At 34.5% G+C, this 72,089-nt stretch overlaps 1 protein-coding gene across 1 annotated transcript; it reads left to right on the top strand.

Moving 5' to 3' along the window:
* Positions 1–36,799: 36,799 nt before the first annotated feature.
* LOC110727881 (phenylalanine--tRNA ligase beta subunit, cytoplasmic-like) lies at positions 36,800–54,907 on the top strand. The gene is made up of 20 exons (XM_021907459.1): positions 36,800–36,921; positions 37,140–37,222; positions 37,331–37,386; positions 37,486–37,586; positions 37,705–37,867; positions 37,963–38,075; positions 38,478–38,544; positions 43,586–43,627; positions 44,321–44,362; positions 44,533–44,609; positions 44,864–44,990; positions 45,077–45,244; positions 48,768–48,887; positions 48,964–49,065; positions 50,103–50,237; positions 52,416–52,490; positions 52,602–52,709; positions 53,863–53,958; positions 54,045–54,128; positions 54,629–54,907. Exons 2-20 carry the CDS (start codon positions 37,165–37,167, stop codon positions 54,695–54,697), a joined length of 1,803 nt encoding a protein of 600 aa, XP_021763151.1. The 5' UTR covers positions 36,800–36,921; positions 37,140–37,164; the 3' UTR covers positions 54,698–54,907.
* Positions 54,908–72,089: the final 17,182 nt, after the last annotated feature.

Below are 72,089 nucleotides of genomic sequence, written 5' to 3'. Positions count from 1 at the left end.
CCATATTAGGTGTTTTAAATGTCGAAAATGTGACTTTGATGCTTGTTAGGGGTAAATTAGTAATTTTGGTACCAATTAAAATTTTTTGCGCAATTCCGGTGAGAAAGATGCTAAAATATTCTCTAGGAGTTTTAAAGAGCGTGCATGTGCACCGCGTCACGTGGACAAATCCCGCGACACGGGGGCAGTTCCCGTTAGGCGGTAGAAAACCCCGTGACGCGGGACTTTTCTGTTGCTGAAATATTCAACGCGCCTCGATAGCATCACCGTTCCATGCGCAGAAATGCCATTACGCGATAAAGGGATATGTGGCACGGGAAAGGAGCCGCGTAACGGCCATTTTTTGGCTTTAAATTTTAGCTGCTGCATCTCTGCTTTCTCATTTTATTTCGCCATTTTCATTTCTCATTCTTATTCTGCTCTCTCTCTTCTCCCTTTTTTTATTTTCAATTGCACAAAATACCTCACCTCGCGTTACAGCACTGGCGCACGAAGATCTCCACCGTGTCACAGCGTCTGTTCTCGCGGCACGGTCATTTATTTCACTTTTTTTGTCGTTGCTGTTGTTCGGGTGTTCGCCGCTGCTGTCAGAGAGTCGCCGCTGCCGTCAGAGGGTCGCCGCGACATTGGCTTGAACTACCGTGCCGCGGTGGTTGCGCTGCAGAGATTCTGCGGTTTTTCAAACTTTTGGAGCTCAAATCTTCATCAAATTTGCTCAAATCTCTTGCTAACTACCTCAAATTTGAATATCTATAAGGATCTATGTAAGTTTCCTTGTCTTATGTCTCAAATCATGTTGTAAATGCCATATTTGCTTGAAAAAAAAAAAAATCAAATTGGGGGTTTTTAATTTTGAGATTCTATGTCAAAATTCTTGCCATGAATTAGTTTGTATATGAATGTATGTTTGTTGGTGAGCAATTTGAGACCAATTTTGTGTGATTTGGTGAAGAAACGAGCAAATCACCATTATTTGGTACTACTTATGTAAAATGGTGTTCTTGTTGTCCATATTATTTTTTTGCACTTGAAATGGTGATATATTGGTTGTAGATCTTGTAAAATATGCCATGATGTGCCGGTCTATTGTTTTTGTGCAATTTCAAAACATGCTCTGTTTTTGTGTATGTACTATATCGTCATGGAGAACATAGTATCATGCAATTAGGAGAACTTTAGTATTAGTTTGTCATGGAGAAACTAAGTACTAGAAATAATTCCATTATTTTGCTAACTTTTAGCCTTGAGGTAAAAATTTTGCGTATGATAGAAAATACAACTTGAGGTAGCCGTTAAGCCACTTTTGAATAAATAACTAAATAACTTAGGAAATGATGCTAAGTATTTAGATTTTTATTTTTGTAATAGCATGCCTAGACAACGGGATCGCGATATTTCTACTCGTGGTTAGCGTCAGACTTTTCGAGAGGACACTCCCACACTTCCCGAGGGCATGGACGACGATGCCTTAGAGACTGAGCCTCGCCCTTTTACGAGTAGGGGTAGGTGGATTCCACCTCCGTGGACACCAGACGAGATGGTTTTCTGTCGTGAGAACCATATTTCTTATCGTCCACTTACCGGCGTAGTCGATGCTTCGCCATCATGGATCTGGAGCTGGAGATTTGATTCCCCGACAATACAGGATTATCACGAGGGATCCTGTCACTAACTCCTTGTGGGAGTCTGCTGGTTTAGGAGATTTCTATTCAGCGGTCGTAGGATTTCGCAGCCCCTAGGGTTGTGGTTCGACAGTTGTTCGTGCGTTGTTGGAGAATTTTTGGGATACTACCAACACTTTTCACTTTACTTGGGGGGAGATGACAGTGATCCCTCTAGATTTTAGCATGATCAGTGGCTTACGCTTCACCAAGCGGGTCGTACGGCAGATCCCTGACCTCACTTGGGGGGCGGCTGAGGTAGCAGATTTGTTAGGTCCGGTCGTTCAACATATCAGGACTCGGCCGATGCCTCAAGGTGGTCTTAAGAGCGGCCGATCAGAGTTGGCTTCTGTTCTTGCCCATGGCTTTGACATTGCTGAGACGACACTTGAACCAACGAGTGCAGATCTTTATCTTGATTCTCATTTCCGGGACCCTTTCTCATGATAAGAGTTCACATGCGCTCGTTTGCTATCTTCCTTCTCTGGTCAGGATCGGCGAGATAGGATCCTATAGTTGGGCTAGAAATGGATATGCTGATCTACTCTCGTCGCTGCGTCATGGTTGCAGGCAGCTGATTGACCAAGCCCCTGTCGCTGTCTACGGTTTATGGAGAGTCGTAAAGGTGACGATCTTTCTTCTTCTTGTCTTGTTTTAACTAGTTTAACTCATGTGCTTAGAGATTTTTTTTCATTGCAGCTGTGGTTCTATGAGTACTTTCCAGGATTGGCCCCTCGACGGCGTCGCAGAGCGGTCCATGATTTCCCTGTTGGAGCCAGCTAGCGTGACCGAGGCGAGTCACGAGTGGAGTCCGTAACTGCGCTGCGCAGGCTGCTGCGCCGAGGCACATCTTCTGTTGGTGTAAAAATTGATTTTGCAGCATGTTATTCTCTACTTTGAGGTTATTTTTCGGCATTCATTACAACTTTTTATGGTTTTCAGGTTGTTGTTGAGATCCGGTATTGGCATTGGGCTGGGATGACTGATCTTCCCGAGACCTTGGAGCTTTCGGCGTGTCGTACTGTTTTCATTGGTACATCACACTTTGTTTGGTATCTTGCAGAGCGCGTTGTTCGTCAGCACAGCACTGACCGCTTTGTGGTGTCTTTGCCTCCACCGGAGTCGATGATGGACTCACGTTTGCTTGGGGCGTTACTCAACAGGGGGGAGCGCTATACATTTCCTTGGCAGGAGCTCGTGCGTATGGAGGGCGATTATTCACATGACTTGCTTCCTTCCTTGGCTCCTCCACCTTGTCTTCCCGAGGTATGATTTCCTTTGAGAATTTTGTTTCTAGTCTCTGTTTGAACCGTCGAATAACCTGATTATTCGATCATGTTTTCAGATGACTGCTCGTCGTTGGGGGAAGGTTGAGGTCCTGCCTCAATCTGTCCGTTACCCGGGGTCGATCGGTATTACTGAGGATCATGTTGCTGACGCAACAAAGGGTTTTAGACAAGCACAGGAGTCTCTGCCTGATGTGTTTGAGTCGGTAAGCTTTTTAACACGTTATTCATCCTTTTTAATACCGCTTGTTACTGATTTTTCTTTGTTCTCAGCCTACGCACTCGGACATGATGGGATTTATGAAGTTGGTTGACGCTTTGAAGTACTGCATCATCAAGCTTCGACATGGTGCGAGTTGTCGGGGCGGTTCTGGCGATGTTCTCGAGGTATATTCACCTGTTTTCCCAAATTTACCATTTGTTTCTATCTTTGAATATTGACATCTTTTCATTTTGTGTCTTTCAGGAGCGACGGAGGTCTCGCTTGCGCTCGAGGCATAAAGACTCGGACAAGGGGGAGCCTAGTCACCGCAGACGATCTCCTGAGGTTCGCCGGCATTCTCAGTCTCAGCGGCAGCCTCGGCCTTCTCAGCCGTTTCAGGAGGCTCAGTGGCAGCAGCCTCAGTCTTCTCAGCCATCCCAGCACTTTCAAGGTCAGTGGCAGCGACCTTCATCTTCCCAGTCATTTCAGCCTTCACAACTTGAGTTTAGGCCAGTCATTAATCCCATGGACCAGGGTTTATACTCAGATCCATTTTTTGGGGCGCTGCCTCCACTGGTGCAAATAAATTTGCCAATGAATTCGTATATATTGTGATTGACTTGACCACTGACTTGACCAAGTTTGACTTGATGTGACATGACATGTGTATGACTTGTGAGTGTGTGTGTGTGTGTATATGTGTGTATGCAGACACAAGCAAACGAAGATGCAAAAGCAAAAATTTTCCGTCAATTTTTGTCATGAGTGGAGGATACCGACTTTCTCCCGAACTTTTATTTTCGAACTTCCCTCGATGAGAAAATTTTATTTTCGAACTTCCCTCGATGAGAAAATTTTTATTTTCGAACTTCCCTCGATGAGAAAATTTTTATTTTCGAACTTCCCTCGATGAGAAAATTTTTAAAAAGTTTTTTTAAACTTCCCCAAAAGAAAAGACGCGAAAAAAAGGAAAGAAGTTTTGAACTTCCTCGTTGAGCAAGACAAAATGAATCGCATGGATTGAATTGCTTTTCTTGAAAGTAATGTATGCATGATGCATGTCCTTAGGCTAGGAGGCTAAGGACAATTACATCATTTGACACAATGAATGAACTTAGGTCATGGAGCTAAGCATCATATATGGTGTAAAGAAACGATTTTGAACGTCACTTAGGTCTGGAATCTAAGCACGTATACAGATGAAGTGATTATTGCATAATGAACATTGCTTAGGTTAGGAGCTAAGAAAAATATGCTTTGTATGATTACAAATGATTGATATAGAAATGTTACTCAGCACATTATGCGATGCATGAAACAATGAACATTGCTCAGGTCAGGAAGCTAAGCAAGTATACAACGTTTCTTCTAATGAATGTTGTCTTGAAAATGATGAAGCATGCACGGTAGGGAAACAAGATTTCATGATAAAAGGTTCCTAAGGGAAAGCTAATATGGCTATGTATGTGTGAAAGACGTGTGTGAAAGTGATATTAGGTGAGGTTGCAATGGCTATGGTGAGGGAAATAGATGTGAGAAGAGTCGAGATGGTGACTCTTTAGGATAGGTAGGCTAAACGATGTGGGTTCAAGCCCCCAAGTCTAGCTCTAGATGGATAGGGTCATAGGATTAAGCATTGGATATTCTTTGACTCGATCATGCATATGAATGTGGCCGCACCTCAATGTGAGGTTGCCTACGTATCCGTTAGGAATCAGGCCGAACGTAGCTCTAACCGAACTTTGCACAAGTGTGTGTACACCTTAAAGATGTCTTTCAAGGGTTGTAATGTGGTTAAGCTGAAGGTTTAAAGAAGAAAGGGATAAAAGGCTCAAGACCCGAGAGAAGCCCCCAAGATATGCAATTATGTATTAAACTTTGTAAGTTTTATTTTTCATACAATTTTTTTTTTTGAATTTCTTTTTTTTTTCTTTTTTCCATTCTTGTGAATCAATGTAGGCAATCTCAGATCATGCGGTCCATCACTCACTTAGCATTCATGTTTCTCAGGCACGGTACCAAGCACTCAATGAGAGACGCAATTTGAGACATGTTCATATCAAAGACATTGGAACACTTGCCTTTAGACATTGTTTTTTTTATTTATTTACTTATTCTTTTCCCTTTTTTTTTAATTTGAACTTGCTTTCTGACTGTTACACGAATTGCTCACCTTCCCATCCCAAGGTTAAGTGAATGTCGGTTGAATAAATAAGGTCAATCGTTAGACGAGGCTCAAAGTGGTTGACGAAGAAATGAATATGTTATTGAGCTGTTAATAGGGAATGACAGGGTTGCAAAGGTGCCTCAAGTCATTGGTGTACCTTGTGTTTAGTTCGGAATTGATTTTTTTTTCTTTTTTTTTTTGCAAATGAATTCGATGATCGATTGCAAAGGAAAGGAATGCTCATTGATGGAAAAGGTAAGAAATATGACACATAGACAGTACACATGGATAACGGGAACCTATGCTAGACTTATTAGGGGAGAGGGTTGAAACAAAAGAAGAAAAAAGCATGAAATCTTGTATGGAAACTTGTCTTGTTCTTCGTCTTCATGGTTTCTTATGAATTACTTGTTACCGCTAGGGGGGAAAAGAAATTTTTTGTTGTTGATGCTTTGATTAGAAGAAAAGAAGGAAGAAATGACGTTCCCCTTATTCTTCCAACTATTGCCTAGTGATTTTAGACTCAAGTACTGTGTAAGGATGATTTCACTTAATGCATTCAATCAATACTCGGATTGGAAAGGAAAAATGTATGAAACAATTTTGAAATCTAAAGGGAAATACTCCACTCATTCCTATTATGACGAAAAATGACGCATGCATGGTCCTAGTATACGATCATAAACAATATAGTGCATTACTCGAAGACAAAGTGTGTGCAATGACTCAACAAGTGTGATTAGGTGAGTTTATTAAGACTTGTGGTATGATCGCATGGCTAGACATGAGGACGTTGTGAAAAACAAAGGACCCAATGACCAAATAGCACGGAAGACTAAAAGACAAACTAAATTGATTAATTTTGTCCAATTTTAATGTTTATGCTATTTACTAGGTGAAAACGGTCCATTGGCAATCATTAGTCATAAATAAGATCAACCACAATCAAAGACAAATAACACATGTTAAGGTTAGCACAAAAACCGATCACAAGAAACTAGGAAGAGGACTAGAATTCTAGAAGAGTTAAGACTCATAGGTATTAAAAAATAAATAAATAAATCTATAATCCTATGTTATACGAGTTGACATGGATTAAAGGACTTGGCTACGACTAGCTTGACACGAAAAAAAAAATTAAAAAAAAATCTATAATCCTATGTTATACGAGTTGACATGGATTAAAGGACTTGGCTAAGACTAGCTTGACACGAAAAAAAAATTAAAAAAAAAAAAAAAAAAAAGGTTGACGCTAAAAAGACACCTAAACTGGACAGGTTGTAGTAAATCAGTTATAACTTTTTATCTATGACTCTGATTGGGACAAAACCAACGCTAAATGAAAGATAAAACTCGGGGCTACAGATCCATAGGTGGCACGACATGTAACTCTTTCTAGAACTTTGGCTATGACCAAAACAAGTTGACTCTTGTGTAGGATACGAGAATAAAAATCCGGGTTGTCTCAAATTTTAAAAAAATCTATGACTCGACTCTAAAAAAAATAAAAAGGGTTTGATAAGAGAAAAAAAAAATTAATTAAAAAAAGTCAATAAAAAAAGCACATATAAAACCATCGTCAAGCATGATGCAATGAATTTCGCAACCTAAAGTCAAGTTCTATGTTCGACTATGGTCAAGCTTATTTGGGTGTCAAAGGGTACCATGGTTAAGAATTTGGACACTTTAACAAGACAGCCTCCCTTGAGGGTGTATGCTAACGGGCGGCTCCGCGAGTTCGTGATGAAATCAAACTCGACTCCATGGTTTGGGTGGATTTAAAAACTCGGATGAACCCTTATTGCCATGAGCGTTTTTGGGTTGATAGAGCTTAAATCCCCCGGGCTAGCCACAAACATTGAACACGTACTATTGTGGCAAAAAAAAAAGGTAACCTAAAAAGCATATGCATATGTGACAATGCCAATTAAATCGCAGGAATACAATTCAAGAATCTTTCAAGTCTCATCCACTCATCTTAATTAAATACAGATCACTCAAATCGATAAATAACCAAGAATCCTCCCCAGTGGAGTCGCCAAATTGTAGGCGTTGTTCGAAGTGCGCCTATGTTAAAAGCATGTGGTGAATATGCTTGGCACTCTTAGGAAGTGGGAATTGACATATACGATTAGGGACAAGGAAAGTAGGGAGCCACCAACAAGTTTTTAAGGATGAAATTTTCATAGCTCTGTCTCAAATGAGTCCCTGTAAAGCTCCGGGGCCGGATGGGTTACATGCTATTTTAATGCTACCATATTGTAGGTGATGATGTGACAAATTTTTTGAACAATATTATTTCTAGTAGAATATCCCCTTATCAGGTTAATAGGACTAATGTGGATCTCATTCCGAAAGTGAAGGACCCTACTTGCATATCCCAATTTAGACCTATTGCCCTCTATAATGTATTATATAAGTTGGCCTCGAAATCTGTTGCAAATCGCCTTAAACCTTTCCTTCAAGGGATTGTGACTGAAAACCAGAGTACTTTTGTTCCGAAGAGATTCATTATAGATAATGCTCTGATTGCTCTTGAGCTTTTTAATAATATGAAAAAGAGATCTACAAGTCGCCATGGCTCTATTGCGATGAAACTAGATATGAGCAAAGCTTACGATAGGGTTGAATGGGAGTTTCTCCGGAGACTATTGACTAAATTGGGTTTTGCTGGAGCTTGGGTTGATACTATTATGATATTTGTATCCATTGTCCAATATTCTTTAATCATAAACGGAGAGCCCTCAAATACTTTGGTTCCAACGAAAGGTCTTCGTCAAGATGATCCTATCTCACCTTACCTTTTTATTCTGCTTGCAAACGTGCTTTCTAGAATGTTACAGTTGGCTTCGGAGAGGAAGCAAATTCATGGTGCTTGGGCTAGTAGGAAGGGTCCCAAAATCACTCACCTTTTTTTTTTTTGCAGATGACAGCCTACTCTTTACGAGAGCTACCCGACAAGAATGTTCAATCATTGTTGATATACTTAACAAATATGAAGCAACTTTCAGGAAAAAAAATTCATTTGGAGAATTCGGAGGTGTCTTTTAGTAAAGGTGTCAATTTCCCTTTGAGAGTTACTCTTAGCTCAATCCTTGGTATGGAAATGGTTGATGACCATGTGAAATATCTCGGTTTACCACCTGTTGTTGGGAGATCAAAGAAAGTCATTTTTGCTCTTGTGAAGGATCAAATATAGAAGAAGATACAAGGATGGAAGGAGAAGCTTCTATCAAGAGCTGGGAAAGAGGTGCTATTGAAATCAGTCATCCAAGCCATCCCTACCTACCTTATGGGTGTTTATAAGTTCCCGTTAACTCTCATTCAAGAAATTCATGCTGCTATGGCCCAGTTTTGGTGGGGTTCCAATGTCAAAGAGAGAAAGATTCACTGGAAAAGTTGGGATTTTTTGTGTTAACCGAAGTGGCTTGGAGGAATGGGTTTTAAGGACTTAAGCGTTTTTAATGACGTTCTCTTGGGTAAGCAACTCTAGAGGCTGGCTACTAATGATCAATCCCTGCTTAGTCAAGTTTTCAAGGCAAAATACTACCCCAACAACATTGTTTTTTGTGATGCCCTTGGGTCGTGTTCCGTTATGCGTGGCGAAGCTTATGGGGATCGAAGGCTCTTGTTCTTGAAGGAATGCTATGGAGAGTTGGTAATGGTCGAAAAATAAAGATTGTGGGTGATCCATGGCTCCTAGAAGAAGCTGGCAGGTTTGGTACTAGAGAGGTAACTTCGACTGAGGATATCTATGAGTCTGATTTGATCAATGTAGTAGAGAACAATTGGGATATGGTATGCTGGACAGATTATTCAACGAGCGTGATAAATGCCTTATTCTTGCAATTTCATTAGTGTTAGGCTGCCTGATGACTCTCTAACATGGGTGTGGTCTAAAGATGGGAATTATGAGGTGAAGTCTGCTTACATCCTTGGTCAGTCATATGTGCTAAAGCATTTTTAACATATCTGGTCTGTAATCAGGAAGACAAATGTTACTTCTAAGGCTTGTCATTTTCTTTGGAAGTGTTGTTCAAATTCTCTTCCAACTCATGGTGTGCTTGAGCAGCGTCATGTGATTGACAATCCTTTATGCCCATGGTGAAATCTGGAAAAAGTATATCATACATGCTACCATAACCTGCCCAAATGCTCACACATTTTGGCTGCAAAGTGGCTGTGTTGATGCTCTTAATTTTGGGGCAGAAGGTACCTTTGGTGAAGTGTTCCTTAATTGATCTGAAAATCTTAGCAAGGAGGTGTTCCAAAGGTGCTTGTTCCTTATTTGGTTGTTGTGGTCCAGACGTAACAAGTTGATTTTTAAGAATACAAGTGAAGCTGAGAGTATTATCTTGGCTCGACATAACAAATACATAGATGATTTCAACTTGTATACTGAGAACATTTATGGGAAAGGTGCCTAACCCCAATCCCCTTACAGGACGGTGTGATCGCCTCTCCCGTTAGTGCTGTAAAAATAAATGTTGGTGCTTCAACCAAGGATGATGGATGGATATGCATGGGTGTTGTAAGTAGCCCATGATAACACTGGTAAGGTGCTCTTTGCTGATGTCAGGCGTGTCCAAGCAAGATGGGATCCTCTTGCTGCTGAAGGAAGAGCTGCTCTGTTCGGTCTACAAAAGGCAAAGGATTTCGGCTTTATGGATGTGATCATTGAGTCAGATTCCCAAATTCTAATATCAAGGCTCAAGAAAAGCTCCCTGCATCTCTCTGCTTTTGACAATATTGTTGATGATATTATGTTTTATAGCTCTCTTTTTTCTTCTGTTTTTTGGTCTTATATTAAGCGTGATGGGAATTTTGTTTCCACCACTTAATTAGCTAGGTTAGTGCCTATAGGTCGTGAACAATGTTGGGTAAACCACGCTCCAAGCGAGGTTTCGTCGTATGTACTTATTGACAATCTTACTATGATATAAATATGCACTAACCGTATTTCAAAAATGTTTTAATGAAATTGTGTTCCTTTAATGGAAGTGGTGTTACTTATGTTTGTTGGGAGATGTAGCAAAATTTCAATTTCAGATTTACATAAACCCTTGTTGAAGGAGGATGGTTTTAGGTGTTGTTAAACCCATTTGTATGTGATAACAATAAAAGTCATTACAACATCATGACCTTGTATGAGAATATATACTCCCACCGTCCTACAATATATTTTCTGTTTTCCTATTTTAGAGACCCAAAATGTTGTTCCTGTTTCTATTTGGATAGTATGTAAAGACCATTATACCCTTATTTTTTACTTTATTCATTGAACTTCCTAATTTACCCTTAACTTATCCACTTGCATTGTACTTTTTTCACTTTATCTCTCTAACTTTCGTCTATAATTGTACTTTTCACTTTTTTCCCCTTAAATTATCCACTTGCCTTGTAATTTTGTCTAACTTTTGTCTAGATTTTTTCCACTTCTTCTCTCATTTCTTAAATACCGTGAGAAAAACACAATAAGAACTATTTTATGGGACGGAGGAAGCATAAGATATGGTTTTGTCAGATCGCAAAGAAATGTGATTGACATGTATGCAACATAGATCTCAAGAGGATTTTATCCATTTAAAATATTGGGGTCCCTTAGGGTAATGCATATTGATTTTGGCTATCTCCGTCATTTCACCAACATTCACAGACTTTTAATTGTATGTTAGAAAATACCTTGCACAACACGAAACATCATCACCAACTTCCCTTGTTCTATCAATAGTCCCATCGCATGTTTAAATGTATATTGGTAAACCTTATACGCATTGTCCCCACTCGTTGTAATAGCTTGAAGATAAATATCATTAATGACCTTAATTAGTATTGTGTAAAGGCTTCTTATGCCAATAGTAACTTAAGTTATTAAACTGTCCTTTCGTTTGTTGTAAACTCGGTTTAATTACTCCCTCCGTGTTATAATAAATGTTATAATTTGACCGACACATAGTTTTAGGCAATCTAATTGACTTAAATAAAATAAGAGGTGAGTGAGGTAGTTGGAGTATTAAAAAATTATAAAAGAAAGATAATGGTGTAAATAATTTATTGAAAAGTAATGAATGTGAGAGGAAATATATAATTAAAAAAAAAAAGTAATAGTGGGTTTGGTTGAGGACCGGAGAGAATAATATTTAAATATAGTTTATAGCTGTTTTTTTTTAAAACAAAAAAAAATCTAAAAAACTTACAAAGAATTGATACAAGCTTTGGTGTATGCATGGAATTATATAAAAATATTTAAAACATGTTTACTTAAAAACTTTAAAGTCCACCTGTCTCATAATTAGCCAATCACTAGACCATGCTATACACGGTAATTTCTACCATTTATCATTAGTTTAATATTGTGTCTAATTATAAAAATTCAAATGTAATTGCAAAATAAAATGAAATTTTTGTAATTACAAAATAAAAAGAAAATTATATCATAATAAAAAAAAATACACTAAAACTTAAGGAGTATTACATACACAACTAATAAAAATAATTATGAATTACATACATCAAAAAGTTATATATAGAAAATTATTATTATAAGGTATATAGTACTCGTATTAAATAAAGGTTAATTTTTAAATTACCACCCAAAAATGTATCTATTTTCAAAATAACCACATGTTAAATTTTTATTTTTATTTTACCACCCCTTAAATTCAAAAACTACTCAGATTACCACCCATTTAAAAATTCTGGTGGATTTCTCTTATGTGAGCCCCACCTAACGACTCTTAGTGGTAACATGAAGAAGATGATCAGTAGTAGTGGCAATTCAGATAAAAGCTCTTGTTTTTTTTTTACTTATTTTCTTTTGGTTTTAGGTTGTCTTGTACTTAATAAACTGGTTTAAAGGGGAGGTGGAGTGAAGACATGGTTGATTGTGATGTTTAGACATAGTCGTTACTAGGCATTGGGTAGGTCCACATGCCGGAAATCCACCAGAATTTTTCATTGGGTGGTAATCTGAGTAGTTTTTTAATTTAAGAGATGGTAAACTAAAATAAAAATTAAACGGGTGGTTATTTTAAAAATGGATATTTTTTGTGTGGTAATTTAACAATTTTCCTTAAATAAAAGAGTAATATATTTGTGGAATATGTATAAATAAAATATACTTACTTCATAGAAAGGGATTAATTACAGTATAATACTCCATATTAAATATTCTCTAGGAAAAACAAAATAACTTGTCAAAAAAAAAAAAGCTTCAGAGGAATTTTTTTAAAAAAATGGATGACACGTGTTATTTCTGGTTTCTCATTTAGTATATAGCTATAGATAGTCGGTCATTGATTTTTTTCTACGTAAATACTGATCATCAAAGTAATTTGCTTAGCAAAAATAATTAATAAAAATCTTAGGTTGATAATCTATATGATATTTTTCCTAAAGATGTGATTGTTTTTTATTCTACTATAATTAAAGATTTAGAAAATAATTAATTAATTACAATTAAAGTCGTTATTTATAAAATATTTTCTAGAAGGAAATAAAAAATAATAATTTTTAAAATCTTATGTTGATAATCTATATGATATTTTCCTAAAAACGTGGTTGTTTTTTTTATTCTTTCTATAGTTAAAGATTTAGACAATAATTAATTTATCACAATTCAGGTCGTTATTTATATTTAAGCAAATTTTTTTTACCTCTTTAAACTTTACTTATAAAAGATTTTCTAATAGGAAATTAAAAAAATATTATTGAAGGACACACCAAGATAAAAATTATTTAAGTGAACTTTTTATATTTATTGATTGTGTTACAAATAATAATGTATGCCTATTATAGCTTGTAACTGTCTCTTTAATATGACTATCTTAAGTGTCTTTGCAACTTCATTTGTAATCTCCATATGCCTTTAGTTCCCATTGTAACTCTTCATGAATGGGCTCTTCATTGTCCATATAGGTTACATTGTTCACATCATGTATATATAGATGGCTCATGAAATGGATAAATGGAGACAACACAACTATCTATCTACATCTCTCTCTAGTATTCTCTCTTTCCCCTTATTTTATAGGGAAATTCTCAATGGTAAACCTTAACTTATTACTTTTCTCAGTGGTAAACACTACTTTTTTAAAATGTCTATGCTAAACCTCAATTTATATTGCTAAGCTAATGGTAAAATCTTAATCCTCACCCTAACCATGGTTAAGGCTGTTTTTTTTAAAAAAAAAAAAAAAAAAAAAAAAAAAAAAAAAAAAAAAAAAAAAAAAAAAAAAAAAACTGAAGTTAAATAATTGCCCCCATTTATTTCCCTCCAACCACTTCTGTCTAATCAATAGTCATCGACTTTGATTCAATTTACTCATTTCGAACATTAGAAGAGAGAGAATGATGAATTCTTCAACTTTGATTCAGTTCGAAAAATTTAGGGCTTGAAATTTCTGGGTTTTGGGTATTTTTTAGTATAGAATTTTGTCTGGGTTAAAGCGATTAATCGAGGTAAATTTTGGAGGAGTTTTTCTCAAAATTCTGGGAGATAATTTGCGAGGAATTGCGATTGGTTTTAGGGTGGAAATTTGTCGACGATTGTTGGTTAGTGAACAAAGTTCGATCTTTTGAAGCTTTACACTGCTAATAGTGAGAGTTGAAGTCAGGTATGTGTCGAATTTTGCTTCGCATTATATTGTGCTCTGTTTATGGGTTGTGATAATCAATGTGTAAATGTTGGATTATTGTTAAATATTGCTTGTTGTTAATCTAAATTGATGGAGTTGATATTGTCTCTGATTTATGTGTTGGAATTGCATGATTGTGTTGTAAAGGTTGTTGTCTATGATGTGCTTTCTGTGAAGGTTATTATTCTTAGTCAAGTAATGATTAGTGATTATTTGTTTTTATTTGTGTGTTTGTTGCAGAATGGTTGAAAAAATAATACTTCAGTTTCAATATAGGGGTGTAGATGTGTCTATTGTGGTTGATGATACAGATAAGGTGAATTTGATAGACCTTATTGTGGAGTATTGGGAAAAAGAAAAAGAAAGTAATTTTGAAACACCCCTAAATCCCACATTTGCCTATGTGTACAAAATGAAACATGTGAGTCTTCAGAGTGATAGTGATTTGATAAAAATGTTTGTAAACTTGCCTGAGAAGAAAGAGATTTATATATGGGTAGGGGATGGTCTTAAGGACACTAAGGTTGTTGCTGCAGCTAGATTACTTGTTAATGGAAAGAATCCAATTGTTGAACCTGACCAAGCTAAAGTGGTGTCTAAGGCTACTGCTACTTCTAGCAAAAAAATGACCCCTAAGTCCCTGAATTGGTTGAAGCAGCAGTGGTGTCTAAGGATGAATTTGATAAGCATGTTCAAGGGTTAGGTAGTAAACAAGTAGTTGAAACTGAGTTTCAAAACTATGATCCAGATGAAACTTGGCCTGATCTTGAACAAAGACTACAAGAAGAGATGGATATAGACAGGGTGAGAGGGAAAAGAGGGGGTAGAGGGACAAGAAAGGTTAGGGGGAGAGGAAGAGGGTCTGGTAAAGAAAGGGGTTGAGGCAGAGGGTCTGGTAAAGGAAGGGGAGAAATTGGGACACAAACACAAACTGAGATTGAGATAGACATTGAAACACAAAATCAGATTCAGAGAGAGATTGAAGCACAAAATGAGCTTGAGAGAGAGATTAAAACACAAAATGTGATTGATAGAGAAACACAAACTGAGCTTCAAAGAGAGAATGAAACACAAGCTGGGATTGAGAGACAGATTCCAACACTGTCTGGTATTGAAACTGGGAGAGGTAGAGGGAGGGGGAGAGGTGGAAGGACAGAAAGTGGTAGAGGGAGAGGGAGAGGGAGGGTTAATCCACTAGAGTCTTGGTTCACCATCACCCCTACCCCATGGCAACCTCAACAAAATGACCAAGCTGATACTAACCAAGTCCATGAGTACCAAGCACCAACTGAATTGATAATCCAGAACTCACAACCCCAACCATCATCTCAAACACTTATACAACCCTTGAAGAATGTGGGAGAGTTTGGTACTGGAGTCTCTTCTACCTCTTCTAGAGTCTCAGCCTTTTTTCAGAGAAGACTGCCTAGGACAACTGCAAAAAGGAGAGGCATTGTGATCAGCCCTAGCACTAGTGGAGGGGATAGTGATGTGAACAATTTGGGTGCTGGTGGGGATAACAGGAGAAGACTTCCTAGGAGCACTGCTATAAGGAGAGGCATTGTGATTAGCACAAGCACTAGTGGAGGGGAAAGTGATGTGAATAATATGGGAGGGGGAGAAGTGTCTATTAATTTAAGAGAGGACAATGAGAATGGAAGTTTGCTTTTGCTCAATGATGAGGATGGTGAGGGTGATGATGCAGATGACACATACAACCCAGATGATTACATGGAACCTGAGGCAGATGATGAGAGTGTTGAAGAAGAAGAGATATTTGAGAAAGATGATGATGTGCCTAAGATTGAAGATAGTTATGATCCATTTGAGGATCCTGATTTTGAGTGTGAGAAGGATGAAGATAATTACTTAACCAGGTTATATAACAATGGTGAAGTGTACAAAGATGAGGGATTTGGGAAGATTGTGCTTAAAGATAATTACTTGACCAGGTTGTTCACTGATAAGCAACATCTTAGGGATGTTGTTAGAGATTATTGCATCCAATGTGGGTTTGCTGTAATTGTGGACTATGATAGCAACTTAAGGTATGGTGCGATGTTCAGATGTGCATTGTGGCTGGAAGTTACATGCATCAGTTCTTGCAGATGGTACAACATGGGCCATCAAAACCATTCACAACCCAGAACATACATGCCAAGGGCTGGACTCCAGAAATAACATGGTGAATGTTAGATGGGCTAAGAGAGTGTTGTTGGAAGACATCAGGGCAAATAATGATATCCCTGCCAAGTCTCTTAATGATTTGCTATTTTAGAGATATGGAGTTCAGATGGCTCTCAGCACCTTGTACAGGGTCAGAACACAAGCATTGATTGACATTCATGGTGGCCATGATGTGTCATACAAGGATTTGCCCACATACTGTGATGTACTCAAGGAATTAAACCCAGGCTCTGTTGCTCACTGTGCATGGACAAAACCAAGTCCGGAGAGGCCAATTCAGTTCAGTAGCATTTTCATATGCTTCAAGGCTTGTTTAGATGGGTTGACAGATGGATGTAAAAGCCTAATTGGAGTAGATGGGGCTCATCTGAAGGGTAATTATGGGGGAGTGTTACTCTCTGCAGTTGCCTTAGATGTAAATAATGAGATATTTCCAGTAGCATGGGCAATAGTGGGAAAAGAAGACAGTGATAGCTGGAAATTTTTCATTTGGCACCTCAAGAATGCTCTAAAAGACTCAGGTAGGGGTGATGCATGGTGCATAATGTCTGATAGGAAAAAGGTATAAGTTTCTTAATTGTTGACTGTCCTATTTTGTTCATTATTGAAATAAGAATTTGATAACTGTCCTAACACTGGTTCATGTTTGATGTTCAGGGTATTGATGTTGCCTTGAATGAGTTGTGGCCAAAAGTGGGAAGAAGGTATTGTTGTAAGCATTTGGTGAAGAATTTTAAAGTACAGTTCCCTGGACTTTTGATGTTCCAACTATTTTGGAAAGCAGCTGGGGCTTACAACCCATTTACATTCAAAAAAGCAATGGAAGGCCTTAAAAAAAGCTAATAAGAATGCACTTGTATGGCTATCAAAAGTTGGACCACAATCAACTTGGTCAAAACATGCATTCAATCCAGCAATCAAGTGTGACACAAACAAGTCTAACTTTGTGGAAAGCTTCAATTCCACTTTAGGAGTTGATAGATACAGACCAGTGTTGACTCTCCTTGAAGGTACTTGTCACAATTCAAGAAGGTTAATTTTCTCATTAAATTTCATTCCACTTATGTACTTGTTCTATGAACTCATTACAGGAATTAGGAGGCTAACAATGGTAAGGATGGCAACAAGAAGGGAGAATTGTGAGGGATGGGTGGATGATATATGTCCTAACATCCTGAAAAGGATGCAAGTGATAAGCCATGAGTCAAGGAGTTGCAAGTGCCTAAAATATGGAGAGGGTGAGTATGAGGTTTTGGATGGCAAGTCAGTTCTTCCTGTGAGCCTTAAGGAACTGACTTGTGCCTGTAATGCATGGCAACTGTCTGGCCTGCCCTGCAAACATGCAATGAGGGCCATACTACATGCTAATGATGATCCCAGACAGTACATCAGTGAGTGGTACTCAATCAGAAGGTACAAACTCACTTATGGCAACTCTATCAAGGCTGTACCTGATGTAGAACAGTGGCCTGAAACTCAGTACCCAGAATTAGCCCCACCAGCTATGGCAAGAGGGATTGGAAGGCCTACTAGAAACAGAAGAAGAGAAGAAGGAGAGCAAGCTAAAGGCAAGAGATCAAGGACTGTCAGATGTGGTAAATGCCAACAGTTTGGGCATAACTCACAAACTTGCCAAGGTGGCTTGACTGTGAAGGAGAAAGCTGCATTGGGTCATGAATCAGGTGCTCAGGCCAAGAAGCAAACAAAGAGGAAGGCAAAAGGGATTTCAGCAAGCCAACCAGACCCTACAACTGATGCTAATTCCTCACTGCCCACAAGGATGTCCCCAAGGACTAAGAAGGCAAGAACAGGAGTTTCAGCATCACAACCTGTTTGATCATGTCATATTCATCTCAATAGTCTAGTTTTTTTTTTTTTTGGCATGTATTAGATGACAGTGGCACTGTGGTATCTTTTTTGGATATGTATTAGTCTTAATGCAATGCTATTTTGGACAAAATTGTTTGATATGTGATAGTTATGGTCTTTGAAGTATATGGAATATATGTGCTACTTGTTATGCCTTACATTCCTTCAATGTTATTTTGGTCTTTGAAGTATATGAATATGTTGTTCAAGCAATGCTATTTTGGACACAAATCAAACAACCATTGATAGAAATGGGAATTTTATTCATTAATAAAGGGATACATTACATTCCTTCTTCAAACATAACCATAACCAAACTACATTACATCGCAACGTAAAACAAAATGAAATACATAATAAGAGCTACTGTCACAATCACTTTGATGAAATTAACCAATTCATCAAGCCTCCCAATAATAGCAACAACACCACCTTGTTCAGCCCCAAATTCAGTAGCACCATGTCTAATTATGTCCTCTTCCTTCACCCAAGCAAAGAAATCACAACTCCTGCACTTGAAGAATAATCTTCAAGGATTCTTTGCAGTCTCTGAGACCTTCACAACAGCGAATTTGGGGGGAACACACTGACATCGAACAAGCTTCACCCAACCTATCCTATCTTCCATGGTTACTGGTTTCAAAGAGGAGTCAGAAGAACGCGAAGTTGTCATGCTCATTCAATTGGGGATTTGCACAAATTCGACAAAGTAATTGGAATTGAAAAAATTAGGGTTCATAAAAGGGGGAAAATTGGGGGAAAATTAGGGGAATCGATTTAAGAGGGAAATGGGTATTTATAGTTCGAGGGAAATGTGTATTAAGGTTAAATCAGTCATTACCTGTATAGTTAACTAGGTTTAGAGTATAAATTGCCTAATTATGTCAATAATTTTACCATTAGCTTAGCAATATAAATTGAGGTTTACCATAGATATTTTAAAAAAAAGTAGTGTTTACCACTGAGAAAAGTAATAAGTTAAGGTTTACCATTGAGAATTTCCCTATTTTATAATATGTTATCAACACCATCGCTTTAGTTATCGAGCATCGGAGGAAACATTATTGCTACTGGCTTGTTGCACCAACCTCAATTTACTGAGTTGCAAAATATACACTTCGTCCAATTCAGGTGAGTGTAATTACCTCCACTTTGTATTGATTAAAATTTCATTCCAATAGATTGTTTGTTAGTGCCGAACTACCAAATTACATCATTTTTGTTTGTTACTTGTTTGCTAATTGCAATCACATGATATTGAATTTACTAGCATGTAATGTTGCAATTCCATTTACTAAATCATTTTATGATTTGTTGTTTTATCTTCTTAAGTCCACATATATGCAATTATAATCATGTCTATATATATATATATATATAATTGAGATCATGTGAGAACCAAGGTGAATAATAGGAATTAGGAACCAATCTCAGCCTTTAATCATTAATGGCATTTTAGTAATTTTGCAAATTTTTAAACTTTTTCCCAGTTTTTTAACCTTTAAGGTTATTTCATCTACTTTATGACTGATTTCATTTACTTTTACTAACTTTTCATTTACTTTTTAGAAATTTAACTGGAAATCACTTTGTAAAGTTGAAATATTACGAAAATGTCATTAACGAAACGGGAAGCATGTTGACCGTCCGATTAGCATGATCTAAGGGCCTAAATTAGTTCCTAGTTCTTATTATAGCCTTGGTTCTCATTATAACTTGATTCTCATTATAACTTGGTTCTCATTAATGAATTGGGATCATGTGAGAACCTAGGTCTAAAATAGGAACTAAGAACTCATTTGAGCCTTTGATTGTATTTGATCTAACGGTTGAGATGTCATCCGCGTTTTTATATAGTAATGGCAGTTTGGTAATTCCCGATATCTTATTTTCCTTTCTCTCTTCTCTACACTTTCTCTCTCTTCCTGTGTTTTCTCTCTCTTCGGTTGGTTTTCTTTGCTCTTGTATTATTGAATTTGTTCTACAACGTTCGTTGCTAGTGATTTCAAGACAAGTTAGTAATTTGATTTTGTTTTCCTTTGTTCTTTTTATTCAATTAGGGTTTTTGTTTCGACTTTTTATTATTTTGATTTTGAATTAGGGTTTTTTCTAATTTTTGTCGGATTAATTTGCGTTTTGCATTTGTTTAATCAGATTAATGGTTTCGTTTGATATAAATATGTATTTTTAATTCAGTACGTCCCTAATTCAGTTCCTCCCTCATATTATTTGTTTAATTTATACATGATTCGATTTTCTTATTCTAAATTTGTTCGATTGAGTTTTCAGTTTGATATACCTAAATTTGAGTTTTATGTTCTTTATATTGTTTGATTCTCTAAGTTAGTGTGTTGTAATTGTTGGGAGTATGGATTGTGTTTGAGGCCTTCGAAAATCTTAGCTATCTGAGCAACTAAGAACCATCTAAAACCCCCAGTGAGTGTGCATATACTTTATACATTACTTTATTTACTTTTTATATGGTTTGGTTTACTTTTGAGTAATTTTATTTACTATGCAGGACAATGTACCTGCTTCTTCATATAACTGCATTCGAAGTTATATATGCTGCTGCATAGTATCTGCATCTATATACTTACATTGGATTTTATTTCTTTGGTTAGGATTTTTTTTCCTTTTTTTTTGCTAGATGGGGCTTTTTATTAGATGTTTTTCTGTAAGTTTTTTTTTTTTTTTTGTAGATTTTGATTGATTGAGCTTCAATGCACTGAGATTAAGATCTCGTAAGAACCACCTTTTGTATCATTGGGCTGATGTGGGTTAGAAGAGTATACGGTGTGTGAGGTTGGGGTGGTTGGGCTTGGTATTTGGTTGTGTCTATGTGTGTTGCTGGCAGTTGCGTAGGGAACTTTTTATGTGGGGCTGTTGTTGGATAGAAATAGCGAGGTATTACTGTGTTGAAACAAAATGATTCAGATTGCCCTGCAGTTCCCTCCTTTCTTTTCCTTCCTGCCATGTTTGTAACCCTAGTCATGGAAAGCTATATCCTAAGAAACTTATCTTTTCTTGACACTCCAACCAGGCACTATAATATACCCAGAAAAAAAAAAAGAAAGAGAGATTATAAACTAATGAAAGATCAATGACAAACTTTCTCTACAATGCTTTTCTCATTTATGCTAGCTTGTATACTCTTTGATTGAGCACTCTAAGGAATCATGATCTTCTCTATAAATTACTTTAATCCTCGAACCACTTTGGTACATCTTGAAGGCTTGCAATGAGCCAATACCTCAAATTTCACCAAGCTTTGGTAATCTTCAACTTCAACATGAATGTACTATAATCTATTAATGATTTAAGATAATCAATTGGTAATCACTTACACTAGCCTACATTAGGATGATCAGATGACTTTTTAACATTTGTGTGATATCTATGTTTCTATTTTTTTCTTGTCGAGTTGTCTTATTAGGAGTAAGGAAGGGCAGGAGAGGGAATATAGGAGTCAAACTGAAGATGCTCTTATCAGATTGTGTTGTCCATGTATGGTAATGATTAAATTCGATTATATTGTTTACTTTTGTGATTATATTATGAGAATTTTGCAAAAAAACCTTTTGTGCTTATATTATATGACTTTTTGAGTTGTAATGATTAAATTTCGCGTATTGTAACTCAGTATTTTTTTTTAATATCCTTGCTTTAAGTATGGGTTTTGACATCCACTTCACCATATAAGATTACATACTGGTTTTTTTTTTATTTACTTTTGAAAATTTTTTATTCACCTTAGAGTAATTTTTATTCACTTTAATACACTCTTTCCACAATCATATAATTTTATTTTTAACAAGTTTGCTGCCCTGCAACTGTTGTCCTTCCTGCCAAGGCTGTTGATGCAGCTGCTGGCCTGCCTAGGCTGCTGCTGTAGCTGCTGGCCCGACCAAGGATGCTGCTTGCCCTACCAAGGTTGCTGTTGTAGCTGATTCCCTGCCATAGCTTGTTGCTGCTATGCTATGCTACTTCTACTCTACTGTGCTGCTGTAAATGTTGCTATAAATGTTTTGTATTTCTCTCTAATTATTCTTATTTTATTGTTGAGTTTGTTTATGAATTTTGACTCTACTGCTGGATGTTTGTGTGGCTATGCTTTTGAATGATGGGTTTAGTTGTTTGATATCATATTGCAGCTTGTAATGAGCTAAAACTAGAAGGAGTGGGAATGGGATATTAGTCAATTTTGCACTTCTTTTTGGTTTATGTTGTGCTTTTGATGCAGGTTTTAGAAAGCTGGATTGCTATGACATCCTTAACTTGATTTAAAGTAGAGTTGCACTCCACATCTTTTTGGAGTGAAACTAACCTGTAATGACCAGCTTCTACTTGACATTGCTATGCCTATACTGCGTATTCCTTTGATGTTAGTTGTAGCATTGTATAGATTGACTTATTTACTTTAAATATATTTTCATTTACTTTAAAAGTAATATTGATTTACAACAAATGTTTAATGTACTAGTTCAATTCTTTTTGTTGTCTCACTTTACATGACTCATTTTCTTCGTTTAATATGCTTGGGGAAGTAGACTATTACTTGTTCTATATTGCTTTGATTTTCTTTGGGTGACAAGCTCTTGTTGTATATGCTTGCAAAGTTGGCCTAGGTAAAAATAAGGCCCTCCATATAATACCATTGAGCTTTAGACGGCATTGAGGTCAAGTAACATAAATATAGAGCAAAAGAGCATTCTCCTTCATTGCTGTTATTGATTCTCAACATATTTGCTTGAATTTTGGCTTTAAATACTCATGCAGGGCTTACATTATAATATCCCCCATACATATGCTTTATTTTTTTAAAAAAAAAAATTACTTTGGAGATTTTTTTTATTTACTTTTACGATTTTTTTCATTTACTTTTAAGTTATTTTTCTTTACTTTGATTTTTAATATATAGTAACCTACTAGCTCAATAGGCAGAGCATTGTGCAAATGCACAAAAGATGTGGGTTCGATTCCCATGTAGGTTTTATGTGTGTAATCTGAAAATTAGAATTTGTAATGTTTTATTAGAGTTCTTCTTCTTCTTTATTTTATTTAATTATTTTTTTTTGTTAACTTTTGATATAGTTTTATGTACTTTTAATTTTAAAATCTCTGCATCATATATATTGAACTCAATATGTGCTGTAACAAAATTTTTTTGTCATTTATCATTTCAAGATAATTTATAATTCATATACTTTAGAGCTGATTTGATTTACTTCAATGATTTTTTTTTATTTACTTTATAGCACTATTTGTTTACTTTAGAGTAACTATGATTTACTTTTGACATATATTAATGTAATATTTTTAGTTTTTCTACTTTTGAGATATTTTGAATAACTTTAGAGTGTTTGTAATTATTTTTTTAAGATAACCTACGTAGGAATTGAACCTACACCTCTATGCATCCGCATAGTGCTCTACCACTTGAGCTAATAGGTTTACTTTAAAGTCTTTTTTATTCACTTTAGAGTCTTCTTTATTTACTTTTTCACATCAAAAACCACTTGAGCTAATCTGATGTGGTTGGATACAGTAAAGTGTATGGAACCTTAACCGGTCCTTGTTGATTTTTGAGTATCTTGTAATTTTTCCTTTTTGTGATATTCTTTTCAATATCTAATAGCTTTATCTGAAATCTCTGGAATTGTACAGAAATTTGGCTTCTTTCATAAATACATACAAATTAAAAATAGAAGTGTATACATGCAATTTGGCAGCTTGTGCTTTAAGCGCTGCCTTCTGTTTTTCTAATTCTTTTTCTTTTGCCTACAACAAGAAAAGTTATCATTGCAATTAGTGTCATGCCACAATTAAGGATTACAACTATAACTAATTGTTTTTCATATGAAGGGAAAAGAGAGATTGAAAAAAAATCAACACTCAGCAACAGATATACAAACTCAAATGCCAAAGAAATGAGTAGGTAATAAATGACAAGAAAGGAAAATAATGACATGAAATGTTAAATCTCAACCTGAAATGCCATCCTAACTCATTTTTCTTAGCTATTCCTATTGCATCCCATAAACCTCTACTATTAAGACCTCTTCATGTGGACTTTTGGCTCATAATACTATATGTATATTAGCTGAAAATATTCTATTTACTTTTGATACAATTTGATTTACTTTGTGTTATTTTTAATTTACTTTTGTGTCTACTATTAGTTTTTGTGTCTACTATTTTCAGGAACCTATGTGCAAAGATGCACCTAGTCCCTTCCCATATGACAAATTCATCCCAATAGTGGACAAGGACATGGAAAAATCATGGAGCAAACCTGTTGGTATCAACATGAATAAGCTGGCCATGACCAAAGGTATCAACATCTCTGCCCTCTTCACATGAAATTTTTCCAGATGTGTGTGTACTTTTATTAATGGGCGTGCATCCAAAGAGAAAGGATTTAAGCCTGGGGCAAAAAAGAATTAATGCCTAAAATATGTACATGACTACTATATGTCCCGAGACCTACAAATTGTGTAATCTATATGCATTACTAAGTAGTAAAATAAGTATTTGGTGTAATCTATATGCATTACTAAGTAGTAAAATAAGTATACAAGTCAACTCACATAATGTACGATACAAGTCAACTCACATAAATTTCTTTGAGTCTCTAGCTAAGCATGACAACTAGCTAGTTAAGAGCACATATAGAATTTGTGCAGTGTCTATTTTGCAGATTATGGATTAAGTTCACTAGGGTGTAGTGGATTTTTTTTTTTGGTTGCTTTGTTCTGCATAGATACTTTCTGTAATACTTGTAGTAAAATAGTAACTGAAGCATGTTTATTTTTAGGAGATTTAAAGGTTTGAAATTCTGTTACTGGTATTTACTTCTTGAAACTGCAAGTTGTTTACCATCAAAAAACTGTTTTGAGGGTTCTAATAAAAAATTCAGCAACCATTTAGTCACTGGTCTCATGTCTGTGATGATGGGCATTGTAACTATGATCAGATTGACTCGAAACATGCCCAGGAAGCTCACTGATGCAACCTTATATACTTACTGATCTTATTACTCGAAAAATAAGATTCATTGATGCATTTTCTCAAACAGTTGGTGTGCACTCAAAAAATTTATACGCACCAACTTATCCTCTATCTCCCAAACCATGGCAAATTTCACCTAAAATCATTCCAAAAATCAAACATACTCAATAATAATAAATTTGTACAAGAATGAACTTAATGTCAATTCTTTCAAAACTAACCAAATTTCGAAAAAAAAAAAAAAAAATGAACAAAGTTCCTAGCAAGAGCAATACTGTGTTCTGAACTATCAAATCGAGTGATATTTGCAGCACAATCCAGTCAAATTTGCAAAGAATTATCACAAGCTAGCTAGCTTATAAAGCTAGAAATAATACTGCTAATTGAACTAAAATTGCAATAAGAATAAATAAATTAAACTTTTTATGAAACAATTAAAAGTAATTTATAATCAATCATAACCTCAAATTGTTAATTAAAATTCGATTTTCTCTATGAAATTGATGAAGCTCGTTGATTTAAGAAATAGTAGAAAAAAACTTACCTCAAATGCCGCTCAAAATTCAGAATCGCAGAAGAAATTTGACCTGAATTCACCAAATTAAACAAGAAAAATTGAATCTCCAACAAGATCTTGACGAATTTGAAGCAATTTCAGCAAGAACTAGACGATTTTGCAACAGAAAGCTCATTGCAATGGAGGAGAGAGAAAATGGTTGATGAGAGAGAAAGTGCGTGGAAATGAATTGAGTGTGCGTGATTTAATTTGGGCCGTCGATCGCACGCCTTTTTTATATTAGATCTGACGGTCCAGATTAGTTCCTAGTTCCTATTATAAGATTGGTTCTCATTATAACCTGGTCATATATATATATATGATTTCTGGTTTTGTATATGGTATAGTTTTGTTTTGTTATTTAAATTAGTGGAGTATGTGATGATATACCATCATCATCATAATACAAATATATAATATACTATGAGAATGTAAAGACTTTATAATAGAATGATTGTATTATAATTCATAATTTGATTACCAGCGAGTAGTACACTAATATTTTCTACTATATATTATCATGATTGCTATTAATTTAATTTATTAATATGGCTTATTTTAGTTCTACAAGATCTTTTTTGTTTGATTCGTGCATTACTATTGATAAGTATTTTGGTCTCTAATTATATTTTACTTGCTTGATTAAGTATATAATAATATATAATTATCATACCTATTAATATATGATCTTAAAATTAGCAAGCCTTTATATTATACATCATTTGGTTATAATAGTATTGCTTAATTTTATTTTGCCAATACATATTAATGTCTTTTATTATCAACCATTATAATTTGATATGTATATGTTTAATATTTTATGAGATCTAATTTTGAACAATATTTTGTATAGTGAATAATGTTGAATCTTGCCAAGCTTGAATTTGTGGCACTTGATATATATTACCGGAAAGAATTATTTATCATGGGTGTTAGTTGCTGAAATACACCTAGATGCTAAAGAGCTTGGTGAAACAATCAAAGAGGCTAATGAAGCAAAACCTCAAGATAAGGCTAAGGCCATGATATTCCTTCGCCATCACACTACTAGAACCCAAATAACGAACAGAAAATTTCCGTCAGAAACATCCTGTTTTCCGTCGGAAAACCCAACTCGGAACCGGTTGTCGCAACACAGTTTGTCGGAAAAACCACCTTTTCCAACGAAAATTCCGTCGGAACAACTTTTTCGACGGAAATCAGTCCACTTGAAGAGGTTTTCGGGCTTGGAAAATTCCGTCGGAAATTTCCAACGGATTATATTTCGCAGGAAATTTCCGAGGGAAATTCCGTCGGAAATTTCTTTAAAAAAAAAAAAAAAAAAAGCCTACCCCCACCACCAGCCACCACAGCATAGCACCAACCCCACACCATCCCACCTACCCGTACCACCACCCACGACCCAATGACCGAAACCTCCACCAGAACCCACCTAACCAAACCAGACCCCTCCCCCCAACCCTAAACGACCAAACCCACCACCTTAACCTACCCCACCAAAACCAAGCCCAGAACTACAACCCTAACCCTAACCCTTTCGCCGAACCCCCTACCCTAAGCAAACCACCCCCACCACCCACCTAAAACCATCATCGTGGCCGCCGAATACCTAAATCACCACCAAAAATTAACAAAAAAAAATAAAGAAAGATAATTAATATCCTATCCCAACCCCAACACCTGAACTCCAACAACAACCACCCACCACCACCATAAATTGTAAAAAAATCCAATAAAACAACAAAATAAAATCAAAATTGAAAAAAAAAAGATACATACCTTAATTCGACCACACATAACCTCAAAATCGGGTTTAAGAGGCCAAATTCGACCATGAAAACTCTAGACCTAGAGTTTTCATGGTCGAATTTGGCCTAAAAACCTTTGTTTTCAACATGAGAAGAGAGCGAAAGGGCGAAAACAGATGAAAGTTGTTGTTGATGCCGATGATGATGTTGTTGATGTCGATGTTGGTGGTGATTAGTGTTTCCAGTTGGTGAGAGATAGGGGAAAGTAGAGGAGAGAAAGAGAAGAAGAACTATAGAAATGGAGAGGTGAACAACAGAGGAAGAAGAGGCAGGGCGAAAACAGGCAGAGGGTAAGACGAGAGAAGAGAAAAGGCAGAGAAAAGAGAGAAGAGGAGGGGGAACGAGAGGAGAGAGAAAAGAAAGAAAAAGTGAGGGAGAGGAGGCGGAACCTTGTTTAGGGTTTTGTAGAAGTGTATGATTTTTTTTTAAAAAAAAAATAGATTTCGACGGAAAATTCCGTCGAAAATTTCCGACGGATTTTTCTGTCAGAAAGCACATATATTCCGAGGGATTTTCGACATAATTGTTAAATTCGTCGGAAATATCCGACGGAATGAAAATTCGTCAGAAATTTCGGCTTTTCCAATGGAATAATGTGTCCGTTGGAACAAGTTCGTCGCTATTTGCCTGTTTTCTAGTAGTGTCATCTCCATGAAGGACTTAAAAATGAATATTTAACTATGGAAGACCCACAAATCCTTTGGAGTAATCTAAAGGAAAGGTATGACCACAAAAAAGTGATACTCCCTAGAGCTCGTTATGAATGGTTGAATTTGAGATTGCAAATTTTTAAATCTGTTAGTGAATATAACTCAACTATGTTTAAAATAACTTCCCAATTGAAATTATGTGGAGAAAATATTACTGATGCAGAAATGCTTGAAAAGACATACTCCACTTTCCATGCTAATAATATTGTCCTACAGACGCAGTATAGAGAAAAAGGCTTTCAAAAATATTCTGAATTAATATCTTGTTTTCTTGTGGCTGAGCAAAATAACGAGGTGTTAATGAAAAATCATTAATCACGTCCTACTGGCTCTACTCCATTCTCTGAAGTGAATGTGACAACCTATAACGGGAAAGAAACTAAAAACATAGACCATTCCGGCAGTAGTGGTCGAGGTAGAGGTCGCGGTCGCGGTCGTGGCCAATGGCATGGTCGCGGTCGTGGGCGTGGTTTTAGTGGATATGGTAGAGGTCGTGGAGGTCATTTCACATACTCACATTCTCACCAAAAGTGGGAACGTAGAGATGATAAAGAGAAAAGTGAGACCAATATATGTTACCGTTGTGGAGGAAAAGGCCATTGGTCTCGGGTTTGTAGAACTCCAAAGCATCTTGTTGAAATTTACCATAAATCATTGAAGAAAGGAAAGAAAGTTGAGGCAAACCTTGTTCTTGAAGATGGTGAAGGTGATTTTGATTTTGGCAATGCAAATCAATTTGATGTTGCTGATTTCCTTACTTAAGGAATAATTTTGATTTTTGCAGTACAACTCATTTAGAAGTTGTTGATTTCTTCACTGTCCTAGAAGGGAATAATTAAAATTATATTGATTTGTGTCAATTTTAAGTATTAGACTTATGTTTGCTTATTCTAGTGATTTACTTAAGTTAATTTCTATGGTTGTAATAAGGACATTTGCTTTATGAATTTATGAACTATTTGAGTGTTTTTTATTAATTTATGTATTTATCATCTTTATTTTTATGCTTAATATTTTGACATGTATTTATTTCATGAAGAACATGGATACTACTCAAGTACAATTTGCTATGAATGGTGAAGAATTATGTCTTGCTGACAGTGCAACTACTCATACAATACTTAAAAATAAAAAAATATTTCTCTCATTTGATGATGAAAAGGATTAATGTGAGTACCATATCGGGTAGTACAAATATCATTGAGGGCTCCGAAAGGGCCACTATAAAATTGCCTTGGGGAACTGAAATTGAAATAATTGATGCTTTATACTCCCCATTGTCTCAAAGAAATTTATTAAGTTTTAAGGATATTCGCAACAATGGTTATCATATTGAGACAATCAATGAAGAAAATAACGAATTCCTTCAAATCACGAATATAACTCAAGGCACAAAACATGTTTTGGAGAAACTCCCTACATTCTCCAGTGGTTTGTACTACACAAAAATCAATACTATTAAAACTCATGCTATAGTAAACAAGAAGTTTATTGATAATTTTGTTGTTAAGCATGACCGGTTAGGCCATCCCGGTTCAATAATGATGCGAAAAATAATTACGAATTCATGTGGACATTCTTTGAAGAGCCAAAATATTCTTCATAATAATTTTTCATGTGTTGCTTGCTCAGAAAGCAAGTTGATAATTCGCCCATCACCAGCTAAAATTAATTTTGAATCAATTAGTTTTCTAGAACGTATACAAGGAGATATTTGTGGGCCTATACATCCCCCATGTGGACCATTTAGATATTTTATGGTTTTAATTGATGCATCAACTAGATGGTCACATGTGTCTTTGTTATCAACTCGTAACCTGGCGTTTGCGAGATTACTTGCCCAATTGATTAAGTTACGGGCACATTTTCCAGATACTCCCATTAAGACTATTCAAATTGATAATTCTACTGAATTTACATCTCAAGCTTTCAATGATTATTGCATGTCCATTGGGATAAATGTTGAACATCATGTAGCACATGTTCATACACAAAACAGTCCAGCAGAGTCATTAATTAAACGTATTTAGTTAATTGCTAGCCTTATGAAATCCAATCTCCCAATTTCTGCTTGGGGACATGCTATATTACATGCAGCAACACTAATTCGCATTAGGCCAACAAGTTATCACAAGCTCTCCCCATTACAATTGGTTTATGGTTAGGAACCAAATATTTCCCATCTAAGAATTTTTGGATATGCGGTTTATGTTCCATTAGCTCCACCACAACGCTATAAGATGGGTCCTCAAAGGAGGTTGGTAATATATGTTGGGTTTGAATCCTCGTCAATAATTAATTATCTAGAGCCTACAACATGGGATTTATTTACGGCTCGTTTTGTAGATGGTCATTTTAATGAGTCACTTTTCCCAACATTAGGGGGAGAAAAAAAGAACTGGAAAAGGAAATTACATGAATGAATTATCATTATCTTATCTTGATCCTTGAACTAAACAATGTGAACTAGAAGTTCAAAAGATAATTCATTTACAAAGTTTAGCAAATCAGTTGCCAGACTCGTTTGTTGACCCAAAAAGAGTGACCAAGTCACATATCCCAGCTGTAAATGCTCCATTTAAAATAGATGCCCTAGAAGGATAAAATAAATTTGCTAATGAGTCTAAACCACGTCAGAAACATGGAAGACCAATAAGTTCCAAAGATAAGAATCCTTGGAAAAGAAAAGGAGCATTGATTGATGATGGTCAAATAATTGAAGAAACAATTTTCGAAGAATCTCCAGAAGAGAATTTAGACATGATACAAGAAGAAATTCAGGTACTTGATAATGAAGAAATTTCAACAAATTATATCATGTCTGGAACTACATGGAACCGAAATCAAATCGACGTCGACGATGTTTTTGCATGCAATGTAGCATTAGATGTTATGGATAATAATGAGGATCATGAACCAAAATCCATTGAAGAATGTAGACAAAGAAATGATTGACCAAAATGGAAAGAAGAAATTGAAGCAAAATTAAAATCTCTTGAAAAAAGAGAAGTATTCGGACCTGTAGTCCGTACACCTGAAGGTGTAAATCCAGTGGGATATAAATGGGTCTTTATGCGAAAGAGAAATGAAAAGGGTGAAGTTGTAATATATAAGGCACGATTAGTTGCACAGGGATTCTCACAAAGACCTGTATTGATTATGAGGAGACATACTCTCCTGTGGTGGATGCAACTACTTTTAGATTTCTGATTAGTTTGGCAATAAGCTAAGAGAAGGACTTGACTTACATTTGATGGATGTAGTCACAGCTTATTTATATGGCCAACTGGATAATGATATTTACATGAAGCTCCCAGAAGGATTCAAGTTGCCAGAAGTAGCAAAATATAGTTCTCAAGAACATTTCTATTAAATTGAACAAATCTCTTTATGGATTGAAACAATCTGACGTATGTGGTATAACCGTCTAAGCGAGTATTTGTTAAAAGAAGGTTATAAGAATGACCCTATTAGCCCATGTATTTTTATAGAGAAATTTGGATCAGGATATGTTATAATTGCGGTGTATGTTGATGATTTGAATATCATTGGAACTCCTGAAGTGATTTCAGTGACTGTCAATTATTTAAAGAAAGAATTCGAAATGAAAGATCTTGGAAAGACAAAATTTTGCTTGGGGTTACAAATAGAGCACCTAGAGAATGGAATCCTTATGCATCAATCAACATACATAGGAAAAGTTCTTAAAAGATTTTCTATGGATACAACACATCCATTAAGCAGCCCTATGGTTGTAAGATCATTTGATGCAGAGAAAGATCCATGACCTCGGGAAAATGATGAAGAAATTCTTGGTCCTGAATTACCATATCTTAGTGCAATTGGAGCACTGATGTACCTTGCAAGTCATACACGACCCGACATATCATTTTCGGTTAATTTATTAGCAAGGTTTAGTTCATATCCAACCTGAAGGCATTGGAATGAGATTAAACATTTACTTCATTATCTTCAAGGTATGAAGGATATGGGTTTATTTTTCCCAAAATTGTCCAAAGAAAATTTGATTGGTTTTACAGATGCAGGTTATTTATCTGATCCTCATAATGGTCGATTGCAAACTGGATATGTGTTCACACATGGTGATACTGCCATTTCTTTGCGTTCTATGAAACAAACCATTGTAGTTACGTCTTCTAATCATTATGAGACTTTAGCAATTCACGAGGCTAGTCGTGAATGTGTATGGTTAAGGTCGGTAGTTCAACATATAAAAGAAGTTTGTGGTTTATCATATGGGAAAGAGGCACCGACAACTCTATATGAGGATGATGCAACTTGTATTACTCAATTTAAGGAAGGATACATCAAAGGTGGCAGAACAAAGCACATCTTACCCAAATTTTTCTTCACTCACGATCTTCAGAAGAATGAAGATATAAATGTATTGCAGATTCGTTCAAGAGAGAATTTAGCAGACTTATTCACTAAGGCTCTTCAGACCGCAACATTTAAAAAGTTAGTTTATCGTATTGGATTGCGTCGTCTCAAAGATCTTCAGTGATATAATAATGAGGGGGAGTAATTGCGCTGCACTCTTTTTCCCTTATCCTTGGTTTTTTCCCACAAGGTTTTTCCTGGAAAAGTTTTTAATGAGGCAACATATAAGCGCATAAATCTCTCTTAGATAATGGGCATCCAAGGGAGAGTGTTACAAATAATAATGTATGTCCATTATAGCTTGTAACTATCTCTTTAATATGACTATTTTAAGTGTCTTTGTAACTTTATTTGTAACCTCCATATGCCTTTAGTTCACATTGTAACTCTTCATGAATGGACTCTTCATTACCCATATAGGTTACATTGTTCACATCATGTATATATATAGATGACTCATGAAATGGATGAATGGAGACAACACAATTATCTATCTACATCTCTCTCTAGTATTCTCTCTTTCCCCTTATCTATTAATCTATTGACTAATACTAAAACAAAACATGCTTACATCATTTTTGACACATGTCAAACTATCATTAAAAAATTTCCCGCCAAAACAATATATGATATCATTGTTATTATTATTTATTTATTTTTGGTTTTTGTTATTTTACTTAGCGTATATTTTAAAAGTATATTGTACAGTTATTTTTGGGAAAAACATGTATCATTAATGCAATATAATGTATAATACTTTTACATATTTTCAACACAGCTAATCAAAATTAATTTTTTTCTCAATTTAATTTTTATAATTTGACCTTATTATTTCAATTTTCTTATACACATTGCATTTGTATATTTCACATGCTTTATTTTTTTTAATATTATGTCACAAATTAATTATGAAAAAAAATTGTTACTACCGTGCGATGCAAGGGCACTAATCTAGTTTTATAACAGATTAATGATTATTAATTACTAGGGTTAGTTCCCGTGCCATGCACGGTAATATTAATATCCATTAATAAAGTATTATTATAATTTGTTTATTATAAACAAAAAATATCTAATAACATTGCTGACAAAATTTGATCAAAATAAAAGATTCCGAAAGATTTGTTAGATATAAAATGGTGTATATAATGATCCATGTGTTAAAAAAAATACAAAATCTGTGAAATAATATTTAAATATTGAAATGTATGAAAAGCAAATTTTATTGGTTTGTGTAGGACAAATTTGTATTATTAGTCAACAGGATGATTTGTAATCTAATATAATATATATAAATAAAGTAAGCATTTTTGGAGAGCATTTGGCGCGCCACATAAGCAAGGGTATATTTTTGACCAATTAAAAAATAGATTTCTATTTTATTTTAGAATTAAAAAATGCACTTGCCACCTAAACAAAAGTGACGAATGAGATTTAAAGATTTTGCCACGTAGGTAACAACGAATAGTGATTCATAAGCATTTAATTTATTTAATAACTAAAGATTATCATTTTAAAAAAAATCATCTTTAGATGTAGGATTTATATATCTTAAGATAATCTTGATAGTGTTTATGATAAGAAATAAAAATTATTTCTTAATAATAATGAAATTAAAATTTTTGATGCCTACCACTATAAATTGACACATCCTACAACCCGAATAAAATTTTATATCAATACAAAACCAAATCAAGCAAATTTTATGTCATCAGTGGCTGCGTAATTCTTAGTTTAATTTTAAAAATTCATGTTTCAATGTATATTTGTGATTATTGCTTACATTATGTTTATTTGGACTGTTTAATGATTATATGTTTATATCTTGTTTACTGAATTTTGTTTTTACATGTAGATTTAATTTAATTAGAGAATTAAATTCAAGCAAAAATGATTGAAAAATAAAAGTACGAGGATGTATTATATATTTATAAATCGTCTACATTTATTAAATTTTTTATAAACCTTTTTAGTTTTTATTAATTAATTTTATGATTAAAGCATTTTTTTGTGATTTAGGTAGCTTAATCAAGTCATCAAATTAACTTAATTTTATTTTTAATTACAGGCTGATTGCGTTCATGCCTAAAGCCAACTTTGTACAATTTCGTTAAAAATTAATTGAAAGAAAAGTTTACTCCATTAATATATTTCAATCGTTACAAATAAGAAGCGACAATTGGGGACGATTAAAAATTTTCAATCCATAGATTTGATTTTGAAAATTTTATTTTTGCTAATATGTTTTGTCTATCCAGTTTTATTTGATGGAAGTGATATGGGTAGATTTGATTTGAAAATTTTATTTTTGCTAACATGTTTTGTTTATCCAGTTTTATTTGATGGAAGTGATATGGGTAGATTTGATTTGAAAATTTTATTTTTGCTAACATGTTTTGTTTATCCAGTTTTATTTGATGGAGCTATGGAAATGATATGGGTGTGAATGAAGAAATAGCTTAGAAGATAAATTGTAAACATGTTTTACTTATTATTATTATTATTATTATTTATTATTATTATTATTATTATTATTATTATTATTATTATTTTAATATTTCTATTTTTTAAAAAGCAACAAATAATTATTTAGGATTTAAATATGTTATATATATATATATATATATATATCATTAAAATTTTATCCTAATATGTAACCGATAAAAAATCTTTTCACATTAAAATTTTATCCTAATATGTAACCGATAAAATATCATACTTACAATTTTTTTTTTGAAAGATATCATATTTGCAATTTATTCATATTTTTAAATTCAAGTTTCATATAACTAACAACAACAAATAAACTTTAATTAAATTATTATGTGTTTTTTTTTTCTGAAAGTATTAAATAGTAAAATAAATCAAATACGAAAAATATCTTTTCTTGAGATTTATATATGAAAAATCGTGCATCGCACGGGTTTTCGTCTAGTATATATAAATAAAGTAGGCATTTTTCGGGAGCATTTGACGCGCCACATAAGAAAATGTATTATTTTGACCAATGAAATTTTAGATTAATAATTTATTTTAGAATTAAAAAATTCACTCGCCACCAAAGAAAAAGTGACGAATAAGATTTAAGAATTTTGCCACCTAGGTAAAAAATAACGAATAGTGAACAATTAAAATTTAAATTATTTAAAAAACTAATAATTATCTTTTTTACATATATAGATGTAAATCTTTGATCGTAAATATCTTTAATCTCTCCCTAGCACATATTATAAAAATTAGATATTAAAAATGTACTCATCGAAACGAATAAAACTAAATCTCATATCACTGTGTTTTTCCTTATATACAAAGAGAAATTTAGAAGATTTCCCCTAATTTTTTTAATAGTTAAAAGATTTTAGATGAGACTAACATTTTGAAATAGAACGAGTATATAAAAAACGCATTTGCAAAGGACTTATTTTAATCAATAAATAAAATGATTTGTCATTTATTTTTTATTAAGAAAAATTAAAGAATAAGGTTTGGAATTTTAAATTCAAGCGCCACGTAAAATAAATAAACCTACGAAAGATAACTTTAGTGTTAATATATTTTTTTAAAAAATTATCTTATGATATTAGGAATTTTATTCAAATATCCGATGAATGATCTTCATATAAAAAAAATCTTAAATTAATTAAAAAGATTTACTAGAACCGTGCATCGCACAGACTTATATCTAGTATAAATTATTTTGGAGATTTTTTTATTTTCTATAAGAAGTTGTAGAAGAAAGAAAAAGATTGAGAATGAGGAAGAAAATATTAATAAGAACAATTTACCATAGTTAAATTTTACAGAATATTGTTTTGTTGCTTAAATAGTTTTACATATGTTTAATTTGGAGCTATTTTCATATTAACATATTAATATTTTAGTAATTTTTTTTTTACAAGATTAATATTTTAGTATTTTAATGATTTGAATATAAAAATTTAAATGTAATAGAATTATAAAAAAAAATTATGGTGTCTAATCAATGACTATATAAACAAATATTTTTAGGTAAAAAAATATGAATATTTTTTTTTTGAGAATGTATTGCAAATTTTGTTATGAATATTTTTTTATAGCTATAATTATTTGTCCTAAAGATATATCAATTTTTTTTTAAAATTTTATTTTAAGTAATTATATTGTATAAGATAAAAGAATTATTGGACAAGGAGATGACATGTGTCATTGCCGGTATATAATTATTGATTATTGATTGATTATTGATGATACAAAGACCCGCCCATTTATTTATGAGACGGATCTAACCCGTATTATAACTATGGCGGGTCATGGGTTTTAAAGGCCTCCGTTCCTATTTTCTACCTCCATCAGACTCAGTTATTCGTTGAAGAGCACTCAACGTTCTCCATTTGAAGCGTTTTACGTTGAATCTTATCCTTGTATCCCCCATTGAAGCAGCTTCTAAGGTAAGTTGTTTGTTGTTGTCATCATCATCATATCAATTTCACAATCTAGGGTTTATATTTGATCTAATCTAATTTAATTATCAGTGCTTTAAGTTTAGGGTTCGTAAATTCTTAGTTTATGAAACATCATATCCTAAAGATAAGAAAATTATGAGATTATTGAATCAAATATACCTAAAATTATGTACTCTGAGCTTACTTTGGTTTTTTGTCCGCAGAAAAACATTCAGTGTACCCTCAATCATGCCTACTGTTGGTGTTGGCAGAGACCGCCTTTTCGCAGCTCTTCGCCAATTCTATGGTTAACTGGCTCACCTTTTCTCCTTATGCTCAAATTGATAATGTAAATTATTTTGCCACTATTTCACTTTTGATTTTTGATTTTTTTTTTGTTTAATCTATATTTCAGAAGATAAAGATTTTGAAGATCTGTGCTTTAGGTTTGGCATAGAGCTGGATGATATAGTAAGTTATACTACGTAATTTCATTTTATAATTGCTGAATTTTGTTTTTTTTTTTTTTGGTGATTTTTATTTATTGTATAAAATTGATTGATGAATTAGACAACGGAGAAAGCAATTATCCGGAAAGAAAAACATATTGTAGACGAAGGGCCAACCGAGGATGAAGAAATCATCTACAAAATTGATGTGCCTGCTAATAGGTTTGCTAATTAAGTTGCTTAATTGACATTCAGCTTTACTAAATCACCTCTATATTATTAGAATTTTTTTTCGCCAAAAAATATGAGTTATTTGAACATACAATATATTATTTTGTAGGTATGATTTGCTTTGCCTTGAGGGTCTTGCGCAGGCCCTTATGGTTTTCGAAGAGCGTGAAGAAATTCCAAGATACACGCTTGCTGATGTTACTCGTGAATCAATGTTGAAAATGCATGTAAAATCAAGTTTTCCGAAAAAGGATGTGCCCACAGAACCCAAGGTATTAGTTGATGAAGTTATATGTTTTATTTACCGGTCTAATTGACATTAGTTTATCTGTATGATGTATTTTATTTAATTTGTTTTCATTTGCAGTTATCAATCCGGCCGTTTGTTGTTTGTGCTGTTCTAAGAGGTATTACCTTCGACGAAGCAAGATACAACAGCTTCATTGATCTTCAAGACAGGCTACATCAGAACATATGCCGGTATTTAAAGTGTCCTTGATTTTTGTTTGCTATAAGTTACATTTTGCGCATTGCCAGAGATCTGATAAGTTGAAGCTAAGTATGGGTATATTTTAAAGTGGAAGTATCAGGATGAAGATGACTTTGAACTATTAAATTCAGAAGTCTAGAATATATCTATTTGGAAATGCTAATGGGATTGATAGGCGTTTATTGTGAGGCAGGTTGTTGATTTTTGTAGAACGATTATTGTAAGAACCTAGAAAGAACATTGAAATGCCTGACATTTTGACTTGCTGTGTTAATAGTTGTGTTTTTATTAATATATAGTGGATAACTGTGATAGTGCAATATGTTACTAATGTTGAATATTGTTCTCTTATTGAAAAACATGGAGGGCTCATATCTATATTCTTTTGACAGTCGAAGAACCTTGGTGGCTATTGGGACTCATGACTTGGATACTATTCAAGGTCCTTTCTCCTATGAGGTATAAGATAGTTTTGCCTCAACTAACCTCCTAATGTGTTAGGTGCAACTTTGTTTTATCATCTAATTTTTTGTTAAATTGTGTTCTTTGAGTTTGCTTATATATTTATGCCTTATCGTAACAAGTCTGACAATAACATTATTACATTATCATGATTTCACTATTATTTTTGTTTAAAGTTTATAGCTCACAGGTCTTTCCTTGGATTATATCACCACCTAGCTGCAAGGTTTTTGGTGATCTTAGGTAGTTCTTTTGGTAATTCAACACTAAATACTTGAGTAAAAGTATAAGTTGGGTTCTAGAAGGTGGTAGGAGCATAGTATAAAAATGCGGTCTCGGTCGCGATCGCGGGAACGGTTGCGGTATCACGGTAACGGTATTGATGCGTTGATCGGATCACGGTTGTAGCGGTAGAATTTTATTTAAAATTTATTAATCCAAAAAAATTATAATTTAGGATTTTTCATTTATTTTTATATGGGATTTGAACTAAATTATTAAGAGTATACTTTATGACCTTTAAACCAATACCATAAGTCCGTATTACTCCTAAGATTGTTTGTTTTTTGTTTACCCATTGACAACAATTTAAAAACAAATACCAAACATAAAAAGCCACCTGTCATAGAAGTGACCATTGGCCCACTATTGACCCACCAGTACCCACCATCTTATATTACTCTATAATAAAATAAAATAAATAAATAAAGCCTACCAAACCCAATTCAACTTACACGTGATTACCTATTTACTTTACTTTGCCACTATTTACTTTCTCTCTCTTCCTTTGGTTCTGATCTAAGAAACTCATCGGTTTTAATGGAGTTTCTCCATTTTTTTCCTCATTTCCCTTTCTTTTTGTCTACAAAGTGAGTATATCTTCTGGAAATTAACCAAATTTTGAGTCAATAACATTTGATGCGGGCGAGATTCATTTCGTATCGGCTGTATCGGCCAAAATCTCGGCCTTTTGAAATTCTCCGTGCTAAAACGATAAATATCGGATCGGTAAGATCAAAATCCGTTACAAATCGGCTGGTTCGCGACGTAACGGCCGCAGTTTTATACCATGGGTAGGAGACATGGTTGCTACTAATTATTCGTACTATACCCTCCAAGACTTGAATTTTAATCAAAACTAGCTAGCATGATTTTGACAAGAATTGAAAGACTCAATTTGAAATTTAAATGAGTTATTATTTTATTTTTCCATCATAAACTACTTCCTTAATTTCAATTTAGTTGCTCCATAGTCTTTCTTTAACATTTCAAGGCCAAATTTATAAACTTTATCTTTTATCACTGCTTTATCGAAGAAAAAAGCATCGTGTTGAGTTTGTTGAAAATTTTTAGGCCCTATTAAGTTTGCTTAAGTTTAATTATAATTATTATGTTCTCTTTGATCTTTTTGTTCTACTCACTTTACATTTTAAGGTTTTTTTTTTTTTTTTTTTTTTTTTTTTTTTTTTTTTATTTTTTTTATATAAAAAAATTAATTAATTTATTTATGTTCTACTCATTTTGCTTTATTCTATTTTTAACATACCCCTTTTACCATCTTACCTCTTTTTTTCTTACTTTATTCACCCCCCCTTTTCTTTTTATACATTCGACCCATCTTTTTACACTCTCTCTTTTACTTTATCTCACACCCACTCACACTTTGTAAAACTTAATGGAAATACAAGTTATATAAGTATAGGAAAGATCTGCTGCATAGGGAAACTTAAAGGAGCCATAACATGGAAGAAGTTAATGTTTGTTAAATTTTAACTTCGTCACTTCTTTGCCCGCATAATTTAATTTACCTAGTTGTCTCTTATATTTCACATTGGAAGAAGTTGATAAATGTTGTTCTGCTGCGCAAGGTGCGTCTCTTTGAAGTGAGGCACACAATATAAAACAATTTACAAAACTTGGCTTATGTGGGCTTGAAGTGTGCCTCAAGCACCTCATGTGCACCTCGTAAAGCACTCTACCCTAATCTCCTAGCGCTTAAGGCGTGCCTGCATGCGATAGAAAAGAAGAACGTTTAAACTTGGTAGTCCTAAGGTCCTCAAACCATTACCAAATAAGTTGGCTAGAGTGATGTAGAATCCTGTTAAGTATACCAACATATCAAGTTGCCTTAAACAAGGGGAAGAAAATCCATAATGTCTTGAATATATATTTTGATGTATCTCATCATTTTTCTACCTTTGTAAAAGTATGACTAAACTCTTATGAATAGTGTAGTAACGATTATGCCCCTAAAAATATTTATTTACATGTTAACCTCTTTTAAAAATATGGCTAAATTTTTTATCCCTATCTTTTAAAAGTTTGAATTATTTCTTATGAATCGAGTTTGGACAATTTTTCTTTTTTTCCTATTTTTTTTAAAAACTTATTTTCCCTTATTATTATTTTTTTTTTGTTTTTTTTGTAAAACCCTTATTAATGTTAGCTGCCTCATTTTTTTTAACTAAAAAGGATAGCGTACAAACATTTATACCCCTAAAAGTTTTTGTCTATTTCGTACTTCCTCCGTTTTCTTTTACTTGCAACACTTTCCTAAAAAGGAAATGTCACAATACTTGCAACACACTATAAAAGGAAAGTTATTTTAGGGAAAAACTATACTATTTCCCTTATTTAAAGCACATAGGACACTAAATTACACTCCTAACCACCACTCATCCTATTTTAAAGTTTATTATATCATGTAAACCCCACCTTTCTTAATTACCGTGCTAAAGGGTGTGTTGCATCTAAAAGAAAACGGAGGAAGTATATAATGTCGCTCATTAATCCTACCAAAAACTAAGTTGTGTCATAAAGCTAATCAAAAGAGCTTTTGAACATGACTAGCTATGGTGCGTGCATCGCGCGCGTTAGCTACCCTAATTTATTTTAAATCTAGGTTAGAAAGTGTGTAGTTCGTTTTCTACCTCCCATATCCCGTGCCAAGACGTGTCAATGGCTGGTTCAAATGAAGAGTCTAAGCATCAAAGGTGGTCCTTTTGGAGATAGTTGCTTCATTATGAGGGCTTATGGGCTTATAAGTTCTCAAAATTGGCGGTGTTGGGAAAGACAACTTTCATGGAATAAAGGTGCTATTTTGCATGTCTTAAATGTATAGTAAGTAGGTGTTGATAAGTCTCCATTGTTTCGGTTAAGCCGTTTCATAACGGACTTTCGATTTCAGTATGACATTTTTCAAAAACCCACAATCTCATCTGAGTTAAACGTTCCAACCCCAATCACCCCAAGTTGAATGTTAAATCTCTCGTTTCACTAAAAAGTTACTTGGTATTTAGTGCTACAGTGAAATATTCCACGTGTTCCCAAAAATAGCTAGCTTTAAGCCTCTAATAGTTTACACCTACTATATATTACTCAAAGAATTTGATTATCGTGCCATCCACAACCCGGTCCGCGATCAACACATCATGTCTATTGTCACGACATTGTTATGCGCCTCAAGAGGTGTGTTTTAAGCTGCTTCTTGGTGTGCCCGTGTGCCGTTGCTGTACTTCATCAAAATCACCTCGCCTAGACCACAAAAAGCACATGGCCCCTAATGCCTTGCCCCTCAGTGCGCCTTTTCCAACATTGGACACACGATTGTATCTTTTTATAATTTTTATTCATGTATTTACTCTTAGTATCTTTGAGTTGATAGGGTTAGAATGTCAATCTCATCAAATCTAGTGTCGTAGGCAGGGCTATCATAACATTCTTCATGGGCCTATCCTAACATTTTTCTCGGGCCTGAGCTAATTATTTTATTAGGCCCGTATTTGAAAGAAAAAACTGCCAAATATAAAAAAATATGCAATATTGTTTTCCAAATTCCAAAAAAAGAAAAAAAAGGGATGATATGAAAATAAAATTTACAAAATTTTTATGGCTATGTAAAGAACTTGTAACTAAATTTGAACATCCAAATTTATTTCCAATGAAAAAAACAAAATACTTTGTAATTCAAAGAGGCAAAAATAGCTCGTGCCGGGACTCAAATTCCTACCTTGTGCATGGCTTGCAAAAACAAGTACCAACTGCACTAGATTGTTAATGCTAGATAATAATCATGCGAAGTTCTATTTATTTCATTTTTAATACTATGATCTTTCTTAGTTTTTGACCTCTTTATTTTGGGGGCCTGTTTAATAGTGCTCTTGGCACACCCTATTCTACGGCCCTGGTCATAGGGAGTGACATGGGTTCTCATCTCTTGCAAGGTGAGTGTCTATGTTACAAAGGCTTTCCTGGATGAGCAAATGCCAAATGTGATTGGGCATGTCTCTATTTTTGTCCTCTTTTTTCTGGCTTCTTCTTAGAGGACTCCTAGTGTGCTTTTAACATCCCTAATCATATGAAGAAAATAGTTGGCTGTATTACCTTACAAGTATTGGACTTTGATATGTAAGGTTGTGTATTGGTTTATGATGATGCATCTTGTTGGCACTTGCCTTTGATGTTTCTAGATTATAATCTGTGCAAATGAGGTTATAAGATTTTGGTTCTTGTGTATTTGGACTTGTGTATAACCCTTTTTATTGTACTAAGTAGTTAAATGTCAAAGTGCTTGGTGTGGAAGCTCTTTCCATGCTTTATGGCTCTTAGCCACCCCCCTTTTCCCTTACCCTCACCTTGTCAATAAAGGGACACGAGGAGGGAATAAGTGCACAGTGCTTTCAAACTCTCTCATTTTAAATGTCTGTCAGACTAACGTGTTGTTTAAGTGGCTTTTGTTGCTTTTCTTTCGATTTAGTTCTATTTGACTTTGATTTTTTGTATGTTTATACTTTCCTCATTTCTTTCCTTTATGACTTAAAAAACATCAATTACATCATATGGAGGAATATTTTGAGATTAAGCATGCATTGTTTGAATATTATAGATAAATACATAAAGATGTAATAACTAGCTAGGTTAGGCAAGAAGCTAATTTTTTATAAAATGTCTTATTAATGGAAGGTTGCAGCTTTGTACAAGAACTATCTATTTTTGCAAGTACTTATATTTTTTTTGTCTTCCTTTAATCCTGTCACAGGCTGCTCTGCCATCAGACATAAATTTTGTGCCTTTGAAGCAGGTACTGGTTTTATCTACTAGTACTAAATTTTCTGTTACCTCTATGCAAGTATTCAAAATCTGAAAGTATCACATATTTTGATCACATATGAAACATTAGTTATGCTGAATGTGTATTGTACTATTATTGCTATATACGAGTTTGAAATAAGTTGTTCTGTGTCTTCCAGATTATCTTGAAATTAATTTGATATGTTTACTTCTAACAATTAAGTTTGTATATACTAGTAATTTACGTTCAGTGTCTTATAAAGTCTTTCAAAAATTATATTTTCCCAAACATTTCCTCGTTACTTTTTAGTCAGTTTTTACCCACCTTTGTAGAATTATATGTGGTAATGGAACATCATGCAAAGGATATCCAGGATATCCACACGGGACCTTTTCAATGTGTTTGGGAACCCTAAAATAAACTGTGGAAGATATGTAGAAAGGAAGATCTTTCGTAATTCCTAATTTTTACTTGAATGAGCAACACCTGAGGAAAAGTAATTTCTTGACCTAGGAATTTGAAAATAATAATTTAGGGGGCCTCTGCAAAAGTTTCGAACCACAGTAAATGTCAATTTCTAATGATCTATTTTTCAGTTTTGAATGTATGTTTGATTATCTATTTTTATGTATTGGTTCCGAGGTGCTGATAAGTTCATATCTGTTTGTTTTTTTTTTTTTCTTTTTTTAATCTATGTTACAGGTAAATGAATTCAGGGCTGATGAATTGATGGAGTTCTATAAGGTAATTATCCCTTGTTGCTTTGGTCGTAGCGGAGTAAAAAGCCTAATAATCACGAGTAGCTTTACTTTATAATTTTAGAGTAATTGTTTGCTAGAGCTTCTGCTGAATTTACTCATAAGCTCTTCAAAGAGCGTCTTTTATCTTTATTTATTCATTATTGTTTTTGACAGTCCGATTTGAAGCTGAAGAAATACCTGCATATTATAGAGAATTCTCCTGTGTTTCCGGTTATATATGACCATGACAGGTATAATCTGTGCAACCTTTTCTTCTTCAATTCCATATCTTTCTTTGTTGTAATATAGTACAGTAAAAAAAGATGAGGTGTTGTTAAAATGGGTGGGTCTTATTTAAAGATTATAATTTGCTGTGCTAAAAAAGTTGCCCTTCATGACTCAATATTTTTCGTAGTTTATAAACCGTAGAAATATTGTGTTACCCATTTCCCTGAGATAACTTTTTACATCAATGATTCTGAAATTAACAGTATGTGATCTGCAGAACTGTGTTGTCTTTGCCCCCGATTATAAATGGGGCACACTCAGCTATTACTTTGAAGACGAAGAATGTTTTCATTGAATGTACAGCTACTGATTTAACGAAGGCTAAGATTGTTTTGAATACTATGGTATGCGAAAAAGATGATTGTCTTGGTTTCACAACTCATTGAGATTGAGATTTAGATTTGGCTGATAATGGTTCTTGTTGATTCAGGTTACTATGTTCTCGGGCTACTGTGAGAATAAGTTTGAAGTTGAACCAGTTGAAGTTATATATTCTGATGGAGAGTCATATGTTTGTCCTGACCTCTCATGCTATGATATGGAAGTGTCTCTGTCTTACATCAATGACGCAATTGGAGTATCATTAGAAGCAGATCAGGTGATGTGCTCTGCCTTCTTATAAAAGATGATCTTGTTTTGTTTTTCCTCTCAAAGGTGCTGCCATGCAAGTTGAATTTGTTGCTTTGGTGTTTGAACATCTTGCTTTTTCATTGACCACGTCAATACCCGGAGAGATAATCATCTTTTGTCGTTTCTTTAAGATGTTTACACTTTAACCTTGCCAGTTGTAGTTGTCATTTTGGTGCTTGAACATCGTAGCTTTCTCGTCATATAATCAAATTTGTACGAAAGATTAGGGGTTTTAACCAATTTGTATATAAAAAATATCCGGTGACCATTGCCCATAGTTGAAGCCTATGTTGCATAGACTCGAAGTTGGATGTCGTGTCCGACATGCTGTCAGATCCTTCAACACTCTAGATTTAATATAATTTCATATAAGGTCACTATATATTTGGGTGTCGTGTCGCACTCAGTGTACAACAGGGTGTTGGAGTAACACAGTTTGAAACTTATCATGTTATCTGGTTTGACTACCACCATTTCAACTAGCCGATTGTATAAGTTGATTAAAGTGTTTGGTAAATAGTTCTTACTTGTTAGCATTGCTATGGGAAAAATGTACTAATATGAAAATAGCTATGAAGGAAATCATAGAAAATTAGTTATTAATTACACTAACAATATTTACCAAAAGAATTCCTTAGGTTTCTTATTCTAATGTAATTATGCAATGCACATTGTCTTCTATTTTGATTTTATGCTGAATCTTTTGTTAATCAATCAAATCAATTCTAATGAGTAAAAATGAACAATATGTACATTAGCTTTTCTTTTATTTTGGTACTCGTATTTTGTTTTTTTATTAATATAGTTTTATATGTTGATTTTTAAAAATAAATCTAGCTAATACTGTACAAGTAAATAGTCTTTTTGGAAAAAAAAATATTTAGCATAGTTTAGAAATTTATTATACAATTTTTTGATTTGTAAAGAAAGAAATATCACTTTACTGATAGTTTTTTGACAGAAATCTAAAACATAATCGATTAAGGGCCTGTTCTCATACGTTGAAATTCAATTCAATTTAGCTCAGCTCAGTTCATTTCAGCTCCTAATTTCCTTCTCTTATAAAATATTCAGTCAGCTCAGCTTAGTTCAGTCAATGAGAACAGGCCCTAAATAACTACAAAACTATGAACCTTACCCTCCTTAAAAAAAGCCTATGAGATTATTTCACGTTGCAAAGCAAGTAAAGGCAAATTAACAACTCTACGACGCACCCACACCTCAACCATCTTCTTCTCTCATATTTAGATCTACTTAAAGCTCATTTCTCAACATCTTGATCTTCTCAAAATCCATCTATACTTACTCTGATCATTGTTATCTCATGCTCTGGTAATAATTCCCCATCATTTCCATCCTTATTTTAAAAACAATTTATGAATTTTCCTGTTCAAATCTGATCGTAATTTTCATGGATTTTTACATTAACTCAGCTTGCTACATAAAATATGGGTTTTATACATGCATACAGTTGTAATTCTGTTGATGGAAAAAAAAACAATATCATTATGAAAATAATTGTAGTTGTGTTTTCATAGCTTCCTTTTCGCTGATATGTAAATGTAACTGGAATTTTTCTGTAAACTTATAATTTATCATCAGTTAACTTTATTTGTTTACCCTTTTTTAAACATGGTGTGTTTTTAATACTCTGCAAAAATTCTCATACTCTTCCTTCTAATTTCCCCTTGTATTACCTCTATTCTTGTATGTTCTTCTCACTTATTATTGATATGCAATTTAAAAATTGTTGAATGATGTGAGTGGGTGTAAGATAAAGTAAGAAAAAGTATGGAAAGGTGTAATCATTGTGGAGTTAAAGAGGGAGATTGTAAAAGGGGTTGTTATAAATAGAATTAATCAAAGTGAGTAGAACATAAAAGAACGGGGCAAGTATTATACTACCTCCGCAACATATTATATGCAACTTTTGCCAAAAACGAAAATTTCACATTAGATGCAACTTTCCCCTTCTTTCCTTTTTTAGTAAATTTTTTTAATGAAATTACGGAAATACCCTTACTCAAGATATCATAAACACAATTAAACAACTAAATTAGAATAATAATTTAACTTAATAACATAATTGTTCTCACCCAATTCAATTCACCCAAACAAAATCCCATCAACAATCAACCTAACCTCAAAAAAATCATTCAACTTCCAATCTTGTTCATCTTTCACAACTCTGGCAACCACCATCGTCAACGTCCACCGGCCACCACCACCTTCAAGATTGCCGACTTCACATCGGCAACCACCAATTTCCTCTCCTCTCCTGTCTTGTGCGCTATCTCTCTCTCTAGCGCCGCTCTTGCTCTCTCTCTCTCTCTCTCTCTCTCTATCTCTTTCTCCTTCTCTTGATTAAATCTTTAGATCTGATGGTTTAGGAGTTGGCTGGGCTTGTTTTGGGTGTTTTGGAAGGTTTCAAGTGCTTAAGGGGGTTTTCGGGGTGGTTCGACGGTGGTTCTGGGCTGGTTGTGGGCTAGTTCGAGTAGAGGCGGTGGTTCTGGGCAAGTTCGAGTGGAGGCGGTGGTTCTGGGATAGTTCAAGTAGATCGGACTGGTTTTAGGTGGTTTTGGGGTGGTTCGAGTAGATCAGGCTGGTTCTGGTCTAGCTCAGGGGTGGGTGGGTGGTGGACTGGTGGTGCCGACGTGTTGGTTTTGTAGTGGTTCAGGGTGAGTTATAGTGAGTCAGGTGGTTTTGTGGTGGTTCAGGGTAAGTGGTAGTGCCGACGTCCGACGAGTTGGTTTTGTGGTGGTTCAGGGTGAGTGAAGGTGGTGCCGATGAGAGGCTGCGGTTAGACAATGGTGGTAGCCTAGCTGGGTGACTGTTGGTGGTGGTGGTGGTTAATTATCTCCATTCTCTCTCCTACCCTTAATTACATACTCTTTAATCCATTAAATCACTATTATGAAATTTTGTATTGGGTTCCGTGAGAGCTCCAAAGTTGCATCTAATATGTTCTGGAGGTAGTATAAAAACCCAAGGTTTTGCTAACCCAACTGGAGCAAAGGCTGCAAAGCCATTTAACTTTTCTTTATTTACGTATTTTCTATTGTATTAGCTGTCATTTACTTAACATAATTCTGTTCTCTAAACAAAAGAACTGCAGATAATCGTATCTCAACTAGGTTTGACAAGTAAAGGACAAGCCATCAATAAATTTTAATTGAAGTTGAGGGAGCCAGGGAGGAACAATTGAAGGCACTTTAAGCTGTGAAGTTGAATTTAAATCACTTGTTAAACACTTTCTTTAGCCCTCCTCAATTTTGCATGACCCCCTCATTGAAATTGCGTTTTAATATTAATGCTTAGCTTGATTTTTAAAAGTCTGTTATTTTTAACAATTTGGATGAACTTATTTATTTATTTATTTATTTATTTTTGACATAATGAATGTTGGTCTTTTGCAGTTTCCTGTTAAATATAATATGAGCTCTTTTATGAATGGAGGCAGGATGCTTATTTCATTTATTTGTGTCCCACAGGTTACTCAGTTATTGAGAAAGATGCAATTGCATGCCAAGAAGTCTGATAATCAATGTAATATATGTGTTTCTGTTCCTCCTACCAGAAGTGATGTTCTTCATCCTTGTGATGTGATGGAGGTATTTAGCTAATTTTGGCTGATCAGTGTGCATTAAATTTGGGAAACAACAATAAAATTTCACTCTTTGTTTTTAGGATGTTGCTATTGCATTTGGATACAATGAAATCCCAAAAAGAAGGCCGGCATCGATAAAGCCACTTGCATTAAATGAACTAAGTGATATGATCAGATCTGAGGTAATTATATGTGCCTGTGCATATATTTAGCTGTTGATATGGCCATGCTTGGTCGGCTTCTTGTTGTCATTTTCTGTATTTGTGCTTGTACTGGTTGAGGAGTTATGTTTCAATCTACAGCTTTTTGGGATAATGCTTGCTGAGGACATGAGTTTTATCAAGATAGGTATCCATGTAGGCCTATTTTCATTTTAATATTCTCGGACCACCCAGTACATGGTATTCAAGTAAGAATATCAGAAACAATGTAGTACCTTTGATCATGGTTGCAAACTGGAAATTGTCTGTAATATTTTCTATGAAGATTAATATTCATGCTAACATGGTAATTAGCAAACCATTTGGATGGGGTTGGATGGTGCTTAGCTTTTAACTGCAGTTTGAATGTGATAGGGGCATAGTGCAGTGAGATTTTAACTATTTGCATCAGAAAAAATATTGACATGGAACAGAAATTGATTTTTTAGTAAACCTCAAGCTTGAATTAAATAATACTTCCTCCGTTCTGTTAATATTGCAACAAGGAGGAAATTACGCATCCCAAAACTCATTTTATATGCTAAATATCTATAATTGTGTAAGAGTAAAAATTATAAAAACTTGATATTGTGAAAGTATTTTATGAAACGAATCCAACAAGATCCCACTTGACTATATTTTGCTTAACGTACAACTCATATTATATGGTCAAACAAGAGTGATGAATAGTACAAAAAGTCCATTGTTGCATTATTAATAGAACGGAGGAAGTACAATTTTGGGTGAGTTTATTTTTTTTTTATTTTTTATTTTTTTGAAAAAACAATTTTGGGTGAGTAAATGATTGCATCACTCTTGCTGTATGCATACCCAAAATTGCTCAAGACTTCTTAAGCAATTCTAATTGTCTATGTATTCTTTTCTTTCTTTATTATTCTTTTATTTTTATTTTTATTTTTATTTTATTTTATTTTTTTTATTTTCATGCTTGCTCCTTCATAAACCCACAGCTGATTCTTATTATTTCATATACTTCCTTTTTGGTTTTGTTCCCCCAGATTGCAATGAATGGGTTCACTGAAGTTTTGACATGGATATTGTGCTCTTACAAAGAGAATTTTGCCATGTTGAATCGTAAGGATGACCGATCAACTGCAGTGATTATTGCGAATCCTCGTTCTTCTGATTTTGAGGTTAGTGCTTAAATCACATGAAATAAAGTAGTTGGGTTTTCCCATTGTGGCATATTTATCTGTGTGAATTGACTTGTGGAATATGAATGGTACAAATAAAATCCAAGATTTTGTTCTCTAAGAAATAATTTGAAACACCAATGGAATAATTTTTTTTATAAAAATAATGTTTTCTACTTGTAGGGCTGTATATATTGGATGTCATATTAGAATGTTGTTCTTGACGTACTAATATACTCTAAAGGGCTTCTGACTAGAATGATTATCCACGAGTAAGACACTTTATAAGAATACTACTACCTTCATCCTAAATGTTCTTTACACTTTCTTCATAAGTCTGCTCCTTAATGGTCTTTAGACTTTTACTTTATTTCACTTTTGGCAAGGAGCTGTTTTCTATTTTGTACTCCTTTGGCTTTCAACTTACACACTTGCAATTTTCTAATATAAGTTTTAACTTATTTGTATTGTTGGCCAATTGATGGGCAATCATTTTCCCACTTGTTACCTCACCTTTACAATGTCAACTCTAGTGCTTTAATTCTTGTGCTAATAGGTGACAAGAGCATTTAGGAACGGAGGTTGTACTTCAGTTTATGAGATATTCATTGCTCATTCACTGCTGTCATAATGCCTTGGTTTTGTGTCAAGAACTCAAAATAATCCGTGTTTTTATTTGGAAAAAGGGGGTAGGGGTTTTAAGTATTCCATGTAATAAGTTTCGGTGTTTTTAAGTTTCAAATACATGTATTGTGGCCTTCATTAAATTTTTCATGCATTAGAGTAATATTACTTGTGATAATTGGCTGATGTGCCTAGTATTAAAAGGCCAGCTTTTATTGGCAAGATGCACCTTTTTACCCTATTTTATGGTATAAAAAATAATTATTCCTTAATACATTTTAGAGGGAGCCCCAGTTGATCTCAGAGATTAACAATCTAATTTATCTCCTCTCACAACTTTGTGTGTTGAAATCTGTGCCACTTTATTATTTTACTTTTATCATTTAAAAAATAAAAGAAAATGAATAAATTGTGAGAGGAGATTTATTCACATCATTTATCTCAGAGATCAACTTGAATTTACCCTACATTTTATGGTATAAAATTTTTCATACACGTAGTGTTTTCCTCACCCCTTCCCCCTTAATGCATGTTATGGTATAAAATTTCGGCATTCGAGCTTCAAAATTAGTAAAAATTAAAAAATTAAATTTTTGTAAACATTTAAAACCTCTATAAAATTACAACATCTAGCACAAGCACCAACCCAAAAGAACCTGTTGTGGTTTAATAATACTCCGTACTTGCAAAAGAAAGTGCTAGTGGACTACTATGAGAAGAAGAAACAAAAAAATTGAAGGATTGTACTGTGGTTATCATGCAAAAGCTTATGTTCAGCTTCTCAGGGGTTCACAATAAATTCATAAAGAGAAACTAGAAAGAATTGGAGATAGAGTTACAAGAAGAAAGGAGAAATGATTACAGAGAGAAGAAAATCAATATTAAAAACTTCACTGGCAATGGCTATTGCAGGATTTTTGTCCTCGTAACCATTTAAGAAGTCTGGTTGGCAATTTCTGTCATACCACTGACTTCAAGTGTTAGTTTTACCAAACATTGCAAATTATGGTCTTTCTCATATCGGGACTTTTTAATTTAGGGAGAACATTGTAGCATGGGCAACGATTGCAGTCAAAAGAGAAAATTTGTCAAATCTGAGTCTTAATGCCTTGGTCACATTAATTCTTTTTATTTACAGTGAAAAAGTGTCATAGATGTGTTCAATAATGGAGTTCATGTACCATTTCATTTTATAAAAAAGAATAACATGGACTATACTGTTCAATTTTGAATCATGGCATTGATAAGATGCATAGTAAGAGTATTAGTGATTTAATATCTTATTTTAATAATATGTGATTTTGAACGACTCTGTATATTCGATTAAATGAGTAGTTCCTCACTTTAACCAGGTGTGAAGTTTCAACTCTCATTTAGGGCATATAGTGCTTTATGAAACACTGTGGTGTCTTTCACTTTGTCTTTTCAATTTTGTTAATGTCCTCTTGTTGTGTTCCTGGCCTGTTTTATGATATGCATATTTATGTTTTCATCATGTGATTATATCCAGACCCAAATATATTTCATGTTATCTTATCATATTTGCGATTTCAGGTGGTGCGTAGTAGTCTTATGGCCGGTATACTGAAAACTGTTGGGCACAATAAAGATCATCGGAAGCCTATCAAGGTAATCTGTTGTGCTTATGTAACAATGTCTGGTCATGCTTTTATTTAGTTATGTAGAGTAGTTTGTGCTTTTGGCTTTCCTTTGTTATCATTCTTCAATTTATGTTTTTAGATCTTTGAAGTTGGTGATATAGCGATCCTGGATGATTCAAAAGATGTTGGTTCCCGAAATTCTCGTCAACTTGCAGCACTTTATTGTGGTAATAGCTCCGGTTTTGAGGTGAGCTTCTGACTTGTCAATAGTTCAAATTGATTAGTGGCGATGCAATTCTTGTGGCAATTTGGGTCAACAGGTTGGGTTTGGTTTAAATTTTGGGTTTATTTCTAGTTGGGCTGATTAAGTATCGGAAAGTGTAAAACTTAATATTATTTAAAAAATGATATATGGATCAAATCAGGTTCAATTTAGGTTGGGATGAGATTCTCTTAGAAACTCCAGGACGGATTATTGGGTCAGACTGTCAGATCAAGAATTGCCAGCCTTGGGTCAAGATGTCATGTTTAGATTCGTGTAAAACTCTGAGTAGGTCTTTAGATTGTATGTGATAATCCGTTAACATGTGCAATATAGAAACATATTATAGCTACTGAATTAATATGTTTAGAACTTATGCTTGAATGATAACTATACAAGGCTTGGAAAAAAGAGATGAGTTTCACTAGGCTTGGAAGTAGAATTTAATTGTGGCATAAGATAATTCTACCATGCCTTTATTTTTGAGCTATAAACCAACGAAAGGAGTTTCGCTAGGAGTTTAAGTAAGAAATATAAAAGTTGGTAGAAATTTGAAAAAACTTGGAAAAAAAAAAAAGAAGTGGGACTTGGGGTTCTGAATAAAAAAGGCTATATTTCATGTCGATACCATATAGAATTCCAGTACTAAATGTTATGTTCAAGATAACTTTTTTGGAAGCTATTCCTTTTTAGTGAAATATTGTTCTTTTACTTTGTAATAGCTAGCTTATGCCACAATTAAATTCCCCAATCTGCATGTAGTGTGGTACTTTAGTAATTGCCAGAAGGTGTCATACAGATTTTCCCTTATCATGAGATATGTTCTGCAGTAGACTGAAACAGGTATGAGACGTGTTGCTGGCTTGCTGCTCATGTTAGATAAACTTACCTTGTGTTGATTTGTTTGCCTTTACCTCCATGCTTCGATTTTACAGACCCTTTGCGCCTAAATGCGCCTCACTCCTTACAAGCCTACCAGGAATCCTGCTTGACTATCTAATTTTTTTGAGGCTTGAAAAGTTTATCCTTTTGCTTGCATACTGAACTCTGTTGCTTTAACGCCTTAATGCCTGCATTGGAGTTAATAGGTCTTTATTATCAGCTGATCTAATGCTCTCTTAATAATTGGGCCTCGCAGATTATACACTCCCTAGTTGACAGAGTTATGGAAATAGTTGGCACTCCTTTTGTCGCAGAAGGGGATAAATCTGGCTACTACATAAAGCGTGCAGATGTAAGATTTTGTGGCACTTCAATTTGAATTTTACCTTGTGTTAATATTTTATTTTTTATGTTTTGATTGTTTTTTTTTTGTTGAAGAACCCTGAGTTTCTTCCAGGAAGACAAGCCAACATCATGTACAAAGGGAAGCACTTAGGCTCCTTTGGCATTGTGCATCCTGAGGTATGTTCATATTATAAAGCTAATTGAGTTTTTATGTTGTTTCAGTCTTTATCCTTAAGTTTTGATTTTGTGTCATGGTTTCATATGTATTTTATGTAGCACTTGGAGTACAATTTAGGAGACATAACCCCCTCTTTTTTTTTTTTTTTTTTTTTTTTTTTTCCTTTCTCCAATAAGCTACTTTCTGCTTTTGAATGTTAAAATTTATTTAAAGCTCATAAGAGCTTGCAAATGTGTTGGCAGCTATTTACCAACATGGTTAGGGATTGTAAATATTGTGTATTGATATTTGGTTTACATGCATGAATAAGCACCCCGATACAAGTGAAACTCTACATACTTTTTCATGGCTGGTTCTTGTAGAGTTTGGTTTTTGTCACCCCAATTTTCAGCCAACAGAAATCATGTGCACCAGTTAGACTCGTATGTCCTGTATTTAGTGTTCCTTGATAATTGCAATCTACACTTTTATAATCCTTGTCCTAAACATGTGGTTTCAGGTTTTGAGCAACTTTGATATCTCAGATCCTTGTTCATATGTGGAGCTTAACATAGAGTGTTTCTTATAATGTTGTTAAATTGGTAGTCGGTAATTTCCTGCCAATTTGAATCGTTGATCAATTTGAATCGTCGATGGAAGCATCACTTAACCTTTGTATTCTTATATCAAGATATAATGTAACATTTGAATAGGTGATTTATTCAATTTTGTCAATTTTTAAAATTTCGTGATTCTTCTCTTTAGAATGCAAGATATAATTTTTTTTTTTGAGGCAGAATACAAGATATATTTTTAAAAGCAGTAAATTGTTTTTATTTTTATATATTTTTTTTCGAAAAAGCAATAAATTGTTTGACTTTGATTTTTATTTATTTATTTTTTTTCTTTCTTTGAATTTAAAGACTATATTGGTTATGAAAGTTCAATTATATATTGAAATTTTTTCTTGAAATTTCATAATTAAAGTTGAATCTATGTTGTGTTACTAAGTATTAGGGGTGTTCAGATCCTAATACCCGAGTTTTGGAGTATCTGAAAAAGCAGGTAACTGGATTCACGGGTAGTTAATAAGTAAGCCCACGACTCGACTCGGTGGGTACCCAATTTTACCGGGTCGGGTCATAGGGTGCTTGACTTTTGGTTAGATATTTGTTGCAAGTAAAATACCTAATCAAAGAACTAGTTTCACATAGTGCCAAGCACAACGCAACTCCAATCATGAATCAAATTAATCAAACTATAAGATTACCTTTGAATAAAACTCACAATTAATCATCCAAATCACTTGATTTAACATAAAAAAATTGAAATTATGCAGAGTAAATTAGTGGATACCTCCGGTTGGAAATTTTCATTTAAGACACTTGTCGAACACTATAGTTGGTGGTGTTTTGGCTACTATGCTAAGTTCAAGGTGCTTAGTGCACCTAAGCCATACTATAGGGTGTTTCGGCTAATTTTGCCAATATTATGAATTAATAATAATACTACCTCCGTTAATTATTATGTGGAACGAAGGAATATTTTTTGTCTCACAAATAATACCCATTTGTTGCACATAATAGTTAACGAAGGTAATATTATTAATTATTAATAAAATTAATATTATTAATTAATAATAATATCAATATTACAAAGAATAATACATTAATAACATGAAATAAATATATATATCAAAAGTAACATCATTAATATATTTAATTAACAATAATATGTAAGTATACCAAAATATATAAAGATAACACTCATAAATACTACGTACTAATTATAATTGACATAAATATAAAAAAACATAACTAAAATATTGTTCATAATAATTAAACTCAAGCTTACTAATTAATTTGGTGTGTATGCGACCACTCCGACAATTCTAGATGTCATTAAATGTCACGAAAAAAAGTCCACATGTTGCGAATTTCATCGATTTCTTTGATTGTTAACGGGACTTTCCTTTAAATCTTGCAAACTTTTTGGTAAAAAAAACCCATATAGGTTTGTTTCTTTCACAAACTTGTATGTTATTGACAAATCACATCAAAAGAACATTTTACTAAGTTTTAGGATGCTTTTGATCCCAAATGACCCAAATATGGCTTATATGACTTCTACCTTATCCATTTTCTACATTTTATATCAAATGAACTATTTATTTCTCATAACATGTCAATATTACCTAGTCTTAGGTGTAGGGGTGCTAAACCTTCGAGCCGAGCCCGAATCGTGGTAGGCTCGACTCGAGCTCGTTTGCCTTGATGTAAGCTCGGTTCAAGCTCGAAGCTCGACGAGCTTTCGAAAGATAGGCTCGGCTCGAGCTCGTGACGCAAGACGCAGGTTCGGCTCAGTTCGAAGCTCGACTCGAGTTCCTTTTATTATTATTATTATTATTATTATTATTATTATTATTATTGGCTTGAGCTCAGACCGAATTTATAACCCACAATCACATAATAGTATACCCTTAATTTGAAATTGAAATAATTAGAAATAAGGAGATTTATATTTACATACTAACAATTTAACATGCCCCTGCCATAAATAATTGAAGCCCGCTTGAAGGTTTGAAGATTTTGAACGGTAGATGACGAGTAGGCGATGGTGAGGTTGTGCTCTGCTTGCTCTAGGGTTTTTATCAGATATATTTATGGTGACCATGTTGTGTCATGTGTTGGTGTTGTTGGCATCAAACACCGACATAATGTTGTCCATGACATCCTCGTTGATATTTGCTACAGGTCAGGGACTTCTGCACGTAAAGAGGTTGAATTGATATTGGGCTATGTGGTGGGAAAGATAAATGTATGCGTCCTACAGACATGTTACTTTACTCTTTGGATAAGGGGATAGATGTGTATGTTGACCTTACTAGGTCATCTCCCTTGACATAGTCTGCGATATTTAATTTTGTGCCTGGCCATGTGGTGATAAATGCTACTCGACATATACATGCAAAGTATGAGGCTAAGTGTGAGGCAATTGAATATGGTTTTCTTCCCTTCTCCTTTTTTTCATTGGGAGAATTAGAGACATATGCTGTCGCCTTACTCAAATGAGTGCAAAAGTTAGGCTTAGGATATTGGAGCTCGTACAACAGTGCATAATTATTGCTCGGATACCCACTAATTGTTTATCACATCAGTCTAACACACTAAAGGTCCCAGTTCGAGCCTGGGTGAATCCGTTATTTCTTATTATCAGACAATGAACGCAAGGACTTACTGATGTGTGTTATGCTACCTATTGGGTGTTCCATTGTTCTCGATCTGTCTTGACACCGTGCTCTGCTTGTTCAAAAGTTTTCATAGGGGATATTTTCGGTGATCACACGGTGTTGTGTGTTGGTATGGTGGGTATTAAACATCGACGCAATGTTGTTCGAGATACCCTTATTTATGTTCTTTTATCAATATGGGATTTCAGCGAGAAAAGAGGCTGACATTCGGTTGTCTGGAGGGAACGACGGGGCTCTCAGAACTGCAGATGTGTTACTTTATGCTTCAGATCGTGGGCGTGATGTTTTTATGTTGATTTGACAGGGTCTTCTCCTTGGACACAGCCTTGGCTATCTGACTTTGTTCCTAAATGGGTTGTGGCTGATGCGACTCATCGGAAGCGGGTTAAATATGAATCTAGTTGTCGAGCAATTGGATATGGATTCCTTCCCTTCTCCTTTTCTTAACTCGAGAAATTAGACAATGAGGTTATTTCGTTGTTGAAGCGGGTTCAGAAGTTCTCATGACTCAAGACATTTGGGCTCGTGCTGTATCTCATATTTTTTTTTACTAGGATAGGCTTTTCTATAGCTAGAGGACTAGAGGAGTGGGGGCCCAGATTGTCTCTTGGCTTTCCTTGTTGATATTTGTTTTCGGTCTAGGAATTCTGCAAGAAAGGAGGTGAACATTAGGTTGACTGGAGGGAATGACGGGGCTCTTCGACCAGCAGATGTGTTGCTTTATTCTTGGGATAGAGGCCTTGATTTATGTGTTGACTTGACGGGGTCTTCACCTTTGACACAATCGGGGTTGTCTGACTTCGTTCCTGGTCGTGCTGTGTCGCCAGTGGCTAAGCGGAAGCGGGACAAGTATGGGGCGCGTTGCAGGGCTATTGACTATGGTTTTCTTCCTTTCTCCTTTTCTTCATTGAGGGAATTAGAGAAGGATGCTATTGCATTTCTGAAGCGGGTTCAGGCGTTCGCTAAGAATGAAGATATTGGTGCTCGTGCAGCTGCTCACATCTTCAACAGGATCGGGTTCGTTATATCTAGAGGGGTGGGGGCCTAAATTGTATCTCGGCTCCCCACCAATTTCTTGTAAATTAATTGACTTTGTTGATTTTTGTTAATTTTATAATAATAATATAATTACAATAACAATAACAATAGTAACAATAACAATAACAGTAACAATAACAATAACAGTAACAGTAACAGTAACAGTAACAGTAACAGTAACAGTAACAGTAACAGTAACAGTAACAGTAACAGTAACAGTAACAGTAGTGTAGGGAATATTTCAAGCATTATCCCTATCTTGAACCCCACTGTGATCATATACTTAAGTACGGTGACGTCCAAAGGGAAAGAAGATAGAGCAAAAGAGTCGCCAACAAGTTTTAGAAACTTGTAAACCGTTCACAGGGTGAAGGTTAGACCCCTTAATGATCCAGGAGATCGTCAACTCCAATAGGTCTGGAACCATGCCTGGTAGTTCGGGGATGAAGGTACAAATCCAACCTAAAAGAGATTGAACATGCCCTAACAATAGGCCTCTACTTTATTCTGATCGTATTCATGTGCGCTTTCTGACTAACACGCAATCAATAAGATTAATCCTAAACCTGTTTATCTATGTTGGTTGAATATTAATGCACAAATAACTCTATTATTGGCGATCACTTGAATTATAATCAAATTAACCCTAAACAAGATTATTAATTATCTTATTAAGCGTGATTACAAATACCAATTCCCTTTAAACATGCATAAAGGCGTGATCAAACAATAACAATAAATATAATCAAGCAACATAATAATCAGAATAATAATTATAATCATCATAATTAATCATAACAATTATAAAAATAATCATGTTAAAGCATAATAGCAAGATCCTAGGCATGATACTAACAAGATTAATAACAAACCCTAGCATGTCACTAAGCAATAAAAATCAAAGTTTTAACCCTAACATGATACTAGCATGCTATTAGGAAAGACAATAAAAGGCATCATAGAAACCATAATTGATATAAACAAATCACCCTTAATATCATACTAAATAAAGCATCCTAACATGATACTAAGAACATCCTAAACATGATACTAGGAATCAATAAAACATCCTAACATGATACTAGGAATCAAAATAACAATCTAAGCATGATTTCTATATCATAAAATCAATAAATCAATTAAAGCACTTACTTGGATGCCTCGTATCTCTTTCTAATAACAAAATACACACGTTAGTAACTTCAAGGAAAATAATAAACAACAATTAAATTAAATAATTGAAATAAAGATTTGGGACCAAACCCTCTGAAATTAAAACCTTTCACGTCTAGGGCGAAGGCAACTTCGAACAATGCTAGGTATGTCTAGATCTTGTGAATGCGGAATTTTGTATAAAGGTTGGTTTAGAAAAGAGAGAGAGACAGAATAAACTTTAGCTTAGAGAGGGAAGAGAATTAGAGATTTTTGATGATTGTAGATGAGAATTGGTGATTGTAGATGAGAATTGGTTATTGTAGATGAGAATTGGTTATTCAAAACAGAGTTTTTAGGAAGCTATTTATAGAGAAAATTATCCAAAAAGATAGAAAATCGAACCAGAGTTTCGACGTTTAAAAAAACAAGTTAGCGCCAGACGCTAACCGTAAGCGCCAGGCGCTAACGCTAGCGCCAGACGCTAATGACTGGCGATACGCGCTAATCTATTTTCTTTACGCGTTTTATAAAATCAGATAGAATTTAACCGTACATGAGGATAAAATCGTATTTTCCTCAAAAACACTTTTTTATTCTGATTAAAACTCTAAAAAGTCAACAAAAGTCAATTTATCAATGCTAATTGAATTAGGAATGAAAAGAACCTTCTAGAAGAATCTAGAAGACTAAAACCATTCCTAATTTCATTAGAAATGATAAATCCGTATTAGGCCCTCCCCTAGATCATTGGGCCGCATATAAGGCTCAAACCGGGCCCAGTTTAGTAATTTGGCCATAACTTCCTCAATATTAATCGAAATTGGGCTTATAATATATCGTTGGAAAGCTATTTTCAAGCCCCATCCAACTACACTACTATTGGATCCATATCATGGATCAATAAAACTGGATTGGCTGTTTTCTTAAAATAGGTTTTCAAAAACAGAGAGAAGAGAAAAGAAATTAAAACTATCCGCAACACTAGACTTTCTACACTTTCACTTCATTTGATTATGATTCGACGTGAAAGGTACTCATCACCGGGTTTGGTTTTGGGGAGACACAAATGGGTGTCTACAGAAGCCCCTACTTTGGCTGAGTTTGGAGAAACACCAGTTTCGAAAACAAAAGTCAAAGTAGCGATAGGGACGGAGAATGATTCAGAACGTTCTGCGATCCTAAACTAATCTTGTAACGCCGATACCTACAAAACTAGCGTTAGTTAAAACAGATTAAAGAGTTAAGAAACGCGTATCTTGCACCGTCGAGCACACGTTTTTGAAGGTAACTGATTTGCTGCTGTATTGCTGTTGTGACAACCTTCCACAATCTATGGAACGCCATCTTGCTGTTTTGAAGTTCACTCGTCTCTGAACAATGGAGCTTTTTTTTATATGTCCACACGCCTCTAAATAAAGAGCTTCTTTTTTGAGGATTGTTCACTCGTCTCTGAACTAAGAGCTTCTGAATGATATGTTCACGCGCCTTTGAACAAAAAGCTTCTTTTTAATATGTCCACGCGTCTCTGAACAAAGAGATTTTTTTTAATATGTCCACGCGTCTCTGAATAATAGAGCTTTTGAATAATATGCCCACGCGTCTCTGAGCAAAAGAGCTTGAATGATATGTCCACGCGTCTCTGAACAAAGAGCTTTGATGATATGTCCACGCGTCTCTGAACAATAGAGCTTTTGAATAATATGCCCACGCGTCTCTGAGCAAAAGAGCTTGAATGATATGTCCACGCGTCTCTGAACAAAAGAGCTTTGATGATATGTTCACGCGTCTCTAAACAATAGAGCTTTTGAATAATATGCCCATGCGTCTCTGAACAAAAGAGCTTGAAATAAATGTCCACGCGTCTCTGAACAAAAGAGATTGAAAGAAATGTCCACGCGTCTCTGAATAAAAGAGATTGAAAGAAATGTCCACGTGTCTCTGAACAAAAGAGCTTCAAAGAAATGTCCACGCGTCTCTGAACAAAAGAGCTTGAAAGAAATGTCCACACATCTCTGAACAAAAGAGCTTCAAAGAAATGTCCACGCGTCTCTGAACAAAAGAGCTTGAATGTTTGTTGCGATAATATTCCAAAGAAAAATTTCCGAAGACCAACGCTTGTCAATCTTTAAAGCTCGCTTGAACTTTGCTTCCGCTATGCCAGTACGTCGGTGCTTTTGATGCTTGTGAACCATTATGCCGGTGCCTCTGCTGTTTATGAACCAGTATATCGGTGTCTCTGCTATTTATGAACCAGTATATCGGTGTCTCTGCTGTTTATGAACCATTATGTCGGTGCTTTTTGATGAGCCAATTCTTAGGCGTTTTAAGCTGAGTGAGACGATCATTCATTAGGTTCGATCACTTTATGCGATTGTAATCAAGCCGACTGCTTAATCATGTCAAATTGCTTATAGGGGCTAACTGGCGTACCAAGGAACCCAAAATTGCTGAAAGAGGTTGAAATAATTGCTCTGAGTGGCTGAGCGTTCTTTCGCCGTTGCAATGCCTCTGGCGTTGCAATTTGGCTCTGTCGCCAGATGCTGGGGTCTAGCGCCGGGCGCTGAAATATGTTACTAGACGCTAGATGTTGTCGTCTGGTGCTGCTGGAGTCGGGTCTTCCCTATTCTGCTCTTTCTGCCGCTAGGATGCACCTGTATTTATCTTTGACTATAGGACTTTGCTAGTCTCTTTAATTATTTTAGGGTTGACCTAAGGTTTAATGTCGCTTGACTCGTTGACTTGACACGGCTTAAGGTATAAACTTGACTCGCTGTGATTGACTCGAGGTTGACTCGACTCGAACTGAAATGACACGTGTGACTCATGACCCGTGTGTGCATTGTATTATGATTGTGCGACTCGAAAATGCAAAAAAGCAAAAATTTTCCGTCATTTTTTTGGAGGGTATCGACTTTCTCCCGAAAAAGAAAGACACGAAAAAGAAAGAAGCGAAGTTTTTGAAGGTGCATGTTGAATGAGCTTAGTCAAATGTCATTTGATACTATCTCTCAAGGTGCTAGGATTAACCCATCCTAGGCTATCTCAATGATGAAAGCATTTGAGTAACTTAGGCACGGAGGCTAAGCACTTCATATTTTGTGATGCAATGATGAGTGATGTTGATATGACAAGGCATGCTTCAACGTTGTGTTAAGATTCCATGACAAAGGGTTCCTAAGGGAAGGACTATTTGGTCATGTATCTGTGATGTGTGTGAAAGTGATTCTAAATTTAGGCCGCAAGGGCTAAGTGTGTGGGAAGATATTATTTTTTAGAAAAGTCAAATGATGGTGACTCTTAGGCTAGGTAAGCTAATGATGTAAGGATCAAGCCCCCAAGTCTAGCTCTAAGTGAATAGGGATGAGCACAGGGGATCCCTTGATATGATAAATTGTGAATGTAAATATGAATGCATGTTTATTACGGCCGCACCTCGATGTGAGGTTGCCTACCAATCCGTTAGGAATCAGGCCGGATGTAGCTCTAGCCGAACCTCGCACAAGTGTGTGTATACCTCAAAAAGGTCTTTTTAAGGGTTGTAACGTGGTTAGGCTAAAGGTTATAGAAGAAGGGGATAAAGGCTCAAGACCCTAGATAAGCCCCCAAGGTGTGCAACCTTGCTTTTGAATCTTTATACTTTTATGCTTGAGGCTTTTAACTCTTTTTTTAGCTCTCTTTTCTCTTTTTCTTTAGCATCAATTTTATTTTTATAAGTGTGGTCAATCTCGATCATGCGGTCTATCACTCACTTGGCATTCATGTTTCTCAGGCACGGTACCGAGCACTCGATAAGAGACGCAATCTGAGACGTGTTCATATCAAAGACATGTTCATGTCAATGACATTGGAACACTTGCCCTTTGTTACACTTTTATTTATTTTGATCTTTTGAAATCACTCAAGATTTTTAAAATTTCACAAGTTGCACACTGTCCCATCCCAAAGTTAGGTAGATATGGGTTGAAAAAGAAAGGTCTATCGTTAGACGAGGCTCAAAGTGGTTTATGAAGAAAGGATTGTAAATTAGAGAGGTGAAAGGCAATATGATGTGGCTACAAGGGGTGCCTCAAATCATTGGTATACCTTGTGCTTAGCTTGACAATGATTTTTTTTAATTTATTTATTTTTAATGCAATGTAATGAAATGATCATATGCAAGGAAATAAATACTCATTTTATTAAAAGGGAAAAGAAAGATTTTACAAAATTCATCTAAGGGAAAAGAAAGGTGCCTATGCTAGACTTATTGGGGGGAATGGGTAAATAAAAAAATAAATAGAAAAAAAGAGGTCATGAAATCTCGTCGTTGAAGCTCGCCTCTGTCTTGTGTCGTTTGCTTCATCATCAACCAGTCTTCTCGTTAGCTAGAGGCAATGGGATCTTATTTGCTTCTATGAGATCTTGAATGAGATTTTGAAACCTGTAGCATTCATCATTAGTATGACCGCGTCTTCGATGGTACTCGCAATAAGAGTTGGGATTCCATCTCGAAGATCGATTTTATGGCGTCGGATCCTCGGTAGGGCCAATAGGTTTGATTAATCCTCGATCATAGAGACGATCGAAAGTAGAATCGTAGGTCATTCCAATGGGTGTGAACTCTCTCATGGGTTTTCTTTTAGATCCTTGATTGTCCATGGCTAAGACACCATTATGGTCAAAGGTACTAAAATTATTACTAGAGTGGGCGTTTTCGGAAGAAGAAGGATTGTCGTTCTTCTTTCCTTTCCAGCCACTGTGGTTACTATTGTTAGTAGCTTTTTGTTTTGCGAGGTCATCTTCAATTTCAATTCCGATGTCATAAACGGCTTTGAAAGTATTCAAGTTATGTTGATATTTTAAATGCTTCGAATACTTCTCCTGGAGATTCTTGATAAACTTCCTCACAGATTCTTTTTCGGAGGGCACCTCAATCATCTTAGCGGAAGTTTCCCTCCATTTATTGAAGAAAGAAGTAAAGCCTTCATTCTCTTTTTGTCTTAGCATTTCAAGTTGTCTATAATCGGTTTGGACTTTAATATTACACTTGTATCTATCAATGAAAGTGTTTACTATCGATTCCCAGGTAGAGGTTTTCTCTTTGTCAAGGGAGAAGAACCATTGTTGACAAACGGTTTCAAGAGATAGAGCAAATATAGAGGGAAACACTTTTTTATCTATACCCTTAATACATATTATTGTTTCAAAAGCTCTTAGATGAAAATAAGGGTTGTCAGTTGCCTTGAATTTCGGGATGTCGTTGGCATTGAACTTCTGCTGAAGAAGCTCTTTGTCCACCGAGACCCCTTGTGAACTAATGCCTTGAAATTTGTAGTCACTAGATAGCTTGCTCAAGCTCTCTTTCATGAGGTCCATTTGTTGTTGCTTCACAGGGTCATTGATTTTGAGGGTTAAAGCCTTCAACGCCTCAGTGACATCAGTTAATTGGTTCCTAAGTTCATTAACTCCTTCTTGATTTGCCATTACTTTCTTAGTCTTCCTCTTTTGACGAATCGGTTTATCAAAAAGTAAGACTTGAACAAAGAGGTTATCCTTGATTAATCGCCCTTCTCTCCTTGACCAAGTACTGTGGAAAGGGAAATTAGGGACTATCACTGTTAATTATTTGACTCAACTCCATTTAACATGCATAGGTGAAAGAAGGTAGGAAGAATGAATGTTGTGATGGGAAGAAAAATGATGTAGATGAAGAGATATGAAAAAATAGGAGTAGAATGTACCCCCAACTCAAATGACTGAAAAAAACCGACTCATGCATGAACCTAAGGCATGGTCATGGTGACATATAAAAAGTGTGTGCTAAGACTAGTGAGTGTAGGTGACATGCTTTGACTCTTGTGTAAGACCATGGGACTTAGTGCCTAGACGCAATTAATGACTTAACAAGGTATAAGTAATAGTAAAAGTTAACCGAATTAATAAGCAAACTGTTTAATTAGACACAAGGTGATGACCCGAGCAATAAACCGAACTGTCGTCGAAACGACAGACTGGCGCCTCTCTTTGCAGTCTAGCGCCAGACAACAGGATTTTCGCCAGGCGCTATTGTCCACAGAGTGGCGCTACAGTTCAAACTTTGGCGCCATTGCTGGAGCGTCGATCTGAAACATTTTTCGGTATTATTGCTCAACAGGGGGATGCCTAAAGTCGCACTAAGTCAACTCTGATTAAACATTAGACTTTACTTACTTAAATTAATTAATTAATTAATTAATTAATTAGGCAAAGTTATTTTAGTCATAAATTAATTTATTTAATCTTAGCACAAGTCAAACAAACGGTTAGGAAAAACACATAGAGAATGCACAACCAATAATGCACAATTAGTCAAGTAGGCACAATATGATACAATGAGTTTGCAACCTAACCATGGCTCTAGTTCTCTAAAGTTCGGGATATGGGTTAGCCAAAGAGGGTCCATGGTTAATTGTCCGGATGCACTGAGCGGAAGCCTAACCGTGAAGGGTTGGCGCGAGTGGATGGGACACCGCGAATTTATAAAAACTCGCTTCCATGGTTTGGTGAATTCAACATTCTCGGATGTACCCTTTTTTGCTCAGAGCGTTCAATCAGGTAGATGAAGCATGAATTCCCAGAGGGTAATTTCCATATGTAGAACACATATGGGTTTCAGAAAAGTGAGAAAAACTCAATCAGGAAGTAGGATCTAGCAAACAATGATAAATATTGGTCGAAATTAGAACGCATATTTCTAGCTCGGTATTGGAAGAACTTGGCGCCAGCAAACAGAGGCCAGCGCCACAATTTGGCTTTAGCGCCTGGCTAGAGAAGCTGTCGCCTGGCGCTAACGTAAAATTGTTAGCGCTAGACTTTGTTCACTGACGCTAGTTCCTATATGCCTCAGCAGCTTTCTGTCCTCGATAAAATTTTCCAGTTTCGCGCAGTATTATTTCGATTCTAGTTGTGAAAGATATTCCTCAAATTTCCTACGTGTAAAAATCCTATGTTTTTAACTCTTTACGGATGGTCTTTCCAATGAGATCTTTTTTATGCATATGACAATAATGTTAATCAAAATTACGCACATGAAATACTTAGAACTTTTCGAGTCTCATCCACTCATTCTAAATAATTGCCAAAATAAATTTTAGGAATTAAAATAGAAATCCTCCCTAGTGGAGTCGCCAAAAACTGTAGGGAATATTTCAAGCATTATCCCTAGCTTGAACCCCACTGTGATCATACACTTAAGTACGGTGGCGTCCAAAGGGAAAGAAGATAGAGCAAAAGAGTCGCCAACAAGTTTTTAGGAACTTTTAAACCGTTCACAGGGTGAAGGTTAGACCCCTTAACGATCTAGGAGATCGTCAACTCCAATAGGTCTGGAACCATGCCTAGCAGTTCGAGGATGAAGGTACAAATCCAACCTAAAAGATATTGAACATGCTCTAACAATAGGCCTCTACTTTATTCTGATCGTATTCATGTGCGCTTTATGATTAACACGCAATCAATAAGATTAATCCTAAACCTGTTTATCTATGTTGGTTGAATATCAATGCATAAATAACTCTATTATTGGTGATCACTTGAATTATAATAAAATTAACCCTAAACAAGATTATTAATTATCTTATTAAGCGTGATTACAAATACCAATTCCCTTTAAACATGCATAAAGGCGTGATCAAACAATAACAATAAATATAATCAAGCAACATAATAATCAGAATAATAATTATAATCATCATAATTAATCATAACAATTATAAAAATAATCATGTTAAAACATAATAGCAAGATCCTAGGCATGATACTAACAAGATTAATAACAAACCCTAGCATGTCACTAAGCAATAAAAATCAAAGTTTTAACCCTAACATGATACTAACATGCTATTAGGAAAGACAATAAAAGGCATCATAGAAATAATAATTGATATAAGCAAATCACCCTTAATATCATACTAAAGAAAGCATCCTAACATGATACTAAGAACATCCTAAACATGATACTAGGAATCAATAAAACATCCTAACATGATACTAGGAATCAAAATAACAATCTAAGCATGATTTCTATATCATAAAATCAATAAATCAATTAAAGCACTTACTTGGATGCCTCGTATCTCTTTCTAATAACAAAATACACACGTTAGTAAGTTCAAGGAAAATAATAAACAACAATTAAATTAAATAATTGAAATAAAGATTTGGGACCAAACCCTCTGAAATTAAAACCTTTCACGTCTAGGGCGAAGACAACTTCGAACAATGCTAGGTATGTCTAGATCTTGTGAATGCGGAATTTTGTATAAAGGTTGGTTTAGAAAAGAGAGAGAGACAGAATAAGCTTTAGCTTAGAGAGAGAAGAGAATTAGAGAGTTTTTGATGATTGTAGATAAGAATTAGTGATTGCAGATGAGAATTGGTGATTGTAGATGAGAATTGGTTATTGTAGATGAGAATTGGTTATTCAAAACGGAGTTTTTAGGAGGCTATTTATAGAGAAAATCAGCCAAAAAGATAGAAAATCGAACCAGAGTTTTGACGTTTAAAAAAAGAAGTTAGCGCCAGACGCTAACCATTAGCGGTAGGCGCTAACGCTAGCGCTAGGCGCCATGCTTTACGCCAGGCATTAATGACTGGCGTTAGGTGCTAATCTATTTTTTTACGCGTTTTCTAAAATCAGATAGAATTTAACCGTACAGGAGGATAAAATCGTATTTCCTCAAAAACACTTTTTTTTATTCTGATTAAAACTCTAAAAAGTCAACAAAAAGTCAATTTATCAATGCTAATTGAATTAGGAATGAAAAGAACCTTCTAGAAGAATCTAGAAGACTAAAACCATTCCTAATTGCATTAGGAATGATAAATCCGTATTAGGCCGTCCCTTAGATCATTGGGCCGCATATAAGGCTCAAACTGGGCCCAGTTTAGTAATTTGGCCATAACTTCCTCAATATTCATCGAAAATGGGCTTATAATATATTGTTGGAAAGCTCTTTTTAAGCCCCATCCAACTACACTACTATTGGACCCATATCATAGACCAAACAAACTGGATTGACTGTTTTCTTTAAATAGGTTTTCAAAAACAGAGAGAAGAGTAAAGAAATTAAAACTATCCGTAACACTAGACTTTTCACACTTTCACTTCATTCGAGTATGATTCGACGTGAAAGGTACTCATCACCGGGTTTGGTTTTGGGGAGACACAAATGGGTGTCTACAATTAGCAACAACAACAGCAGTAGCAGTAGCACTAGCAGTAGCACTAGTAGTAGTAGTAGCAGCAGTAGTAGTAGCAGCAGCAGTAGTAGCAGTAGCAGGAGTAGCAGCAGTAGTGTAGTTGTAGTAATAGTAGTAGTAGTAGTAGTAGTAGTAGTAGTAGTAGTAGTAGCAGCAGCAGCAGAAGCAGTAGTAGTAGCGGTAGCAGTAGTAGCAGGAGCAGTAGCAGTAGTAGTAGCAGTAATAATAATAATAATAATATTTCTAGTATAGAAGGATTAAATAAATTAAACTTTATTTTTATGATAAAAATAAGTTACATAAGAAAATAAAAAAATTACATACCCATTAAGCTAAGAAAAATAAAATAAAATTTGATAGACTTTTTACATTGAGATCAAGAATGACGATTAAACAAATCTATTTAACAAAAAAAAAAAAAACAAAAAAACTCTTTGAGTTTCAATAATAACATATAATTCTATGTATATATAGGAAATGCTTTCTAATAGATAAAACTTTTTATATAAAATACAAGGTCATTATTGTTGGAACATTTATAGATAAATGTGCTTATGAGTTCATATATGAGGTTTAAATTATGCTAGGAGTTGAGGAGGAGTAATATAATGTTTATCCTTAGAGGTATGGCAAAGTAAGATGTCTAAAAGTGACAATAAAAGGTAAAATTGGCTAATTTGTGCTTCGCCCTGGCTGCCAGGGCAAGGGCGCCCTGTAGGGCGAGCACGAGTAAAGATCGTCAATTATCTCAATTTCATTGAGATGTTGCTCGCGCCCGGTAGGGCAACATTGCCCGGCCTGCTAGGGCGGGGTTCAAAACTGACGGTTTTGACAGTTTTGAACGTATTGCTTTGTGAACAAACATATCCGTTGGATATTAACTACTCTTCATATAAACTCTATAAATAGGAGTTATGACATATATGAAGAAATAGGATGAGAAAATAGATTATCATATAACTTGCTTCTTTTGAGAGAATTTATCTATGGTATTTTCTCTTAATTAGGTTATAAACACTTGTTCACAAATTTCTTGTAGATTGATTTTGTTAAAAAACCAAAATCAATTGTCTCTTCTTTGTATCCCAATAGTTGTATCGTGTTAACCCTATTATTTCGTAGAGGGTCGATAATAAACTATTAGAAAAGCGGTTATGATACGTGCCTAGAATAAATATCCGATCCCTCTTGTTCATTCATCAAAATTTTGTTTTAACAATTATTTCATTCAATTGTGGTAGATAATGCTCACTACTAAAACCTAAAAGAATAAAGAGTAGCATATTCATATATACATGCTAGGGTATACGCGTTTGAATTGAACACTTATAACACCTAAACAATTATGTGACTATGTTAATCAATAAATATATTTATGTTTGACAATTTATTGGGTCAGTCAAGTATGACCAAACATTTCGTTAGTCCAACTATTATTTGTACGACAATGCAAATTTTTCACACCCTCATTTCCACTCTCCATCACATTTATACTCCCACTCGATCCTACTTCAGTTTCTCTCTCCTTCTTCACCTTTAACCCACCCCTATTTTCTCTCTCATCAACTCTCTGCTAAATTCCTCTATTTTATTTTTCCTTGATTAATGCTTGAATTGAAGAGGACGGAGAGGAGAGAGAAAATAAAGATGGTTGATTATATTTATCCATAATTTATGCTTGAATTGACTTGATAATAGATTGAAATTCTCGGATTTTTCGAAAAATGCCCAAAAAAATCGATTTGGGGCTTTCATGTGTGATGTATAATTGTTGAAATTGATTGTCCTATGTGATTGTATGTGGAATTGTGAGTGTTTTGATAACAAATACATGTATTTTGGTTGAAAAATGAGCAAGTTATGTTATACCCATGAGTTTATTATGGGACCTTCAATGGTGGTTCCGCCATTGTTGACCTTTTAATTACTTTTATAAAATAAATTCTATTATGTAGATTATATAATCTAAATGTTGGATGATATCATCTATAAGTTGGAGGATATCCTCCATAAGTTAAACGATATCATTTATTGTGTTTATAATATTATCTATACGATGGATAATATCTCCTCTATTACCTCGACAATAAATTAAAGGAAAATGTATATCATCTAACAAATTATACATAAATATCCTCCATCAAATAATATATACCCTCTAATAAATTGTACATATCATCTATTAAATAATACATATCCTCCAAAAAGTTATACATATCCTCTAACAAGTTGTAGACGTCCTCTGTCAAAAAAAAAAAATATATACTTTTAATAAATTGTAAATATCCTCTATCAGATGATACATATTCTGTAACAAACTATTCATATCCTCTATAAAATAATACATATCCTTCAACAAACTGTACGTACCCTCTAATAAACAATACATATCATATATAAATTGTGCATATCCTTCTTCAAATAATACATAACCTTCAACAAATTATATGTATCCTATAATATATAACCTTCAATAAATTGTATGTATCCTCTATCAAATAACACATATCCTAAAACAAGTTATACATATTCTCTATCAAATACAACATATCATCAACAATTTGTACCTATCCTCTATCAAGTAATACATATCCTCCATCAAATATTACAGACATATCATCTAACAAATTATAGATATCCTCCATCAAATAATACATATCATCTAACAAATTATACATATCCTCTATTAAATAATACATATCCTCCATCAAATAATTTATATCCTCCAATAAATTATACATATACTCTATTAAATAAAACATATCAACTAACAAATTGTAAGCATCCTTAATCAAATAATTCATATCCTCTAACAAACTATACATATCTTCCAATAAACTTTACATATCTTATATCAAATTATATATATCCTCTAATGAACTATACATATTTTCTAATATACTACATGTCCTCTATCAAATAATATATATCCTCCGTCAAATTTTTTTTATCATCTAATAAATTATACATATCCAATCCTCTATTAAAAAAAAATATCCTCTAAGAAATTGTATATATCCTACATCAAATAATTCATATCCTCTAACAAACTGTACATATCCTCCTGTAGACACCCAAATGTGTCTCCCCAAAACCAAACCCAATGATGAATAACTTTCATGTCATTTGATTATCGAACAAAATGAAAGTGTGAAAAGTCTAGTGATGAGGATGTTTTTAATATCTCTTCTTTCTGTTTTTGAAAATATTTCTTTTCTTACCCTATTTATGCAAAACGTGCATTCTAGTTTATTTTGGTTCATTATATGGGTCCAATAATAGTGTAGTTGAATGGGGCTTGAAAATACCTTTCCAACGA

Source organism: Chenopodium quinoa, unplaced genomic scaffold, assembly GCF_001683475.1.
Source record: "Chenopodium quinoa cultivar QQ74 unplaced genomic scaffold, ASM168347v1, whole genome shotgun sequence".
NCBI lineage: Eukaryota > Viridiplantae > Streptophyta > Magnoliopsida > Caryophyllales > Amaranthaceae > Chenopodium > Chenopodium quinoa.
Note: the sequence above shows the minus strand (reverse complement) of the source record. Positions and strands in the feature narration are given on the sequence as shown.

What these genes read in the sequence shown, in the direction of transcription:
- LOC110727881 (XM_021907459.1), top strand. Translation starts at nt 37,165, where the DNA reads ATGCCTACTGTTGGTGTTGGCAGAGACCGCCTTTTCGCAGCTCTTCGC. An exon ending in ATTTTGTGCCTTTGAAGCAG is followed by an intron (nt 43,628 to 44,320) that starts GTACTGGTTTTA and finishes TCTATGTTACAG; the next exon opens with GTAAATGAATTCAGGGCTGA. An exon ending in AGATTGTTTTGAATACTATG is followed by an intron (nt 44,991 to 45,076) that starts GTATGCGAAAAA and finishes TTGTTGATTCAG; the next exon opens with GTTACTATGTTCTCGGGCTA.